Source organism: Thermobia domestica, chromosome 2 (genome assembly GCF_964235325.1).
Source record: "Thermobia domestica chromosome 2, izTheDome1.hap1.1, whole genome shotgun sequence".
Taxonomy (NCBI): domain Eukaryota; kingdom Metazoa; phylum Arthropoda; class Insecta; order Zygentoma; family Lepismatidae; genus Thermobia; species Thermobia domestica.
The window spans coordinates 151,241,574-151,313,662 of record NC_137455.1 but is presented as its reverse complement, the minus strand read 5'-3'; the positions used below and the strand labels follow the sequence as shown (position 1 = coordinate 151,313,662).

Sequence of the window (72,089 nt, the reverse complement as noted above, 5' to 3'; positions counted from 1 at the left end):
ACAAACGAAAATTTTTGTCCGGCACAAACGTAGCACAAACGATTGGCATAGTTTTTGTTTCGAAATTCCAAGTTTGGAGGCTGCCGTTTCTCCAGCCCCCCACTTTAAAACCTTATAACTTCATACCGGAAGTGGTAAAAACGAAAATTTTTGCGGTACTTTCAGGCACAAACCTAGCACAAACGATTGGCATAGGTTTTGTTTCGATATTCCTAGGTTGGAGGCTGCCGTTTCTCCAGCCCCCCATACTTTGAAACCCTTATAACTTCGTACCGCAAGTCGTACAAACGAAAATTTTTTGTCCGGCACAAACTTAGCACAAACGATTGGCATAGTTTTTGTTTCGAAATTCCAAGTTTGGAGGCTGCCGTTTCTCCAGCCCCCCACTTTAAAACCTTATAACTTCATACCGGAAGTGGTACAAACGAAAATTTTTGCGGTACATTCAGGCACAAACATAGCACAAACGATTGGCATAGTTTTTGTTTCGAAATTCCAAGTTTGGAGGTTGCCGTTTCTCCAGCCCCCCACTTTAAAACCTTATAACTTCATACCGGAAGTGGTACAAACGAAAATTTTTGCGGTACATTCAGGCACAAACATAGCACAAACGATTGACATAGGTTTTGCCTTGAAATTCCTAGGTTGGAGGCTGCCGTTCCTCTAGCCCCCCACTTTAAAACCCTTATAACTTCGTACCGGAAGTGGTACAAACGAAAATGTTTACGATACATTCCGGCACAAACGTAGCACAAACGATTGCCATAGGTTTTGTTTCGAAATTCCAAGTTTGGAGGCTGCCGTTTCTCCAGCCCCCCATTTGAAAACCGTTTTAACTTCGTACCGGAAGTGGTACAAACGAAAATTTTTGCGGTACATTCCGGCACAAACGTAGCACAAACGATTGGATTACCTTTTGTTTCGAAATTCCAAGTTTTGAGGCTTCCGTTTCTTCAACCCCCCACTTTGAAACCCTTATAACTTCGTACCGGAAGTGGTACAAACGAAAATGTTTACGATACATTCCGGCACAAACCTAGCACAAACGATTGACAAATTTTGCTTTGAAATTCCTAGGTGGGGGGCTGCCGTTTCCCCAGCCCCCCACTTCAAAACCCTTATAACTTCGTACCGGAAGTGGTACAAACGAAAATTTTTGTCCGGCACAAACGTAGCACAAACGATTGGCATAGTTTTTGTTTCGAAATTCCAAGTTTGGAGGCTGCCGTTTCTCCAGCCCCCCACTTTAAAACCTTATAACTTCATACCGGAAGTTGTACAAACGAAAATTTTTGCGGTACATTCAGGCACAAACCTAGCACAAACGATTGGCATAGGTTTCGTTTCGAAATTCCAAGGTGGGGGGCTGCCGTTTCCCCAGCCCCCCACTTTAAAACTATTATAACTTCGTACCGGAAGTGGTACAAACGAAAATTTTTGCGGCACATTCCGGCACAAACGTAGCACACACTATTGGCATAGGTTTTGTTTCGATATTCCAAGGTTGGAGGCTGCCGTTTCTCCAGCCCCCCCTACTTTGAAACCCTTATAACTTCGTACCGGAAGTCGTACAAACGAAATTTTTTTGTCCGGCACAAACGTAGCAGAAACGATTGGCATAGTTTTTGTTTCGAAATTCCAAGTTTGGAGGCTGCCGTTTCTCCAGCCCCCCACTTTAAAACCTTATAACTTCATACCGGAAGTGGTACAAACGAAAATTTTTGCGGTACATTCAGGCACAAACATAGCACAAACGATTGACATAGGTTTTGCCTTGAAATTCCTAGGTTGGAGGCTGCCGTTTCTCTAGCCCCCACTTTAAAACCCTTATAACTTCGTACCGGAAGTGGTACAAACGAAAATGTTTACGATACATTCCGGCACAAACGTAGCACAAACGATTGCCATAGGTTTTGTTTCGAAATTCCAAGTTTGGAGGCTGCCGTTTCTCCAGCCCCCCACTTGAAAACCGTTTTAACTTCGTACCGGAAGTGGTACAAACGAAAATTTTTGCGGTACATTCCGGCACAAACGTAGCATAAACGATTGGATTACCTTTTGTTTCGAAATTCCAAGTTTTGAGGCTTCCGTTTCTCCAACCCCCCACTTTGAAACCCTTATAACTTCGTACCGGAAGTGGTACAAACGAAAATGTTTACGATACATTCCGGCACAAACCTAGCACAAACGATTGACATAAATTTTGCTTTGAAATTCCTAGGTGGGGGGCTGCCGTTTCCCCAGCCCCCCACTTCAAAACCCTTATAACTTCGTACCGGAAGTGGTACAAACGAAAATTTTTCTCCGGCACAAACGTAGCACAAACGATTGGCATAGTTTTTGTTTCGAAATTCCAAGTTTGGAGGCTGCCGTTTCTCCAGCCCCCCACTTTGAAACCTTATAACTTCATACCGGAAGTGGTACAAACGAAAATTTTTGCGGTACATTCCAGCACAAACGTAGCACAAACGATTGCCATAGGTTTCGTTTCGAAATTCCAAGGTGGGGGCTGCCGTTTCCCCAGCCCCCCACTTTAAAGCTATTATAACTTCGTACCGGAAGTGGTACAAACGAAAATTTTTGCGGCACATTCCGGCACAAACGTAGCACACACTATTGGTATAGATTTTGTTTCGATATTGCAAGGTTGGAGGCTGCCGTTTCTCCAGCCCCCCCTACTTTGAAACCCTTATAACTTCGTACCGGAAGTCGTACAAACGAAAATTTTTTGTCCGGCACAAACGTAGCACAAACGATTGGCATAGGTTTTGTTTCGAAATTCCAAGTTTGGAGGCTGCCGTTTCTCCAGCCCCCCACATTAAAACCCTTATAACTTCGTACCGGAAGTGGTACAAACGAAACTTTTTGCGGTAAATTCCGGCACAAACGTAGCACAAACGATTGCCATAGGTTTTGTTTCGAAATTCCAAGGTTGGAGGCTGCCGTTTCTTCAGCCCCCCCACTTTGAAACCCTTATAACTTCGTACCGGAAGTGGTACAAACGAAAATTTTTGTCCGGCACAAACGTAGCAGAAACGATTGGCATAGTTTTTGTTTCGAAATTCCAAGTTTGGAGGCTGCCGTTTCTCCAGCCCCCCACTTTAAAACCTTATAACTTCATACCGGAAGTGGTACAAACGAAAATTTTTGCGGTACATTCAGGCACAAACCTAGCACAAACGATTGACATAAATTTTGCTTTGAAATTTCTAGGTTGGGGGCTGCCGTTTCCCCAGCCCCCCACTTCAAAACCCTTATAACTTCGTACCGGAAATGGTACAAACGAAAATTTTTGTCCGGCACAAACGTAGCACAAACGATTGGCATAGTTTTTGTTTCGAAATTCCAAGTTTGGAGGCTGCCGTTTCTCCAGCCCCCCACTTTAAAACCTTATAACTTCATACCGGAAGTGGTAAAAACGAAAATTTTTGCGGTACTTTCAGGCACAAACCTAGCACAAACGATTGGCATAGGTTTTGTTTCGATATTCCAAGGTTGGAGGCTGCCGTTTCTCCAGCCCCCCCTACTTTGAAACCCTTATAACTTCGTACCGGAAGTCGTACAAACGAAAATTTTTTGTCCGGCACAAACGTAGCACAAACGATTGGCATAGTTTTTGTTTCGAAATTCCAAGTTTGGAGGCTGCCGTTTCTCCAGCCCCCCACTTTAAAACCTTATAACTTCATACCGGAAGTGGTACAAACGAAAATTTTTGCGGTACATTCAGGCACAAACATAGCACAAACGATTGGCATAGTTTTTGTTTCGAAATTCCAAGTTTGGAGGTTGCCGTTTCTCCAGCCCCCCACTTTAAAACCTTATAACTTCATACCGGAAGTGGTACAAACGAAAATTTTTGCGGTAGATTCAGGCACAAACATAGCACAAACGATTGACATAGGTTTTGCCTTGAAATTCCTAGGTTGGAGGCTGCCGTTTCTCTAGCCCCCCACTTTAAAACCCTTATAACTTCGTACCGGAAGTGGTACAAACGAAAATGTTTACGATACATTCCGGCACAAACGTAGCACAAACGATTGCCATAGGTTTTGTTTCGAAATTCCAAGTTTGGAGGCTGCCGTTTCTCCAGCCCCCCACTTGAAAACCGTTTTAACTTCGTACCGGGAGTGGTACAAACGAAAATTTTTGCGGTACATTCCGGCACAAACGTAGCACAAACGATTGGATTACCTTTTGTTTCGAAATTCCAAGTTTTGAGGCTTCCGTTTCTCCAACCCCCCACTTTGAAACCCTTATAACTTCGTACCGGAAGTGGTACAAACGAAAATGTTTACGATACATTCCGGCACAAACCTAGCACAAACGATTGACATAAATTTTGCTTTGAAATTCCTAGGTGGGGGGCTGCCGTTTCCTCAGCCCCCCACTTCAAAACCCTTATAACTTCGTACCGGAAGTGGTACAAACGAAAATTTTTGTCCGGCACAAACGTAGCACAAACGATTGGCATAGTTTTTGTTTCGAAATTCCAAGTTTGGAGGCTGCCGTTTCTCCAGCCCCCCACTTTAAAACCTTATAACTTCATACCGGAAGTTGTACAAACGAAAATTTTTGCGGTACATTCAGGCACAAACCTAGCACAAACGATTGGCATAGGTTTCGTTTCGAAATTCCAAGGTGGGGGGCTGCCGTTTCCCCAGCCCCCCACTTTAAAACTATTATAACTTCGTACTGGAAGTGGTACAAACGAAAATTTTTGCGGCACATTCCGGCACAAACGTAGCACACAGTATTGGCATAGGTTTTGTTTCGATATTCCAAGGTTGGAGGCTGCCGTTTCTCCAGCCCCCCCTACTTTGAAACCCTTATAACTTCGTACCGGAAGTCGTACAAACGAAAATTTTTTGTCCGGCACAAACGTAGCACAAACGATTGGCATAGTTTTTGTTTCGAAATTCCAAGTTTGGAGGCTGCCGTTTCTCCAGCCCCCCACTTTAAAACCTTATAACTTCATACCGGAAGTGGTACAAACGAAAATTTTTGCGGTACATTCAGGCACAAACATAGCACAAACGATTGACATAGGTTTTGCCTTGAAATTCCTAGGTTGGAGGCTGCCGTTTCTCTAGCCCCCCACTTTAAATCCCTTATAACTTCGTACCGGAAGTGGTACAAACGAAAATGTTTACGATACATTCCGGCACAAACGTAGCACAAACGATTGCCATAGGTTTTGTTTCGAAATTCCAAGTTTGGAGGCTGCCGTTTCTCCAGCCCCCCACTTGAAAACCGTTTTAACTTCGTACCGGAAGTGGTACAAACGAAAATTTTTGCGGTACATTCCGGCACAAACGTAGCACAAACGATTGGATTACCTTTTGTTTCGAAATTCCAAGTTTTGAGGCTTCCGGTTCTCCAACCCCCCACTTTGAAACCCTTATAACTTCGTACCGGAAGTGGTACAAACGAAAATGTTTACGATACATTCCGGCACAAACCTAGCACAAACGATTGACATAAATTTTGCTTTGAAATTCCAAGGTGGGGGGCTGCCGTTTCCCCAGCCCCCCACTTCAAAACCCTTATAACTTCGTACCGGAAGTGGTACAAACGAAAATTTTTGTCCGGAACAAACGTAGCACAAACGATTGGCATACTTTTTGTTTCGAAATTCCAAGTTTGGAGGCTGCCGTTTCTCCAGCCCCCCACTTTAAAACCTTATAACTTCATACCGGAAGTTGTACAAACGAAAATTTTTGCGGTACATTCAGGCACAAACCTAGCACAAACGATTGGCATAGGTTTCGTTTCGAAATTCCAAGGTGGGGGGCTGCCGTTTCCCCAGCCCCCCACTTTAAAACTATTATAACTTCGTACCGGAAGTGGTACAAACGAAAATTTTTGCGGCACATTCCGGCACAAACGTAGCACACACTATTGGCATAGGTTTTGTTTCGATATTCCTAGGTTGGAGGCTGCCGTTTCTCCAGCCCCCCCTACTTTGAAACCCTTATAACTTCGTACCGGAAGTCGTACAAACGAAAATTTTTTGTCCGGCACAAACGTAGCACAAACGATTGGCATAGTTTTTGTTTCGAAATTCCAAGTTTGGAGGCTGCCGTTTCTCCAGCCCCCCACTTTAAAACCTTATAACTTCATACCGGAAGTGGTACAAACGAAAATTTTTGCGGTACATTCAGGCACAAACATAGCACAAACGATTGACATAGGTTTTGCCTTGAAATTCCAAGGTTGGAGGCTGCCGTTTCTCTAGCCCCCCACTTTAAAACACTTATAACTTCGTACCGGAAGTGGTACAAACGAAAATGTTTACGATACATTCCGGCACAAACGTAGCACAAACGATTGCCATAGGTTTTGTTTCGAAATTCCAAGTTTGGAGGCTGCCGTTTCTCCAGCCCCCCTACTTTGAAACCCTTATAACTTCGTACCGGAAGTCGTACAAACGAAAATTTTTTGTCCGGCACAAACGTAGCACAAACGATTGGCATAGGTTTTGTTTCGAAATTCCAAGTTTGGAGGCTGCCGTTTCTCCAGCCCCCCACATTAAAACCCTTATAACTTCGTACCGGAAGTGGTACAAACGAAAATTTTTGCGGTAAATTCCGGCACAAACGTAGCACAAACGATTGCCATAGATTTTGTTTCGAAATTCCAAGGTTGGAGGCTGCCGTTTCTTCAGCCCCCCCACTTTGAAACCCTTATAACTTCGTACCGGAAGTGGTACAAACGAAAATTTTTGTCCGGCACAAACGTAGCACAAACGATTGGCATAGTTTTTGTTTAGAAATTCCAAGTTTGGAGGCTGCCGTTTCTCCAGCCCCCCACTTTAAAACCTTATAACTTCATACCGGAAGTGGTACAAACGAAAATTTTTGCGGTACATTCAGGCACAAACCTAGCACAAACGATTGACATAAATTTTGCTTTGAAATTCCTAGGTGGGGGGCTGCCGTTTCCCCAGCCCCCCACTTCAAAACCCTTATAACTTTGTACCGGAAATGGTACAAACGAAAATTTTTGTCCGGCACAAACGTAGCACAAACGATTGGCATAGTTTTTGTTTCGAAATTCCAAGTTTGGAGGCTGCCGTTTCTCCAGCCCCCCACTTTAAAACCTTATAACTTCATACCGGAAGTGGTAAAAACGAAAATTTTTGCGGTACTTTCAGGCACAAACCTAGCACAAACGATTGGCATAGGTTTTGTTTCGATATTCCAAGGTTGGAGGCTGCCGTTTCTCCAGCCCCCCCTACTTTGAAACCCTTATAACTTCGTACCGGAAGTCGTACAAACGAAAATTTTTTGTCCGGCACAAACGTAGCACAAACGATTGGCATAGTTTTTGTTTCGAAATTCCAAGTTTGGAGGCTGCCGTTTCTCCAGCCCCCCACTTTAAAACCTTATAACTTCATACCGGAAGTGGTACAAACGAAAATTTTTGCGGTACATTCAGGCACAAACATAGCACAAACGATTGGCATAGTTTTTGTTTCGAAATTCCAAGTTTGGAGGTTGCCGTTTCTCCAGCCCCCCACTTTAAAACCTTATAACTTCATACCGGAAGTGGTACAAACGAAAATTTTTGCGGTACATTCAGGCACAAACATAGCACAAACGATTGACATAGGTTTTGCCTTGAAATTCCTAGGTTGGAGGCTGCCGTTTCTCTAGCCCCCCACTTTAAAACCCTTATAACTTCGTACCGGAAGTGGTACAAACGAAAATGTTTACGATACATTCCGGCACAAACGTAGCACAAACGATTGCCATAGGTTTTGTTTCGAAATTCCAAGTTTGGAGGCTGCCGTTTCTCCAGCCCCCCATTTGAAAACCGTTTTAACTTCGTACCGGAAGTGGTACAAACGAAAATTTTTGCGGTACATTCCGGCACAAACGTAGCACAAACGATTGGATTACCTTTTGTTTCGAAATTCCAAGTTTTGAGGCTTCCGTTTCTTCAACCCCCCACTTTGAAACCCTTATAACTTCGTACCGGAAGTGGTACAAACGAAAATGTTTACGATACATTCCGGCACAAACCTAGCACAAACGATTGACAAATTTTGCTTTGAAATTCCTAGGTGGGGGGCTGCCGTTTCCCCAGCCCCCCACTTCAAAACCCTTATAACTTCGTACCGGAAGTGGTACAAACGAAAATTTTTGTCCGGCACAAACGTAGCACAAACGATTGGCATAGTTTTTGTTTCGAAATTCCAAGTTTGGAGGCTGCCGTTTCTCCAGCCCCCCACTTTAAAACCTTATAACTTCATACCGGAAGTTGTACAAACGAAAATTTTTGCGGTACATTCAGGCACAAACCTAGCACAAACGATTGGCATAGGTTTCGTTTCGAAATTCCAAGGTGGGGGGCTGCCGTTTCCCCAGCCCCCCACTTTAAAACTATTATAACTTCGTACCGGAAGTGGTACAAACGAAAATTTTTGCGGCACATTCCGGCACAAACGTAGCACACACTATTGGCATAGGTTTTGTTTCGATATTCCAAGGTTGGAGGCTGCCGTTTCTCCAGCCCCCCCTACTTTGAAACCCTTATAACTTCGTACCGGAAGTCGTACAAACGAAAATTTTTTGTCCGGCACAAACGTAGCAGAAACGATTGGCATAGTTTTTGTTTCGAAATTCCAAGTTTGGAGGCTGCCGTTTCTCCAGCCCCCCACTTTAAAACCTTATAACTTCATACCGGAAGTGGTACAAACGAAAATTTTTGCGGTACATTCAGGCACAAACATAGCACAAACGATTGACACAGGTTTTGCCTTGAAATTCCTAGGTTGGAGGCTGCCGTTTCTCTAGCCCCCCACTTTAAAACCCTTATAACTTCGTACCGGAAGTGGTACAAACGAAAATGTTTACGATACATTCCGGCACAAACGTAGCACAAACGATTGCCATAGGTTTTGTTTCGAAATTCCAAGTTTGGAGGCTGCCGTTTCTCCAGCCCCCCACTTGAAAACCGTTTTAACTTCGTACCGGAAGTGGTACAAACGAAAATTTTTGCGGTACATTCCGGCACAAACGTAGCATAAACGATTGGATTACCTTTTGTTTCGAAATTCCAAGTTTTGAGGCTTCCGTTTCTCCAACCCCCCACTTTGAAACCCTTATAACTTCGTACCGGAAGTGGTACAAACGAAAATGTTTACGATACATTCCGGCACAAACCTAGCACAAACGATTGACATAAATTTTGCTTTGAAATTCCTAGGTGGGGGGCTGCCGTTTCCCCAGCCCCCCACTTCAAAACCCTTATAACTTCGTACCGGAAGTGGTACAAACGAAAATTTTTGTCCGGCACAAACGTAGCACAAACGATTGGCATAGTTTTTGTTTCGAAATTCCAAGTTTGGAGGCTGCCGTTTCTCCAGCCCCCCACTTTAAAACCTTATAGCTTCATACCGGTAGTTGTACAAACGAAAATTTTTGCGGTACATTCAGGCACAAACCTAGCACAAACGATTGGCATAGGTTTCGTTTCGAAATTCCAAGGTGGGGGGCTGCCGTTTCCCCAGCCCCCCACTTTAAAACTATTATAACTTCGTACCGGAAGTGGTACAAACGAAAATTTTTGCGGCACATTCCGGCACAAACGTAGCACAAACGATTGACATAGGTTTTGCCTTGAAATTCCTAGGTTGGAGGCTGCCGTTTCTCTAGCCCCCCACTTTAAAACACTTATAACTTCGTACCGGAAGTGGTACAAACGAAAATGTTTACGATACATTCCGGCACAAACGTAGCACAAACGATTGCCATAGGTTTTGTTTCGAAATTCCAAGTTTGGAGGCTGCCGTTTCTCCAGCCCGCCACGTTAAAACCGTTTTAACTTCGTACCAGAAGTGGTACAAACGAAAATTTTTGCGGTACATTCCGGCACAAACGTAGCACAAACGATTGGAATATCTTCTGTTTCGAAATTCCAAGTTTTGAGGCTTCCGTTTCTCCAACCCCCCACTTTGAAACCCTTATAACTTCGTACCGGAAGTGGTACAAATAAAAATTTTTGCGGTACATTCAGGCACAAACCTAGCACAAACGATTGACATAAATTTTGCTTTGAAATTCCTAGGTGGGGGGCTGCCGTTTCCCCAGCCCCCCACTTCAAAACCCTTATAACTTCGTACCGGAAGTGGTACAAACGAAAATTTTTCTCCGGCACAAACGTAGCACAAACGATTGCTATAGTTTTTGTTTCGAAATTCCAAGTTTGGAGGCTGCCGTTTCTCCAGCCCCCCACTTTGAAACCTTATAACTTCATACCGGAAGTGGTACAAACGAAAATTTTTGCGGTACATTCCAGCACAAACGTAGCACAAACGACTGCCATAGGTTTCGTTTCGAAATTCCAAGGTGGGGGCTGCCGTTTCCCCAGCCCCCCACTTTAAAGCTATTATAACTTCGTGCCGGAAGTGGTACAAACGAAAATTTTTGCGGCACATTCCGGCACAAACGTAGCACACACTATTGGTATAGATTTTGTTTCGATATTGCAAGGTTGGAGGCTGCCGTTTCTCCAGCCCCCCCTACTTTGAAACCCTTATAACTTCGTACCGGAAGTCGTACAAACGAAAATTTTTTGTCCGGCACAAACGTAGCACAAACGATTGGCATAGGTTTTGTTTCGAAATTCCAAGTTTGGAGGCTACCGTTTCTCCAGCCCCCCACATTAAAACCCTTATAACTTCGTACCGGAAGTGGTACAAACGAAACTTTTTGCGGTAAATTCCGGCACAAACGTAGCACAAACGATTGCCATAGGTTTTGTTTCGAAATTCCAAGGTTGGAGGCTGCCGTTTCTTCAGCCCCCCCACTTTGAAACCCTTATAACTTCGTACCGGAAGTGGTACAAACGAAAATTTTTGTCCGGCACAAACGTAGCACAAACGATTGGCATAGTTTTTGTTTCGAAATTCCAAGTTTGGAGGCTGCCGTTTCTCCAGCCCCCCACTTTAAAACCTTATAACTTCATACCGGAAGTGGTACAAACGAAAATTTTTGCGGTACATTCAGGCACAAACCTAGCACAAACGATTGACATAAATTTTGCTTTGAAATTCCTAGGTGGGGGGCTGCCGTTTCCCCAGCCCCCCACTTCAAAACCCTTATAACTTCGTACCGGAAATGGTACAAACGAAAATTTTTGTCCGGCACAAACGTAGCACAAACGATTGGCATAGTTTTTGTTTCGAAATTCCAAGTTTGGAGGCTGCCGTTTCTCCAGCCCCCCACTTTAAAACCTTATAACTTCATACCGGAAGTGGTAAAAACGAAAATTTTTGCGGTACTTTCAGGCACAAACCTAGCACAAACGATTGGCATAGGTTTTGTTTCGATATTCCAAGGTTGGAGGCTGCCGTTTCTCCAGCCCCCCCTACTTTGAAACCCTTATAACTTCGTACCGGAAGTCGTACAAACGAAAATTTTTTGTCCGGCACAAACGTAGCACAAACGATTGGCATAGTTTTTGTTTCGAAATTCCAAGTTTGGAGGCTGCCGTTTCTCCAGCCCCCCACTTTAAAACCTTATAACTTCATACCGGAAGTGGTACAAACGAAAATTTTTGCGGTACATTCAGGCACAAACATAGCACAAACGATTGACATAGGTTTTGCTTTGAAATTCCAAGGTTGGAGGCTGCCGTTTCTCTAGCCCCCCACTTTAAAACACTTATAACTTCGTACCGGAAGTGGTACAAACGAAAATGTTTACGATACATTCCGGCACAAACGTAGCACAAACGATTGCCATAGGTTTTGTTTCGAAATTCCAAGTTTGGAGGCTGCCGTTTCTCCAGCCCGCCACTTTAAAACCGTTTTAACTTCGTACCGGAAGTGGTACAAACGAAAATTTTTGCGGTACATTCCGGCACAAACGTAGCACAAACGATTGGAATACCTTTTGTTTCGAAATTCCAAGTTTTGAGGCTTCCGTTTCTCCAACCCCCCACTTTGAAACCCTTATAACTTCGTACCGGAAGTGGTACAAATAAAAATTTTTGCGGTACATTCAGGCACAAACCTAGCACAAACGATTGACATAAATTTTGCTTTGAAATTCCTAGGTGGGGGGCTGCCGTTTCCCCAGCCCCCCACTTCAAAACCCTTATAACTTCGTACCGGAAGTGGTACAAACGAAAATTTTTGTCCGGCACAAACGTAGCACAAACGATTGCCATAGTTTTTGTTTCGAAATTCCAAGTTTGGAGGCTGCCGTTTCTCCAGCCCCCCACTTTAAAACCTTATAACTTCATACCGGAAGTGGTACAAACGAAAATTTTTGCGTTACATTCCAGCACAAACGTAGCACAAACGATTGCCATAGGTTTCGTTTCGAAATTCCAAGGTGGGGGGCTGCCGTTTCCCCAGCCCCCCACTTTAAAGCTATTATAACTTCGTACCGGAAGTGGTACAAACGAAAATTTTTGCGGCACATTCCGGCACAAACGTAGCACACACTATTGGTATAGGTTTTGTTTCGATATTCCAAGGTTGGAGGCTGCCGTTTCTCCAGCCCCCCTACTTTGAAACCCTTATAACTTCGTACCGGAAGTCGTACAAACGAAAATTTTTTGTCCGGCACAAACGTAGCACAAACGATTGGCATAGGTTTTGTTTCGAAATTCCAAGTTTGGAGGCTGCCGTTTCTCCAGCCCCCCACATTAAAACCCTTATAACTTCGTACCGGAAGTGGTACAAACGAAACTTTTTGCGGTAAATTCCGGCACAAACGTAGCACAAACGATTGCCATAGGTTTTGTTTCGAAATTCCAAGGTTGGAGGCTGCCGTTTCTTCAGCCCCCCCACTTTGAAACCCTTATAACTTCGTACCGGAAGTGGTACAAACGAAAATTTTTGTCCGGCACAAACGTAGCACAAACGATTGGCATAGTTTTTGTTTCGAAATTCCAAGTTTGGAGGCTGCCGTTTCTCCAGCCCCCCACTTTAAAACCTTATAACTTCATACCGGAAGTGGTACAAACGAAAATTTTTGCGGTACATTCGGGCACAAACCTAGCACAAACGATTGACATAAATTTTGCTTTGAAATTCCTAGGTGGGGGGCTGCCGTTTCCCCAGCCCCCCACTTCAAAACCCTTATAACTTCGTACCGGAAATGGTACAAACGAAAATTTTTGTCCGGCACAAACGTAGCACAAACGATTGGCATAGTTTTTGTTTCGAAATTCCAAGTTTGGAGGCTGCCGTTTCTCCAGCCCCCCACTTTAAAACCTTATAACTTCATACCGGAAGTGGTAAAAACGAAAATTTTTGCGGTACTTTCAGGCACAAACCTAGCACAAACGATTGGCATAGGTTTTGTTTCGATATTCCAAGGTTGGAGGCTGCCGTTTCTCCAGCCCCCCCCTACTTTGAAACCCTTATAACTTCGTACCGGAAGTCGTAGAAACGAAAATTTTTTGTCCGGCACAAACGTAGCACAAACGATTGGCATAGTTTTTGTTTCGAAATTCCAAGTTTGGAGGCTGCCGTTTCTCCAGCCCCCCACTTTAAAACCTTATAACTTCATACCGGAAGTGGTACAAACGAAAATTTTTGCGGTACATTCAGGCACAAACATAGCACAAACGATTGACATAGGTTTTGCTTTGAAATTCCTGGGTTGGAGGCTGCCGTTTCTCTAGCCCCCCACTTTAAAACTCTTATAACTTCGTACCGGAAGTGGTACAAACGAAAATGTTTACGATACATTCCGGCACAAACGTAGCACAAACGATTGTCATAGGTTTTGTTTCGAAATTCCAAGTTTGGAGGCTGCCGTTTCTCCAGCCCCCCACTTTAAAACCGTTTTAACTTCGTACCGGAAGTGGTACAAACGAAAATTTTTGCGGTACATTCCGGCACAAACGTAGCACAAACGATTGGCATACCTTTTGTTTCGAAATTCCGAGTTTTGAGGCTTCCGTTTCTCCAGCCCCCCCACTTTGAAACCCTTATAACTTCGTACCGGAAGTGGTACAAACGAAAATTTTTGCGGTACATTCCGGCACAAACGTAGCACAAACGATTGCCATAGGTTTTGTTTCGAAATTCCAAGTTTGGAGGCTGCCGTTTCTCCAGCCCCCCACCCACTTTAAAACCCTTATAACTTCGTACCGGAAGTGGTACAAAGGAAAATTTTTGCGGTACATTCCGGCACAAACGTAGCACAAACGATTGGCATGGGTTTTGTTTTGAAATTCCCAGGTGGGGGGGCTGCCGTTTCCCCAGCCCCCCACTTTAAAACTCTTATAACTTCGTACCGGAAGTGGTACAAACGAAGATTTTTGCGGTACATTCCGGCACAAACGTAGCACAAACGATTGCCATAGGTTGCGTTTCGAAATTCCAAGGTGGGGGGCTGCCCTTTCCCCAGCCCCCCAGTTTAAAACTATTATAACTTCGTACCGGAAGTGGTACAAACGAAAATTTTTGCGGTACATTCCGGCACAAACGTAGCACAAACGATTGGCATAGGTTTTGTTTCGAAACTCCAAGGTGGGGGGGCTGGCGAAATGCACCTCAAAAGAAACACTGACCAAAGCTTAAAACACACTTTATTTTAAATTATAATAAGGGTTTCGGATATCTAACATATCCTTCTTCAGACAATATCGAAAATAAATGAAAATACAGAGATATATATAGTCATTGTTATTACAAAGTTTAAATTCTTTAACAGTCATATATATAGTCGTTGTTATCAAAACATTTAAATTCTTTTAACAGACATATATATAGTTATTGTTGTACTTTTTTTCTCCTATTTGCTGAAGCCTTCAGCCAATCCCGTAAGTCTTCTTGTTCACTTTCCAACTATCACGTTCCGCCATTTTTGTTTCTTATAAGAGTCTTTTTTATTTTCTTCTTGTCTATGCTATCCAAACTTCCATAATTCATTAATAAGTAAGCCTCCTATCCAGTTCATCACTTGGAATAACAATGACTAGGCCCTATATATATGTCTGTATTTTCATTTATTTTCGATATTGTCTGAAGAACGATACGTCAGATATCCGAAACTGTTATTATAATTTAAAATAAAGCGTGTTTTAAGCTTTGGTCAATGTTTCTTTTGTTAGAAGAACAAGTAATCGGAAGAAGGGAAGGTTTGGGGATTTTTTTGAAAATACCTCCGTTACTTCCCCCATATGTGTAGGTAAGGTCTGAAAGCATAGTCCTTTGTTATTCGAATGAACTAAAAGTAACATCAATAGTGCAAATACAACGTCAGTTATAGCTACTAAAGTGAGAACCAGTTATTATCTTTAAAACCACTTTTTAGCGGTCATTTTCCAATATGGCGGCTAAACCCGTCACCGAATATTTCAGGACTTTTAGTATGTTGTTATATACACCCTTCCCAAGGTATGTGCAAAATTTCAGCTCGTAATGATTTTTCTTTCTGGGTTAATGTATAAGAAAACTAATCGGAAAAAGGGGAATTTTGGTAATTTTTAAAAAGAAATTCCTCCGTTATTTCCCCCATGTGGAGTGAACTGATAAGAGTAATACATGGTTGTAAGCGTAGTCCTTTGTTATTCGAATGAAGAAAAAATAACATTAATAGTTCAAATCAGGGTTCGATTTGTTAATTTACCAGTGGGGGGGAATAGGTGGATCACAATGTGTAGTGCATTTGCATATACATTAGGGGCAGTGGAGCTTCAAAGTTGTGAGATGGCCAAAAATATTTCCTGGAGCCTCCTTTAATCAGAGTAATATTTTATGTTCAAATTCAAACTCTAGCTAAACAAAACATTCAATTTATCAAAAGTAACAAAACAATAACAGAAAATGTAGTAAAGATAGAGTAATACAAAAAGTACGTACATACAACAAACTAAAGTTGTCTTTTTTTTAAAAGAAAAACATTACTTACATTTTAGTTGAAAAGGCGAGATGCATGTGAACATTCTTCGACATTTCTTGCTTTCCCGGTAGGATTGTCTGTAGCACTGTGACGCCCAGTGTTGCCAGACCAGCCAGTTGGAAAAGCAGGAGATTCGAAGACAAGAAACAGGAAAAATCAGTAGACACATACAGTGTTGGTGTTTGAATGTACATCCGAGGGGAGGCAATAAAATTTGCCATTATTAAGGGGGCAGTAGTCAAAACAAGCAGTCCAGAATTCATTTCCGATGAACTACGTTGAGCAAATGAAAGGGAAAAGTCCCGATTTATATTAATATTATTTGATACACACATGTATCACCGTAAACCGTAGTGAAAGAGCAAAGTGGAGTGGGAAAATGTCTTTTCATGCACGTAGCGATAACGTAACTCTGTTGTGCAGTCACACGTGATCATGACGTAAGACGATTTCTTGCTGACGATCGTGGTGAAACGATTTAAGCCACTCTTCCAACCCAAGTCCCAATCTAAACAACACTTACTTATAAATCTTCCAGAAAGTCATAAAAACGCTAACCATAATGCATACGGTATACTATAGAAGATGACGTACAGTTGTATTCTTTGGATTCATATTATATACAGTAAAACTCTATAACTATATGCTCTACAGAGCTTTCGTCTTTTTATGTGAGGAAACATTGAAAATTCTATATTATTATTAATATTTATATTATTATTATTATTAATTCTATATTATTATTATTATTATTATTAATAGTTTCTTTAACTTCTCGAAGTAAGGAAAAAGCAGGAGATTGTTCACTTTTCATTTTCTTTCGCAGTAGATCAGTAGAACGTAGAAAAAGCAGGAGATCTCCTGCAAAATCAGTAGATCTGGCAACACTGGTGACGCCTCAATTTTGTCTACATTGTTGCATATTTTTTGGCATTAAAGAAACGCAAAGGTGGACCATTTATAGATACAAAAAGGAACTTGCTAAATGTTACAATCTGCATACGATTCCTCAGATCATTCAATGTTTGATTCATATCACTAAACCCACGTTCACATTCTGCCGTTGATATCGGTATTATTTCCACAGCTTTCTTAACGTCCAAAAATAAAGCAATATTTATAACGCAGGGGTGCCCACAAGGGGGGGCTATGACGCAAACTGCGTCATTGAAATATTTGGGGGGGTTAAAAATCTATATAAATATGTTTGAGAGGGTGTAAAAATTAATCGAAAAGTTTTTTTTTTTCATGGAAGAACACCTATGGATAGACAATTGAGGGGGGGTGCGTCATGGACATGAGGGGGGGCACCACTGTATAACGTGCAGTTTTGCTTGTAGAATAGACCGAAAAAAAAAAGAAAAGAGAAACTAGGAAAACTCCACATGTATAATACAATCTGTATACGTATAAACATGCAGCTGAAATTAATACATTTATACATTGTCAACTAAATATAAATGACAGGCAAATGACTCCAGAAAACGTAACGGAGATATAAATTGATGCATTGTTAGAAGCATCAACAGAGCTGGACTGGCTACTAGTTGGCCCCGGTGGCTGACATATTGTGTTGCAGGGGCGTCATTTGGGGGTCAGGGAGGAGCATTTGCCCCCCCCCCTGAGTTTGAGATGTGTATAGATTTTATCAATAGAATAGTAGTAAATCAGTGAAAAACGCGAAATTTTACTTATATCAAGGGGTCTTCCCCCCCCAAGCAAAATCTGAAATGACGCTCCTGTGTGTTGGCCCCGAATTCTCAGTCTCCCAACCAATATTACTCCAACTGCACACTGTTTTTCCACGATAAATACACACTATTATCTTACAATTGGATAAAGCACACTATTCTTTAGTAGCCACACTGTACAAAATACCATAAGATCATAATATAAAATCAGGTAATAATTAGCATAGTTTTTTTAAAATCTCCCTTTGGGATGCTTGAAGTTTTTAATTTGTTAATAAAGACAATGACAGGACAAATTAATGTAAAGTTAGCACTGGGGGTTTCAGTATTCATGAACAAGGGGTACGATAAGCTGCAAAGGAATGGCCACTGCATGTAGCCCGAAATATTTTTCTGGGAGTGACAAGCACGACAAAATCTTCTCGTAAGGACATTAATCAGTAAGCACTTGTGGTCCACGAACTATGTACCCAAATTGTGTGTATTTATCAAATCGTGTGCACATATAGATCTACAGGGTGGTCGTAATAAAATTATCTACTGTGGTTGCGACTCACAGTTGGGGCCAAAGCACTGCCTTCTTGGCAAAAAGTAGGAATGCGCAATATGAAGCAGAAAATTGTAAGAAAACCAATTAGTTCGGTGTGTGCAGTAGCTACAATAATGTATTCAATATGTAGTAAAAAGATTTGGACATACATAAATTTACAGGCAAAAAAAAAAAAAAAAAAAAAAAAGTTTTTAGTGGCACGCACCAAGATGCACTATATGAACATGTCTGAAAGTGTAAAAGAAGATCCATGGACTGAAATGTTTGTTATTTCGACATTATTTCATGAAAAAATATAGAGTTTTACATCATAAAAGGAAATATTCCTTATATTCGCGCCTAAATTATATAACAGATTATATGATTGGCATAAACACACGCATGGGAAATATTCTTTTATTTGGCAATTTACTATTTGCTCACATTCTTGCGTTTGAAAGGAAAATTTCTTGTTTCTCAAAATTATTTCGAAGTTGTGGAGGATTTGTTATGACAATGATGATGCAAGCACTCTTCAATACATAAAAATTATCTCATCACAAGTTCTCGATATGAATATTTTATCAGATATAGGGGGTCTATTATACATTTTATGATTTACACGCATCTGTAACCTGTTCAGGCTATTTCATATATTGCATCGTGTGCAATACGTGGGCTCATTTCAGGGCTTTGATTGAAACATTTTGAGCTTAAGTGAGCGGAGGCTCTTATTCCAATGTCACTTCTGTGCACCCATTAAAATAATAATAATAAAAAAAAAAACTGCATTGATCAACACCATTTTTGACATGGTGCTATATTATGGTCCGTAGATTGTTTAGCAAACATTGGCGTTTCAAAATGTCGCCTCTACTAATCCAATATGGTTGACTAGAGCTTAGTTTTGTTGGTGAATGCCTGAGAAGTATGACTAGATGTTGAGAATAAGATGTGGTCTGGGGAGGAAGCCCCCAACGAGGTCTGGGTGCAAAATTTGCAGAATCGACTTATATTCAACTTTGTCAGTGCGTGCATGGGGATCACACGTCTAATAACCTAACACTTGCTCTCCACATTCATCCCAGCTCAATTCAAAAGCAGCACTACATCCAGAATGCGTTTTTTCTAAAACATTTTCATGCGCCGTTTCCCAAAAATGCACATATGTGCAGGTTTTCTCTTTGCATACAGTAAGAACAATGTTTCCGCTACGACACATTAAAAAATCACATACCTGATACGAAGTATTTTCTACTAAAATGCCATTCTATCGTATGACCGTAGTTTATATGCTTTCAGTACCAGAGCATTTTCTAAATATGATATTAAGTAGTACTACTACACATTACATCAGCATTCTAAATATACAAAATGATATGTAGCTACATGTAAGTCGTGTCACCATGTATACCAGCCACTGAATATCTACAGGCAATGTAAGGATAATCGCATTCAAAGTGAATTTCCTATTTTCTGTCACTAAGCAGTGCCTCTCCGGCTTCGGCGGTTAACCAAGTTTACACGTGCTATACTTCCTTTCCTACACGCTATCTTATGCGTACACTACTAAGGTTTTATTATAACAAATTATGGGCTATTATAATCAAGTCAATCTTTTACTTCATTTCTCGAGTTTTTGCCAAGAATTGTCTCGTTTGGCCCCACTGTGCGACTTGATAAAAGATCAAGAAATAAATTATCAATAGTAAATCTTAATATTACTACCCAGAAATTGGTGTAATGAATTTTCATTTCGATTTACGTAATTTTATTCCAAATTTATGTGACCTTCTCTCTTTCTTAAAATTTTCATTTGGCCCCCTTTTGATTTGGCCCCTGTCTGGGCGGCAATCGCCGCCTAGCCACCTGGGCCAGTCCGAGCCTGAGCACCAAACAAAAGTAACATCTTTGAAGCTTTCCCCTTGTGTGATGCAGGCACGTAGCCAAGGGGTGGGTCCGGGGGGTCTGGACCCCCCCTTCGAGATCAGAAATAAAAAAAACTAAGGAAGGATGAAACAAAAAGAGACAAGAAATAGGAAGAATCAGCGTTAAAAATAAAGAAATAAAGATAAAATATAAATATAAAAATATAAAGATAAAAATAAAGCTAAAAATTAAAAAAAAAAAAATTATCATCGCTTCCTTGTAGTATCTAACATGTTATTTCAGAAACGGTTTTCTACTACTCCTTTAACTTGTCATTTGGAGCAGACAGTAGTTGACGGAATAATGAAAACAAAAAGTTATGTGGAAAGCAAGTCCTGTTAACATTTGATTCAACAGAGAAAGGAACGCAGTTATAAAATATTTTACAAGACATTATTGGATACGTACTTTTTTTTTAAATAGTTGAGGTCATAATGAAAGGAATATTGTTATATGTGGATGAACAAAAGAAGGAACGTAGATATTGTATTTTTTTTTAAAAAAAATATTTTTATAAATATTCTTTTATTCGAGATTTCTTCATAGTTTGTTACTAAAATACTTATTATCATACATGGACACCGATCCTGAGGGGCCCAGGCCCCCCCCAAAGCTCACGTGGCCCCCTTGTTGTATTTATGAATATACAATTTGAATGCAATTTGTCTTAAAATCCTCATATATGCCTTCTGCATCTGAATGGACCCCCCCGAAATTTACAGAGAAATCAGCGCCCTTGCTAACATGTCCTAATTTTAAAGTCTTAACAAACCAATATATGTTGCTAGTAAAATAGTTTAAATTGATCAAGCACCTGGTGTGATAACCACAGTATTTCATATCAAACTCCCCCTCCCCCATCACGAAATCCTGATTAAACGAACCAATATATGTTACCAGTAAAATAGTTTAGAATAATCGAACTCTGGTGTGATAACCACAGTATTTCATGTCTCGGACCCCCCCCCCCCCTATTAAGAAATCCTGGCTACGTGCCGGGTGTGATGTGAAGAACGTGCCACCTGCCAAGTTTTAACAGTAATCTATGAGCATTGACACACCAGATTTTCCGTTGTATCGCTGCTCCAGGAACTGAGTTGATTGATTAAATCTCTCATTATATTCTGCACTTAGGTTTTTGGAAAGGAAATATGGTTAAGTAGAAAATGCACTTTGAACGACATATTATCGTATAGTCTGCAGGTTTCTCAACGACTCGCCAACTAGTTGCACATAATTCGCATTTTTGTTATTTTCCAGAAAGTTTTCTGACACACTCTTAAGAAAAATCAGTCTTTTTCTTTACTTCTGTCAGATTTTCATGTAATACGTCGTCCTTCAATTGACGCATCTAGGGGACAATACACATCTCTTCTTTCAGTTTAGCATTTGAGATATTTAGGAGTTTTCCTAGACGTACTTAAATCCTTGTCATTCATTTTTCAACCCTTTTACGAATACCTTCATAAGGCCCAATTTAATGTGGAGGGAAGACAAATTTTTTCTTGGGATCGAGAAGAAGTTCCTCTTTCACGTGCTTAATTCCAGGAGTAAGTGATGCACGAGTATGCCATTTCCTTTGTGTGTAGTACATTTTCTTTGCTCTACTGCCTCTCGCACAAAGAAAACAGCATGTAGCCTAACTATAACCCTAACATCAAATCAAATACCCTCTTGTCTCCATATTTGTTCCACTTATGCTTATATTTTCTCACTTTCTGCAGCAACAGTTTTAAATTTTGATAAGTTTCCTTATGTTCGCTGAATATTCAACTAGAATGGAAGGTACGGAGGACATATTTCATGCTCGCTTTTGACAAGTCCAAGAATAACCTCCACTCATGGTCTTTTACTGTATTTGTAATGCCTGTATCAATCCTACTAAATCTGTATAAAACATGCAATCATCACTACTCCTGCAAAATGTAAGAAAATCATGTCTATTACGGTAGATTGTCACTTTGGTTTGTTTTTAAAGAAGATTCCAACCTTGAAACCTTGAAGATAGAGCTCTGTTGTTTTGGTAAGTTCACATTTCTAACAAAGTCGTTCAGTTGCTCCCAAGGATAGATAGACACTTAAACTTTGCGGGGATTTTACATCAGCCATTTCGAACTCGCAAGTATATGACGTAGTAACAGGCTTTAACGATCATAGGAAGGAGAAAGAGAACAGGTTGAGTAATCAAGGGAAGAATTTTACTTTTGTCCTTGTTAAATTAGGAAATAATGCCTGAGACCTTAAGAGTTATTATTATTTTAATAATTTCATCTTCATGATATAGCTGAGACCTGATTTTGTATTGAATTTAGTGCTTTCAAAAATAAAATTAAAACAATCTTCAAAAGTAATATAAATATATCTTTATTTTCACACGAAAACATACAAATATATGATTATCAAAACAAGTATGTGTGTTTATTTGTGTTAATGACTATTTTCTCATGACAATTTGATATGATGTATTCAGAAAATGACTTTTAAGTAGTTTGATTCATCCGTCCCACATCTTCATTGAGTGTCAAAACATTCAGAAGGGCAGAAGTGGCTCGACGGGGTGATTCTATTATTCCTAGATTAGAAGCTGCAGCATGATGGGCTTCTGATTCCAAATACACAGGATTAGCTAAAGAAAAAAAATATGAAAATTACATAAACAATTTTCTTTATTTATTTTACATGTTTCCTTCTATTCACTTATGTTTATATGAAATACAGTGTAATAATCAGTAAAATGTAACTACAGAATTTTTATGCACAGAAGTTCAAAATAATTAACGAAGAAAACATAACAATATATTAATTTACCATATTTATATATGCTTTATAAAAAAATTCATTTCACATGGCTTTCGAGAAAAAATAACAATTATGGATCATCTCAATATTGTTTTTGGTATAGCAGCAATAGCATGCTGAACATTAAGTGTGACCTTTTGCCCCGCTTTACTCTACTAGAGAAGAAATATCTTCTCCAGTTCCCTTCCAGGCGGCAACGTACCAAGAACTGACGAAACGTTGCCACGTTGGACCGCAATGGATATACGTTGTACTAAGAAGGACGTTGAACGAACATCTCCAGAAACGATAGATATGCGTCTGCCTACCTCTCTGATAAAATCAAGGCTTCTAGAACCCCATGCCCCACTGGTATCGATGGATATTGGAGCAAAAATAAATTTGTCGAGGAGATTGTTGTATTTCCTTTCCTTTTCTGCCCAGGCGGCAACGTACCAAGAACTGACGAAACGTTGCCACGTTGGACCGCAATGGATATACGTTGTACTAAGAAGGACGTTGAACGAACATCTCCAGAAACGATAGATATGCGTCTGCCTACCTCTCTGATAAAATCAAGGCTTCTAGAACCCCATGCCCCACTGGTCTCGATGGATATTGGAGCAAAAATAAATTTGTCGAGGAGATTGTTGTATTTCCTTTCCTTTTCTGCCTCTCTACGTCTAGCAACTTCTCCAGCATTCATAACAGTCAATGGGAGGTTTGAATGGGCAAATGTGTCCGAACATGTAAAATCCCAAACTAGTGATTTGCCTCTCATCCAAGGTATTAATGTCATGCCGTCAGGTCGTTTACCATCAGAACGACAACAGCCTGACGGTTCACGAATGGAGGGAATTCCTGCCGTTGTGAGGGCTCGCAAAATGATGTCATTAACAGATGAATGTCTGGTGTTCCTGCCTATGCTTTTCATGCATGAGAGGCCATGCAGGCTGCGTTGGGTAACTTGATCCCCGCAAGCTGGACAGTGATTTGGCTCACAAACATCTGAACCTAGTCTTAAGGCTACTGCGATTCGGAAGTTTTCATTAGACATGTGAAGACCTAATTGGGGGGGAAGGTAACGCATTTAACCATGCCCCAGCATGGGGGGATGACGCAGCAAGAAGCCTAGCTTTATCCTCAGGAACAGTAACGGTTTGTAAAAGAAGTTCATGAAAATGTGCTGCTATTGGTGTGTACCAAGATGCCTGAAAACCTCTTTTGCTGATTTCTGGAAGGTCCGTATCTGTTATATTTATCCATTTAATTGAGCCTTCTTGAACTATTTCATCTGGGTCCAGGTGGTAACCTTGTGGAAGGAGAGCCTCGATTAAACGAAGAGATCCGTGGTAGGACGCTAAAAAGGTAGGAATCGCCATATCAACGGTTCGTCGAATACCAAGACCTCCTAATCCAACAGGTAAGGATGCTTGCATCCAAGAGTCGTCACTCAAGGAGCAGTTCAAAATTGACTCCAGACCCATTTTAAGGATAAGATCATATTTTTCCAGTAGTGGAGTCTCATTCCAAGATGGAAAGCATCTTAAGAAGTAGTTTAAACGAGGGATCGATAAAGAGAAACGTAGAAGAAAAAAAGCTGCATGGACAGAAATCAAGGCGAGACGAGACAAAAAATATTCTAACTTCGATATTTTGCTTAACAGGACATTGGTATATGCTTCCTTTGTGAGAGCGGCGCCTAGAAGACAAGCATTATGGTTAGTTAGAAGACGTATTCCTGGGGCAGCTTCGTCAAAGTTTTTAAATAATAGGTCGAACTTGGCTTCGTCTGACCCAAGAAATCCAACTTCACACTCTGAAAAATTCAAATTTAGACCAAGTGCAGATGCCTTCTCATTTATTTGTGCTAGAGTTGAAAGAACTACATCAGGCTCATCAGCGATAGTCCCATCATCCAAGTACCAAATGTTTAATTCAGTGTTGATTGATTTAAATAAGGAATGTATGGTTATAGCAAAGAGTGCTGGGCCCAGGGGATCGCCTTGTTGTACTCCTCTCTGGGATGAAATAGTGTCTTCACCTAAGAATAGATCACTGGGTTGAGCGTAACATTGGTAAACATATGGATAGATTGAAGGAAATTCATTCAACACTGTAGTGAGCACGGAGTCCCGGCGAAGCTCGTTAAATGCGTTGTGAAAATCCAGCTTTAAGATAGCTTTAGGAGCATTGTGAATGGAGGAAAAATAAACTCGGGTTGCATGTACAACAACTGCTTCGGCTCCGTTGGGAATACAAACACCAAGTTGGTGGGGAGACATTACATTATTTCTTAATTACCAAGCTGCTAAAAACAATTGAATTCAAGTACGAGGGGAAATCTCTCCATCTCAACCCGACTGATTTAACTCATATGAATAGAATAAGTATCACTACATTAAAAAGAAGGAAAAAATCTACACATTTAGGAGTATTTGTATTTGGTTAAAACTTGCTTGAGATTCATTTGTATATTTTTGAGCATTTACATGTAATCATATTTGAGTCGAATTTAGATGTAGATTGAAATAATGCTTTTCCATGTTTACAATTTTTATTTTTCTTTAAAATAGAACATCAAGAACCTGTCGTGTCTACTTTTAAATGTATTAATTATATTAATCTTAATTTCAATAGACAAAGGACTAATGTTGGCGTTTATACTATTTTTTTCTTGAAACAATAATGAACTATTTGTTCAATGATACCACACAACTAGTAGTTTCAATTATACAGTAGTATCTTGGGTAAAGGTGCCCCACTGAGTGAAGATGCCCCTGCTCGAATTGCTCAAGGCCTGTGACTCGTAGACACAGGACTTGCCATGCGCGTGAAAGGGTACACAGTCTTGAGTAAATATATGTGGAAGTTGAATCGGAGAAAGAAGCTGCTTTTGTTCAGGCCTGTTCATAAAGCTAAGCTACTCTTATTTCAGTGTCTATAATTTTAGAGACTGAAATGTAGTAATGCTGTTGACAGTAGTTAAATAGAAGTACATAAGACATAATTGCTTAAGAACTTCAGTCTTTTACAAACGCTAATATGCTTTGTTGTGTTTTTTCGTCCATGAGTATGTCACGTGATCGACTGGGACATCTTTGCTTCAAAATTGGGAAAGTTGCCCCAGTAAAATTGAAGCAAAGATGCCTCAGTTTATAACACTAAAGGTTTAATATTTCTGTTCAGAACAACCAGTTTATTATGTGTTGGAAGGATTTGTACATTCGTTACGGTTTAAACAATGTCTGGTTTGAATATGAAACACTAATTGTTCTGTAATAACATGTAATAATTATTCATCAGAAGCAAACGGGAAATTCCCGTTTGGAGCAAGAGCTTGGTTTCCTGGCCGTGTTGCTACTTTCAATGATGTAATATTCTATTTATAAACTGTTTTTCTTTTCGCTCCCTAAGTGATCAATATTGGACTGAATGAACTTCACATAATGTGTATAACACTAATTGGATAGCAAGCTGAATCAGAAGAATGTGCATGAATTGAAAAAATGAAATCTTTGAGTTTTACGTCCCACGGTTATGCCGATTAGGCTAAAGGAGACGGTGATAATGAGAGATGAGTGAAATGGTGGAATGAAGAAAGTGGGAGGAAACGGGAGAACCCCGAGAAAACCCACGAGCACGGTGTTTGTCCACCACAAAGTTCACTTGGCGGGGGCTGGGATCGAACCCGGGACCCCAAGCACCAGAGGTGAACGCTCTACCACTGAGCCACCGCGCCCCCCATTGCATGAATTGAATTTTAAGTCATTTGTGCGAGCTGAATATGTATGAGGGGTGTACAAAATACTAAAAAAAGTATCCTTGGGGAAGGGGTCCTGGGACACACTTGATTTGTCACAACATTCTTTATCTGGCTGAATTATTTTGAAAAGGTAAATTTCTGGGTGAATCAATTATCCCTTCATTGTAAAATGAAGAGCATTGCCACTAATAAATCAGATATCATCATAGGTGTACAGTGGGCCACAGAAATTCTTGATGTACTAAATGCGTGAGATAGGGAACCCAACTAACGCCTGCTCCAAGATTAATTACGCCCGGTACAGTAGCTAGAATAGCAGCGTGAAGTTGCCCCCACCTGTTGAAAGAACAAATCCGTAAAGAGTATTTTTATGCAGAAATAGAGTGAAACGCTGACTGACGAAATGACAAAAGGGAGTATTTGGATACTTGAACTCACAGTACTTCTTGTTTGTATGATACACACATAAAATTATACACGACCACTAGAAAAAATATACGGATACCAGAGACGCCGAAGAGAAGATAACACTCGGAGGACTTTGTTAAACTTACAATTAACTCAAATGAGGATTATACAAACAAGTTTACTTAGGTCATATAACTATACATATCCGCGTATCAAATAATATACGGATACTGTAGATTATGCGGTATATATGGTAGGTTATTTTCTTTTTAACTAACCCAAAGCTTTGTGCCGAGTTTTGCGCTAGTCCTATCTGCAAATCAATTAAAAGTATGGATGGATCGTTTGGAGGGAAGAATCCAACCTCCAATGAAAATATTAGGGGTCTAACAGGGCGCGAACTCCTAGGTTCCGGTGGTACTGATTCATACGTAATACTACTTCGACAGAAGAAATTGTTGATTTCATTATTCGTTAAATAATATTTTTGAAAATACTAACTATTGGCAATTTATTTGTAAATATTAAAAAAGCAAAATTCGATAACATCAAATTAATTTGAGAACTTATTCCTTAAGAGGGAGAAGGAGTGAGCCACAGCGGCCGGAATATTGGTGTTCAATTTAACATGGGATCTCAACAATTTTTTAGGCAAATCATCGTTTCATTTCGTTCTTTTGCAAAAATGTCTCAGTAGCTCACTAAATATGATGCATCTCATTTTAAAGGTGCAATTTGAACGCTGTGCGTGATATTTTCTTCTTATAAATACAGATAATTATAATCCAAATTCCCATAAGAAAATGATCAAAATTAGAGGGAAAAGTCTTCTGTTTTTTTACAGTAAGGAAAAGAGCTAAAAACTTCGGACTTTTTTGAGAATGGAGTACAATCTTTGTATTTGTGCGCTACTGTACTATTTTTTCGCTGTTTCCAAAGACATCCATTACACAATCAATGAGAAATTATATCCTTCATCATTGAATCTACAGAATTCAGAAATCAGATTTTTTCGTGTTCACGTACTTGGCCGACTAACTGCTAGATGTCACTATAGTCATTCCTCATCCCACTTTCCTTCTCACAGTCAGCGGGAGCCAGTCCTTTTGAAAACCTACTTTGAGCTTCTTAACAGGGGCGGAAGGAAGGAAATCATTGTGAAGAACGGGAACTTCAAACACGAGAAATGACAAAATTTATGACCTCTTTAGTTGATGGTTTCTGTTTCAGTAGTACAGTGTATTTGTAGATGGTTTCTATGAGAAGAAGTAATTTGTGTTTGAAGCGATAAAGTCAACCTTTCGACAAAGATTTGTGAAGGAGAAGCCGAACCAAAATCTTCGTTTATGTGTACTAGACACACACACACACACACACACACACACACACACACACACACACACACACACACACACATATATATATATATATATATATATATATATATATATAGTGGCGGATCCAGGATATGATCAAGGGAGGAGCTAAACCATAGTTTGCCTCTTTATCCAGAGTAAACAGGATTGAAGCCCATTTTATCCTGTGTATACGTGAGCATCAAGGAAGGGGGGAGGGCTATAGCCTCTATAGCCACCCTTGGATCCGTGCCTGTATATACAGTATATACTATTTACAGCGCCGGATTTACGTATAAGCTAAACAAGCTATAGCTTAGGGCTCCGCTCTCTTGGGGGGCCCCAAAATCTAAAGAAAAACTGGATATACATTTTTAAAATATAAGAAAATTTAAAAAATAAAATAAAATTTATATATACATAGCAACAGTGCTTCCTGCTATGTAGCCTAGGTTCATGTAATTAATGGAGCTCCTTCTGCTAGTCTGCTTCCTAAATTATCTCTAGTTTCTCCATTTCTGTATGTAGGGTGTCTATGTTGATCTGGACACACATAAAAGGCCCCATTACCTTAAACAGCTTGGGGCCCCACTAAACCTAAATCCGACTCTGACTATCTCTTTATGCATGTTTGCTCCCTCTCTTTTCAAAGCAGTGTTTCTTTGATATTGCTTCCAATTTCGGCAGGTTTTACCGCGGGGGGAAGATTCCTAAGTGCGTTTGCACACGGCAACGATAATATCGGTGGAAGTGCCGATAATGGCGGTGAAATAGACTTCAAACCGTAGCTTGCACACGCCACCGACATTATCGGCCGATCCTCCGACACGCAGATGCTGTCGGCCAAGCCCCCGATATTGTCGGCGATATCGCCGACACCGATTTTGTCGGGGGCAATGTTTTCTTATGATTTGATGCACATGCGGCTTATAATGTCGGCCGGCCAGTGGGTTAGATGAAGAGAGTGAGTTTCAAGGCGCTGTGTTTTCTTGTTTCGTTTCATGTCTTTGGAATTTTTTTTTGTTTCCATTTTATCTATTACAATTGTATATTAATATTATTATTATCTTGTCCTATAAACAACTTCGGAACAGCTTATTATTTTTTACAGTCTCTGTTTTGTAGTAGCTAATTCCCTTTATTAAATAAGTATAAAATGTGGGAAGTCTGAAGAATACTGGTTTCCCTCTAAATAGCTATTACCAAATAGAGTATAGGAAATTTAGATAACTAATTTCTTGATTATTTTCCACTCCTTTTTAATTTTTTGTTCTTTCTCTCTCTCACACACACACACATTCTTTGATGGTATATTTTCTAATCTATTAATGCACATAAATTTTAATACATTCTGGAAATTAATTTAAGCGTAATTTTCAAAGTTTGATACACTGTGAACATAAGCATATGAAAAAAACTCCTGATTATTATTACTTCCTTTTATTTTCATCAAAATTGTGTGCAAATCACTTTTCCCGGTCCCACTCAATAAGCAATGATTGAATAGAATATTTGTTGACAAGTCAAAGTAGAATTATCATTATTTTGAAACGAAACCAGCACAATCAAACACTCTTTGCAAAGCTTCAAGGACAAGTGACTCATTTGGCATTTTCTTGATTGTGATCTCAACAACAGGGATTTGACTTTATGCTTCACTTGTTGCAGATTTTTTTCTCTCACTTCCAAAACTATCCCAAATCCCCCATTTTTAAAAGAATTTGTGGAATGGCAATTGAAAACAAAGACCAAAGCTATGTATCGAAGTTTTCCCTCTCCCCTTTGTACCGGCTTCGACCCCCTGATAGAGTTCCGCAGTTTAGCTACAGTGACTGGATGAAAAGGTTGTGTATTATTGTATTATTACCTTTCTAGTTTTGCTTAGATTTTTAGAGATGGCAAGAATTTTTCCATTCGATATTTTAACCCTTATTGAACTTGTGGAATGTAGACCTTGCATATGGGATAAGATAACAGACTCTTTCAAGGATAGAATTGAAAAGCAAAAAGCATGGCAGGAAGTTTATGCAAGCATTGCCCAGGATTTTGAGTTCATGGACAAAAAGAAACGAGAAACGACAGGTATGTATGCAACAGTGCACATCTGTCTTCAACATTGGGGGAAGGGGAGGAAGGGTAAGATCATTCTCATATTATATATATATATATATATATATATATATATATATATATATATATATATATATATATATATATATAGCGATGTTCAAAATATATTTCTGTAGTCGAAAACAATGCTGTGGAGAATTGGGAGCAGAGTTGTCTTCAACATTGGGAGATGGACAGATTTGAGGCTTATTCTGAGTGGACATTAATTTCTTGTATGTATGAGTTTGTATGAGTTTCCTTACCGTTGGGTGATTGTGTCTAACCAAATGGAAAAACTTATGATTCCACTCCTCACATAAGTTATTTATGCGAGGATTATTAAATAGAGTTGCCTCATGAGCATCCCAAACTTCCGGCGGAAATCTTGGTGGCACTCTCTTAATTCTCACGATATCACAATTCTCAGAATTGAAATATTATTAGCAGTTCCAATTTTGGAACATAATGAATAAATCGAAAATTTACGTTGAAATCTTCATTTACCAAGTAAGAAATAAAATAGTTTAAAACCCGAGAGTTCAAATTATACTTTCTGCTTTTATGTCCTCCTGCCATTTCGTCCTCTGCTATTTCGTCCGCCTGTCATTTCGTCCTCTGCCATTTTGTCCTCCTGCCATTATGTCCGTCCCCCATCCCCCATGTATCCCGTTCTGAATCATTTGTCTAAAGCCCATAAAACATTCAAATTCAAATGTAGATGTTGCTCATCAGTGTCGACACCTAAATATTTCTTAATCAACGGTAGGGGTGTTTGGTACCCTCAATCTGTCTCCCTGTTATTAGCGGAGAAACACTCTATATTCGGTAGTAATTCCCTTTTTTTTTAAGTGCTGTTTAATGTATGTAGTAACGCATAGGAAACTAAATTTTAATATACCGGTACCCTAGTAGTATAGAAACGCACCAGATGGTACCTTACCAAAATAAACACCCTATGCCAAGGATTCAAACATTAACAATAATAAAAAAAAGATAATAATAAACATTTTAAAGACAGTCTTTCATTAATCAAGTCGCACTTAAAAGTAAAAAAAAAAAATGTTTATGCATGACAAAAAAATAAAAAATGGGATGCGCTCTAATATAGGCTTACAGTTACTTTATAAATTCTTAAAATGACGCGCACTATTCTTTTTTATTTAGTCTTGCATAAACAAAATTATTTTTAACTTTTTAGTGCGAATTGATTAACAAAAGAATGTCTTTAAAAGGTGTTTTATCATTTTTTATTCATTGGACACATATTCCAAATCCTAAAGTGATATGCAACCAGGGAAACCAGGGCTGGTTCAAGGCTAATATTTATTTTAGAATAAAGAAGTTGAAAATAAAAATATATTAAAATTTGCTTTTAAAATAAATAGATATATTGCAAAGTATGAAAGTAACAATGGAATATTGTATTGTCACCGGACTTACGTCGCTCTGCAACAGTTCTTACTTCTATGACGTCAAGAAATAAGTTCAATTTATACGAACACTAATTCAATGTTTGAAAAACACCTGTTATGTCCTTGTGCACTCATGTCCAAAATGATTGTTGCATATCTATAACTGTCTTCTTGTAAGAATATAATGTAATAATGATTTTGCTGGGTACTTTTATTACTGATACTAATTATGTGTACAATCGGGAAATGTATATGTGAATTTCATAGGAAACTATTTATAAATACGAAAATTAGAATGACTAAACAAATGTTGCTAAATGGACGCGAAAGTTTTATTTTCGTTTTATTGCTCTTATTTACTGCTCTTTTGACATGAAATTTGCCACATACATGTATCTGCCGATTGTATACATACCAACATGATAAGAAATATCGGATGAATTCGTTATCAAATTATATTCCTACAACAACATATTTATAGACATGCAGCAATAATTTTGGACATGAGTGTACCTTCCTAAAGAAGATGACACATGTTTTAATTCTATTGTTAATGAAGTGGTCTATTTCCCCAAATAAAAAATAACACCAAACAGGGCATATGCTCCCTCCTGTCCTTCCAAGCCGGTTCCCAAGGACCCGGGTTCAATTCCCGGCGGGAGCTCATGTGGTTCGGATTCCACGTTAATCAGTAGGTCCACGTCTCATATAGCCTCGCTGCTGAACGGGACGTAAAACTCAAAATCAATCAATCAATCAATCCGGTTCCCAAGGCTGCATGTAATATTGCAGCCCTTTCCTGTTGTAATAGGAAAAACTCAGGATGGTCATCCACTGGTATCGAACCCAGGACCATTCGAATGTGAAGAGAGAGGGTAAATCTGGTGGTCATATTTTGAAAAGAAAATAAGGAAATAAATCCCACTAGAAAAGAGTCACATTGTCAATACATTTCAGATCTTTGCCTGGGTTTTCTGCCTTTCAATTGAAAGTTTTTTTTTTTTTTTAACCACGATGGCCCTAAATAAATTAGAATAGTTTTATTCTCTCTCCCGTTTTTTTTTTTTTTTTTTAATATTGGCATGGTTTTTCATTTTATATCAGACTCTTCTCGCACTATTCTGTTATTTACCATAGGTAGAATCCTTTGAGAAAGAGATGTTTGTAACCGTCGTAGATATTTGAATGGCTCTCTAGACACGCAGCTGACGGCTGATAATCATGTTGCTCCCTCTTATTTATTTTTTCTTCAGTTCTGTTTCTCTTTTAGCCAAAAGAAAGGAATTTCACTCTTCTGTCCCATTTCCAGCCGTAACCATCCCCTCCTGCACTGTCCAACTTTGACCACATGCAGGGGAAAACGAAGGAAAAGGAGGGGTGCCATTTGCTTTGACGGCATTTCAGCAACAACCCCATCTGTTGCCAAAATAAGGAAACACTTTGCACTGCAAGGAGAAGCAGGAAGGCTGATAGATTTTCGATTTGTCAAGTTCACTTGACTCCCGCCGACTCTTAATAACGTATTTTCGTTAGGTTACAAATATAACTGAGGGTTCATGATTTGTATAATATTTGGGAAATTTTACACATTGAGACACAAAGAGAAAAGGGGAGAATATAGTGTCAATAAACAACTTTAAAATGCACGAAATGAACGGATAATATCAAATATTAACTAAGTCCCCTTACTGTTATCTTCTCATCAGCGCCTCTGTTATCCGTATATTTTTTCAAGTGGTTGTGTATAGTTTTACGTGTGTATCATACAAACAAAAAGTACTGTGAGTACAAGTATCCAAAGACTCCCTTTGTCATTTCTTCAGCCAGCGTTTCACTCCAGTTTTGCACAAAAGCACTCTTTACGATTTGTGCTTTTAACAGTTGGAGGCAACTTCATGCTGCTGTGCTAGCTACTACCAGGCGTAATTAATCTTGGAGCAGGCGTTAGTTGGGTTGCCTATCTCGCGGACTTTGTACATCAAGAATTTCTGTGGCACACTGTACCAGTATTGTAGCTAGCAAGTTGTTATGAGGGGAGGCATTACTTTTTCAGGGAGCAGGTCTTCACATATTAAAAGAAAGCCGCTCTCCCCTCTAGTCTAGTGTCTAGTACATGTTCCTTTGGTGCAAGAAGTTCCAGGTTCGATTCCCACTGTGAACGCCTTGTAAAATTTGAACGATTACAGTTGTTTGGATTTAATCTGTAGGTTCACTGCATATCGCAGCATTAATTGTGATCGAAAAAATCCAAGTTTGAAAAAAATGAACAAATAATAATAATATGTAAGGTCCACAATCCTTTTTTCTTTTATTTTTATCCATTGTTTACAAATAGATTTAGAAAATATAGTAGGTAGAGGAAACTTATCATTTTGTTGAAAATTCTCTTTATAATTAGATAGGCAATTAGTAGAAATTAAAGTTAGTAATATTAGTGGTACAAAAGCATAGTTGCCTGTTTCTATGACGTTTATGAACACATTTTGAAAAATTGTGAAACTGGGTCATCTTTCCTCCACAAACATGCCGAAGATGACCCATTTGAAGGTTTTTGTAAATCATTTATTTTAAGTTCTTAAATTTACTGAAATAAAATTGTGTTTCGAGATATTACAATTAAGACATCATAAATTCAACAACCTCATCTCAATTGCATGAGTAGCAAATGGGTAATAATGAAAAAGTAGGGCATCTTTACCGAAGTTATTCTATACCGCTAGCAATAGCTTTAAGATCTTAGTCTATCAACTTCCTCATAAAAGAAACGGTTTGGGTACAAAACCTCGCGGCCAGAACCTCGCCTGGCCAAAACCTCGCCTCCCAAAACCTCGCGGCCCAAAATCTCGCCAAGCCGAAACCTCGCCTGGCCAAAACCTCGCCGCCCAAAACCTCGCGGGACAAAATCTCGCCAGGCCAAAACCCCGCCTGGCCAAAACCTCGCCGCCCAAAACCCCGCCTGACCAAAACCTCGCCGCCCAAAACCTCGCGGGCCAAAATCTCGCGGGGCCAAAACCTCGCGGGCCAAAACCTCGCGCCCCAAAATATCGCCATACCCAAAATCTCGCCTGACCAAAATGTAAATGTTCCAACAGACGATAAGGATGACGGTATAAAAGACGCGGTTTCAAAGAAGTATCACGGGTATTTGACCAAGTCCCGCGATACCATATGAAAATTCTATTTCTGTATTAGAGGATTTCAATGTGAAGGTAGGGCGACAGGATGTTTTTAAACTGGTTATAGGGAAAGAAAGTCTGCATAAGGAAAGTAATGACAACTAACGATTTTAGTTTCGTGAACTTTGGAACATCCAAAAACTTAAAATTTTAACAAAAATCTAATAATATTTATGAAAGTATGAAATAATATATGAGTTTTTACGACGTCCCTTGATTATGTCCTATAGGTTAAAGGAGACGTAGATGACCAGGATGAAGGAAATGATCGAATAAAGAAAGTGGGAGGAAAGGGGAATAACCCGAGAAAGCCCACGCACACGATGTTTTGTATCTTATTATTATTATTATCATTATTATTATTATTATTATTATTATTATTATTATTATTATTATTATTATTATTATTATTATTATTATTATTATTATTATTATTATTTATAATGTGGAATTGCATATTAGGAAACACATTGGGTAAATTTTGAAGAAAAGTTTCATTCGCGGCGAGGTTTTGTCCCGGCGAGATTTTGGGCGGCGAGGTTTTGGCCACGCGAGGTTTTGGGCGGCGAGGTTTTGGCCACGCGAGGTTTTGGCCCGGCGAGATTTTGTCTCGCGAGGTTTTGGCCGTCGAGATTTTGGGCGGCGATGTTTCGGCCGCGAGATTTTGTCCGTATACCAAAAGAAACAAACTTCTAAATTTCTGGAAAGTAACTGAATAGGACAAGAAAACATTATCTTTTGGAAAAGAATATAGAAGAGGAAAACAATATTGGAATTTAATTAAGAGGAAAAGGAACTAGCTGCAACTTTGAGAGAGAGAGAGAGAGAGTTAGAAGAAAATCTGTTGAAAATATGGAGATGCGTCTTGAGGGGAATTATATCTACTCTAACTATAAATATCGAAGTGTAACCATAAGAAGCCGAATTTTCTATTTATTTGCTCATAAAGATACATTAATTACGATTTGAGTTCTGACATTTACAGAAGGTATTTGTTTTTTTTTTTTTTTATATATACCGACTATTTTATGCATAGGTCCATACTTGGAAAACATGTACTGAACACAACATAGGAAGCCAAGAGAACGGAAACGTGGGTTTTAATAAAATACAATGCAAGTGTAATACCCAGAGGCGCTTCCCTTTAGACCTAAGTGCACTGATTTCGCTAGATCGTAGAAACGTGAAGTGCGTCAAAAGAAAGTTCAACACAACTATAGTCATTGTATGACACATTTCTTCTTCACATTTTAATTTATCATACAATTGAGCTTGTCACTGGAGTCATACATCTGGGAACAACGATATGGTTTCTTCTTTTGCAGCTTAATCACTGTTATAGCATCAGTTCTGAAGCTATAATTTTTAGATTGTTAACTGCATTTCCATGATATATTTAATTTCGAAACAACTGATTTTCAATCCAAGCTTTAGTTTTGTGTAAGGAATTATTTCTCTAAGTTTCGGTCAAGTTTTTCTTGTATATACGTATATATAAAAGGTAGCTAATTACGACAACAGCAAGAAAACAATAAATTTTACAAAATATAACCTAATCTTATTGTAAAACTTGAAGCGATTATTCTGCATAATAAATTTATATTGATCATGGTATTCATATTTTTCTTTCAGCTATACAGTATGTAACTTCATCGTAAAATAATAATAATAATAATAATAATACTGATGCTGATATTGCATGTGAAGAAAGTTTTTTGACTTAAAGTACTATGCTTATTAAACAATAACTACATGGTAAAAAATGATATTACTTTCGACAAGTTCTACAATAGCATCATCTGTTGAAAGTCCTTCTGAGAAGCTCAGTGAAATATTTGAGTAACAAGAGTGATTGTTTCGATTAAATATGTGCATTATTTTCTTGAAAGTAGACTAAGAAGTGATACCAGTTGTCACTACTACTGGCAAATGCTTAATTAGTACTAGTTATTATGTTATTAATACTGTATATGATTACTACAACTAGCACAAATTATTATTATTATTATTATTATTATTATTATTATTATTATTATTATTATTATTATTATTATTATTATTATTATTATTATTATTATTATTATTATTATTATTATTATTATTTTGTTTCAGGAAAATCTCTCCATCTATTCTGTAGGCAAGAAATACCAAGTTCAACTTCTGAAAAGTTTGTAATTTGTTAGAAACGTTGAATCATTCTAAAATTCCATTTCAATTCTAGGAAAGGACTATTAAGAACAACTTAATGAATGTCAAGCATAGATTAGTGTATAGATTAAAATATTTAAAAGTAAATAGTTCTACGGTGGTATTAATATATAATGGAAAAATGTCCAGAGATAATGCATAATTCAATCAATAGATCTCACCCGACTCAAGAAAATGTCATGCTTGAGACTAAATCTTTATGTACAGTTTTCGAGCAAATTGACAAAGATACTTACTTAAGTCTCTTATCATGACAATAGCAAGATGATGGCTTACTCTAATAATCTAATGAAATACAATAAACCAAATCTATAACCTACTTTTACACTTTAGGAGGTACTGTAGCTAAGTGGTGGAGTACTTACCTCTGGTGTGTGGGGCCCCTGGCTCGATTCCCAGCGAAGAAACCTTATGGTGGACAACATCGTGTCCGTAGTTGTTCTCGTGGTACTCTCGTTTCCTCCCACATTTCATTCCACCAATTTTTAAATCATCATTCAATCCTTCTCCCTTAGCCTAAAGGGCATTATCGTGCTACGTTAAACTGAAAGATTTCATTCCATTTTTTCTTAAAATTTAATATTGAATGTCTTTTAATTAGTTTTCAGAGTTGTAGACATTTCTTATTCCCATAATCAAAAATACATGAAAATAATATTTTTTTGTGCTACACTGATTAATATTATAATATCTGTGTCCATTGGATGCAGATATTCGATCTCAACTAGTGTTCTCTAGAGGACGAAACGAGAAATAAAATTAAAGATTTTCTCGTCTCGTCTCATGAATTTTGTAGAAGTGTGTCTCGTATCGATTCTAGAAGGAATCTTTCTCATCTTGCCTCTATAATTAAAAAATATTTTCTTTTCTAGTTTAGGAATTTTATGTACAAAATTTGTGCCCTTACTATTATTAAATTTTATCAAGAAGTTATCAAAATCATTTCGTATAACGAGAACATGTAAGACTTTTTTTTTTTTTTTTTTTACGGAGTATATTACTATAAACTGGGTATACTTTGGCCCTTTAAAGGCAACTTTGGCCCAAAGTAAGAGAAAGATTTGACTTCTTCCTACATGGTTATTATGGTTTCTATCAGTGAGAGAAGTTGTGGATCGAAGTATTACAACATTGAGAACACGTGAATATTGGTTCTAGTGATTTGTTTCTGGAACGTGGGAAGCAAAATGCTAGCAATTGTTAGTAAGTAAATATTTATCATTTTTCAAGTTCCACAAATTTTGTTCATTGCATTAAAATGACTTATCTTGAATACACAAGTAAGTAGAATATAAAAATATGTTCATTAGCGAATATTGTTAAGCTAACGCCTTAAATGTTTGTTCAGTTACGCACAAACTATTAAGAGTTTAATTGCGTAGGGTAACCTAGGCCCAATTTTTGGGGCAACATCGGCGTGTTGGAAATGGCCCAATATTAAAGATGAAATGGTGTACGAATGGTGCGATATAATAAGGAAAATTAACCCCCATTAGCTTCTAAGTGAGGATATTATTATACAGTGCCTGAATTGCAAGAATTTTTACTAAAATTGAGTTCTGGCACTGGTAAAGTACTATACCACAATGAAGAAAATGGTGCTCTTATTTTTCAAAGTTAAGTATTCACCCACTTAGAGAGATTTTCATTGAACGATAGTTTTGTTTGCCTCTAAATTCAACAAAGTGATTTCACCCCTATCTTTGTAATACAGGTATTTTAAGTTAAGTATTCAGAAATTTGTAACGTTCTTTTATAGATGTTTCGTATTCACCCAAGTAGGACGCAAAAATTTTCATTGAACGATATTTCTCGTTCGATTGAAATTGAGTAAAAACATTGATAATTTCACCATTGTGTTTATAGCACCCTATTCTTCTATTCTGTTTCTTAAATACAGTGTTACAATAATACTTTCGTGTATTAATTAGTCATTTTGACAAATAGGCTAAATTTACCCAAACCATGAAAAATCTAACATGGCATCAAAAAATTGGAACTACAATCATCATCCTTGGTCACACTGATTATTTATTGCTTTCAAAAGAAAGCCAAAGGATTGTATTTTAACAAGGAGAAATTTCATTAAATTACCTCCTAAATCTTAGGAGATATTTGAATAGGAATTTTGAAAATTAAAAAAAAAAAAAAAAAGGCCAAAGTATACCCAGTTTACGGTACCTAACGACTTACGTATCTTTAATGTTGATGAATGTTTGATCAATGTATCTTCTTTATGTTCGTATATCACTTTATCAATTTATAGTTTTTATACTATAAATCATGTAACACTAAATAGTGTTTGAGCTTCAAGACTTGGGTGAACTGGTTTTATCCACGAGACTCATGGAATTTGTCGTCTGGAAAAGTCGTCATGTTTCTTGTCTGGTCTCGATTTTAAAAATACTGATTCATACTTCTTGTCCCAACTCTTGTCTAGTGGGCAACACGATCTCAATATTCCAGGACAAAGAATTTATGTGAATACTACTTGATAGACTCAGTGGCGGATGCACAGGCATAGCACTTGAATATCTTTCAGATAAATCAAGTTCAGAGTCCGAGTTTTAGTGGCTTAAGTACCTTCGTCACTGTAAATTTGAGTTTTGGTTTAATTTATGGGGCTTGAATTAAGAGTCTTCATCCCGGCGAAATTAAAATACAGCTAATTTTACAGTAATTATGTGATATCTTCAAATAGATAAAAGATAATTGAAATATGGAACAAGAGCGCCCTAGACAATATTATTTTGCGTGAGGTACCGTTATCACAAGTCACCTAGTGGCTTTCCGTTTTCGGCTGTTTAGAAACGCGAAAATAAATGCCGATTTTCAAAATGGCTCGAAATCGAAAGCAGATAAGTGAGTCGTGATAACGGTTTCTCATGTAAAATAATATTGTCTAGGGCGCTCTTGTTTCATATTTCGATTATCTTTTATCTATTTGAAGATATCACATAATTACTGTAAAATTAGCGGTATTTTAATTTCGCCGGGATGAAGACTCTTAAGGTGAAACTGAAGCAAACCGAACTGACGGTTCTGAGTGTTAAATATTACTTACCAAATACTTCTGATCCTGTTGGAGTTGGCTGAGGAGCCGAAGGTACCATTTGTAGTCTAGTAACTGTTCCATACGAAGGCGGTCGCGTAACAAGTTGAGATTCCATTACTACCAATGGAATGTTACCAACAATAATAGGCATAGAAGTTTTTACTCTTGTTCCTACGAATGACGAAACTTTTATCTGAAATGATTTTAAATGTATGAAATATTAGATTTTTTTTTTTAATGATAATAAGCAATCTGTAGGAAAAAACAGCATATTTTGTAAACTTTTTTTTAAGAAGAGGAAGGTTTGATGTTCTGTTTCCAGAAACACTGTAAGTGAAAATACAGATCATATTTTTCCGCTCGTAGTCAAGAGTGCCGCATATATGCATAGACCATTGACATGGCAGTTGGAGACAAGACCATTACGTCGGTAAGCAGGGCTGTAGTCAAGGATACACGGCGGTACACTCCGTAAACCCCCTGCTTAATCCTAGTCATTAGAGTGTACCTTCTGCTTCAAACCGTATATATTTTATTCTACTTTATTTCATTTATATTTATTTAATCGGGTCATAACTCCAATGTTAAAGTGACTGTATCACCTTTTCAACGAACATAAAAAAGTTCATTAATGAATTCTCTATGTCTGTGTGTCTGTCTGTCATTCTGTTATTTGCGAATTTTTGAATTTTGAGCCCTCCATTCCATAGAGCATCAAAAACTATCTGAAAAAGTGATGAATTTTCATGCCGTTCTTGAGATATGGTCAAAAAAGTGGCGGTATCGGGAGATTCAAGGAGTCATATCTTGCGAACCGTAAGTTATAGAGAGATGATATTGGTGTTGATCAATACCTAAGAGGATAGCGTTCACTTAGATACCAAATAGTAACCGGTGGCCACTGACAAGTACAATAGCTTCCGGAGGTTAGTGTCACGTCATATTTTATCGAAGGTTTTCATTGTTACTGTTGTCACTAGCTGCAATTATTCGGAAGTTATTATATAGGAAGAATTAAAACACAAAATTGTTAGTTTTAGGATCAGCCTGATAGATCGATGCAAAATGGCGCTTTTTTGTTCTGAGAGGATATCCAAGCATTTTGACGGCCGTGTCAATGGCCGTGATATTTCAATTGCTTAAAACCTTGTTCTCTGCTGAAGAGAACCAAACTTGTTTGACATTTTTAAACTAAGTTTGAATATTTTCAATATCACGCCAATGGCAATACGTATCTTCGAGCAATACAGAACCTGTCAATTAAAAAAAAAGATCATATCTTAATGATTTTATACTTAGGTAGATTTAAATTTGAGCACAATTTTCTTACTTCTGGCACATCGGGCGCGATTTTCTCTGTTCTTTGTTCTTTTTCGGAGTGGCAGTTCCTTCTCCATACCTACATCCATTTATGTTACTAATAATGTGATTTAAGTAAGGAGTGTCATCAAGAAAATAGCATGAAATGCTTTTAGACTATAAAATAGTAATCACAAACCAGCGATCACCCTCAGAAAATTTTAGGACTACAGCACTGTCGGTATGTAGTACGACTCCAGACAAATTGGACCTTATGTAGAATCGTTTAGACGTATGATTAGCGTCATACTAAAGGCCTGACTACTGCAGGAAACATACGTTAGTCGAACTCTTTAGTATTTCACTAATCACGTTTCAGAACAACTCTGAATAAGGCCTATTGAGTTTAGCGATCCTGTTTTCCTTAATCTAACAACATATTTTAAGTGATATCTCCTCTACTCTAGATAAGTACTTTTTAATAATAATAATAATAATAATAATAATAATAATAATAATAAGCTGAAATTCTACATAATCAAAATTATTTTTTCCTACTGTTGACCGAGTGAGCCGCAAGGTCAATATTAGACGTGTTGCATGAATCCTTGCATTAGTATCAGTACGTGCTGAACGTAACGCGTGGATTAACATCGCTAAGGCTACATTCCCGATTCCTACTCGAGGTACGCAATGTAAGATACATTTCTCAATTACTTCATGTCATTACTGACCTTTAGAATGCGATTGCAGTGCATGTATTAACTTTGAATATAACCTCAGAGCAGTCTTCGTAGTTTGAGGGAAATCTAGGGAATTTTCATAGGTAAATTTAGGAAAAAGGGAATTTGTCGACAAAACATGAAAAATCCAGGGAAATTCTCTACCTGAATGATTGACCAATATCAAGGCTTAAATTTGCCTTTGTTCTTCAGGGAAAAAATCAATACAATAGCAATAGTTTGTGTGTGCTAAAAGTAGCATAAATTGCACCAATTGTTGGCTGAATGGGATGCACGTGGCTCAGTGGTACAGCACTTACCTCTGGTGCATGGTTTCCCTGGTTCGGTTCCAGCCAAGTGAGCTTGTGGTAAACAACATCGTGTCCGCGAATTTTCTCGAGGTACTCCTGTTTCCTCCCACTTTCTCATTCTTCCATCATCATTCACTTGCTTTAATCATCGTCTCCCTTACCCTAAAGCAAGGATGCAAATAACCACTCTCCTGAAGCGAGTGGTTCATTGGTACGGGCGAGTATTTAATATAATACTGAAGGTAAGTAAATGATTTCTACTGTGGGATTTGGGCTTATAGCTTTTTACTTGGGCCAGTAAAATGTTGTTGCTTATTTGCATCCCTGGCCTAAAGACATATTTGTGGGACGTTAAACTGAAAGATTTCATTTCATTTTCTTGGCTGGGTGTATTTGTGTGTATACTTTTGTAAAAAAAAAAAAAAAAAAAAAAAAAAAAAAAAAAAAAGTGGTAGTTCCTTTAATATAGCTAAACTAACCTTATCACATAACTTCTGTGATAGGTTTTGGACACTCAACGAACTGGGGAAAATTTGAAAGAATAAGGGAAAATTTTGTGTCAGTCGAGGGAAATTTCTTAAAGAAACCTACGAACACTGCCTCAGAGTAGGAATTTCAGTATCTTAGTTATCAACAGCATGGAAACGTTAAATATATATATTTTTAAATCGTTCATTAGTTTTTTAAATTTTAGTTAAGAAAGGCATTTTATGTATTTCAGACCTGAAGTTACTTTTGACGATCTGACTGGGTTGCTCTCTTCTCTTGGCAAACCTCTACAGCACTTGCCGATATAAATATGTGGTGCTCTCGACCTCGAGCGAAAAAAGACAAGAAAGACACTCTGTACACACCTAACATATTGTATAGGCAAGCTAACAAACAACTTTGAAAAAAGAAAAGAAAGAAACATTAGTGAGAAATAAACATATATTCCTTTCCAAATGCAGAAATTTAGTGAAATATTGGCATGTCCCATCAATTATCCAAACAACGTAATTTCCCAATTTTATTAATCAGACAGTTAAATAGGTTTGTCATGAACCTTAATAAGAAACAAACTTTTGTTTTAAACATGAAAGAGTATTAAAACGAAATAAATTTATATTTATATTTAAACAGCGTGTTTTATTACAGTTAAAATAAAACCAAAATCCTTAAAATATAAAATAATATACCCAACATATGCATGCATTAAGTATCGGATTACTTCTGCTGAATTGTTGGATTTTACTATTATGTATTCTTTCTGACAGTACTATATAGTCTCCAACCATCTGATCAGACATAATCTGATGGAATAATAGAATAATTTTGTATTTAAATCGATGCAAATACCACAATCCCAGTAGAAAACAAGAAGCAATATCACAATGTACACCACGTGAGTTTGATTTGTCACAGTGTACACAACGTGAAAAGTAAAGTGTGAATTTTTGCCTTTCTCTTCACTCTCCATTCCTCACTCGGAAACTTTAGTAATATGAAAGAATATTTGAAAATATAAAACATTAAGTCTAGATTTGTTGAGTAGAAAGTTATTGACCTTCATTTTAGCGTTATATTTGTATTTCATGGAAAAATTAGTTTTGCTTCCTGAACATTATACTAGCCCGCTAATCTCAACAGCACTGCGGGTAGTCAATCGAGCAAGGGTGATAACCATAACTACTCCCATAGGAATACATGGAGAATCTATTTTTGATTGTCCATATTTTTGGGATCAAATAAATGGAGCATTTCCATCAAGAACTTGATTCCTAAAATTTAATCTTCTACCATCCTGTTCAAAATTGATGGTGGTCCGTCAACTAGTTTTTGGGATTGTTTTTATCTCCCAGATGGACATACACACGGACAGAGTAAATTTATAAAGGAGTTTCAGTAAAGCCATCTGAAAAAGTACTTGCGCGTTGGGCGAGCTTCACATAGCGCTACGCTTGAGTTTATTTCAAGTTTCTTTCCGGCATGGTAATTTTGTGGATCACTTTTGATCACGCACAACTTTTGACTTGCTTCTTAGATTTTTTTTCCCCCAAGGAAGCTAAAAGACCAATAAATAAGCATAGCCGCGAGTAAATTCATATAAGCCAGTAATTATTTGCATATTTTGGGTTATTCAAAAATGAGCAGATTTAAAATATTTATGCCTATACCAGTATCTTATGAACACAGGAACACAGAAGATGGAGATACATAGGATACATCACTGGATAGAGGAAAGTTCAAAGTTTTAAATCCTCAACTATTAGTTCCATTTTCAATGTTTAGAGGGGCGCTGCGGTTTGTTTACCACAAAAATGCCGACGCCTCAAGAGAAGTCGTTTTGTGCGCTACAGAGTGCAAAGAGTGAATCTATTGTGTACTTCATACAGTGCAGCGTGTATTTTATTGTAAATTCAACAAAAAGCTGCCTCGTCATAAACAGTTTCACAATTGGTGCCATAAATTCATAGAATATCGTTGTGTATGCCCAGGGAAAAGCACTCACGCATCAGATGAAAATGTTGATCGTGAACGTTGCCCTAGGAAATCCCCTAGCAGAGGAAGCTGAGAACTTGGAATTCCACAACCAACGGCTTAGTGTATGCATCTGAAGCTATATACGTTGCAGTTACTCCAGGTATTGCATTCTGGTGATCATGAAAAAAATATTAGAATTTTGCACTGCAATTCTACAAAATTTAGAAAATGGCACTTTTTCTGAATGACTACTTTTTCCTTGAGGAATCAACGTTTCATATCTGGTAAAGTGAATAGGCACAATGTCAAAGTTTGGGGGACTGAAAATCCCGGAGTAGTCATCGAACATGAAAGAGACTCTTTCTAAAGCTGAACGTATTTTGCACCATTTCCATCAACAAAATTTATGGCTCTTTCTTTTTTACGGAGGAAATTGTGACTGGAATGACATCTGTACATGCTCCAAGACTGATTGTTCCCATAAATTCAACGGGATGATTTTATCTTTATGTAAGATGGCGCTTCACCTCATTTTCACTACAAGGTACTGTAGTATACGAGTAACACAATTCCAGGACTATGGATTAGAAGAGGTGAGCAACATAACCTTGTTCATCTTAAGTAGCTTACAAGGGCACCAGATCTTTACCTCTTGCGATTTTTATCTATAGTATTACATAAAAGATAGCGTGTATATACCACCTATGCCTGCTACTCTTCAAGATTTAAGAGAACGAATTGTTACAGCAGTGAGTTCAAGAACCAGGGACCAATTAATTCGTGTGTGTCAACGAATCGACTACTGATTTAACGTTTGCCACAAAGCAAATGATGAATGCATAAAATAAAATTATAAATTTTCTTCTATTCAGTGATGTATCATAAGTATCTCTATATATTGTCATTCATTAGAAATAAGTGCCTTAAATCTGCCCCTTCTTTTTGAATAACACTGTATACGTATAATACTATAGTATTAATATAATAGTATGTGAGTAAGCAAATAAAATATTTTGACATGTATTTCGAACCAAAACCCCTTCGAAAATCCAGGAGTGTTCAAATACCACTTTTTATTCACCCTGTGGCTGTGGTCGGGCGTGGCTCTCGTCTTCCCTTCTGTTCTTGATCGTCTACTCCGTGCATTATAGGCGAGTAAAAATTCGCTTAGTTTTGATTTTTTGCCTTACTCATGTTTGGCCTCAACCAATCGTCAAATTTGAGGTCATGTAAATGGGCCATTAATTACTGTTTTGAACATTTTGGTCCAAACTGGCTAAACTATTTGAGAAATAAAAGTTTATGCCAATTGTGCCATAGAACACGATCAAATTTGGTTTTTAGCCTTCGTCGATCGCACCTTGATAGGTAAATAGCTCATCATTGTCCATTTTCCTTCGAATTGATGAAAGTCAGTTTTGGTGTTTGATTTTGCCTAAAGTTGGCCTTCAAGGAGCGAAGGTTACAACAATTTTATGTAACATGAACGACACCAGAAATAGACATTCCGTTCTCTTAGATATTAATATCGTTAATAAATCAAAATCTAAATATGTATGATTCCCTTGAAAGTGTTAAAAAAAAATAAACATTTCTGTTCTCTCTTTCTCTTTCAAAACAAAATCCTGAACACGCTACTCTTTATAATCTTACCGTAAGGTAATAAGCATTTCTAATGATGTGATGGGAATTGTCATTTGAAGGTAATAGAGGTGGCAGAGTTAATGGTTCATTCTTCCAACACCTTTTGGTAAGGTAAGGTACGTTGCCCATCAACAATTCTAAGACAAGCCGCTTTTCTTTCCTTGTTTTTTGTTGTGTTTGGTAAGTGATGACCTGAAATAAGTAGTAAAAAATAGAATTTATTACATGTTTCGCATTCCTCTACTCGTAGAAGTAAAGACGGTATATACGTATTAACAAGGAAAAACGGTAACAGAACTCTACAACTACAATATTATTAGCCTTTTACGAAAAAAAAAAAAATCAACGATGAGCTAGATTGTTAGATTTCATTGAGTTGAACGAAATGACATAAGTGAACCTAAATCCTCATGTACAGTTTTCGAGAAAAAAAAATGATTTTCAATAAACCTAAAAGTTGACATTGTGCGATACTAGCGCCAACTATTAAGTTGAAACTAATACTTAATTTTTTCTCATAAAGATTTTGATTGTGTCATTAGCAAAACGACACTACACAAAATGATTAATGAAATGTAGTTCAAAATTATGATTCAGTCTTAAACTTTAATTTCTTCAAACTATATTGTTGATCGGAGTTTGACAAAGGAGTTCAACAGGGATGCTGCCTCTCACCTACATTATTTAATATCTATCTAGAACAGATAGGGAAGAAGAGCCTACATAATGAAGAGGTAATTTCGGTAGGAGGTAGAATGGTTAGATGTATACGGTTTGTAATGATATGGCACTTGTTGCAGAATCTGAAAAGAAAATCAATAAAGTGTTAGAAAACTTGAGGAAGGTAGTGAACAATATGGGATGAAAATAAACGTTAGAAACTCAAAAACCATGGTGACTGGAACGATGGGGTCGGTAGAAGAAGAAGGAGAGGAAATAGAACAAGTGGCCAGTGTTTGATCCTGGGTAGTATTATTAGTGAGGATATGAAATATGAAGTAAAAGCGAGGATAGGAATGGCGAAAGAAGCCTTTACGAGGAAGAAGAGACTATTTTGTGAGACCTTCAATAAATAATTGAGGAAAAGGCTCATAAAATGTTTCGTGTGAAGTATTGTACCGTATGGGTCAGAAACATGGAGCTTACGCATAAAAGATGAAAAACGACTTGAAGTTTTCAAAATGTGGGTATGGATAAGAATGAAGAGCATTAGCTGAGCGGAGCGGAAAACGAATGACAGGGTGTTAGAAACGGTGGGAGAGAAGAGAACAATTTTAGAAACTATTAAGAAGAGAAAGAGAAACTGGTTGGAACATTGACTAAGAAGGAACTGTATCATGAGGGACGTACTAGAGGGTATGCTGGCAGGGAAGAGAGGAAGAGGGGAAGGAGACTGTAATTAATGGACGATATCAGAGCAGAGAAATCAAATGCGAAGGCGAAGACATTAGCGGAAGACCGTGGAGCATGGAAGCTTCTCAGTTGCAGCAAGTGACACTGCTCAACTCACATCGACACAGCCTGCACTAAGATCTGAACCGGTGGTGTGCGTACACGAGGTGTGCGAGTCACGTGGTATGTTTCCATGCATACATTCACGTCCAATCATATCCACTCGTCCGGGCCACTTTTATTTGCCCCACATTGTATATATATATATATATATATATATATATATATATATATATTCGGTATTTATATACAATAAACGCCTCCTGATAGAAAACAGTTACACTAATAGATGTCGCTACCTGCTCTATAGCTTGTGTTCCGGACGCTAATAGATGTTGCTAACATGTGGGCAATTTTTCGATCTAAAGCTATTGAGATGATTTTTTAAAATGCAACTTAAAATCTATTGTTTTTAATTTCATTATTTCTAAACAGAACAAGAACTATAACTATGTTTACATTTGAGCATTAACATTTGTGTAATCGCATGTTGGTATGTGGGGAAACTCTATACTACCACCATCACTACTACTACTACTGTTACTACTACTACTACTACTACTACTACTACTACTACTAATAATAATAATAATAATAATAAATAAACTAAATAAATTTGTTAAATGTAAACAATTATATATTTTAATTGGTATAATTTCAACCTATAGTATTCACCGAGTCGAAAGCTCGGACGCATCAACTATAGTTAAGAACAGTAAAGACATAATGAATCACATTCGTTCCCATCATAAAACTGATACACATTCGAGAGACTGCTGAAAATTTCGTAGCCCAACTCAGAAGTGCACGTGGAATGATGAAATTTTAGAGTTGTTCTACATACTGACCCCAAAATTCAATAAACTTCCTTGCACGATCCTCTAACTTTTTCAGACACGTTAAATTTGATGACTGTTTCTAACGCCACTGTTCTGTAGCACAAATCACCTCCTTATCAGATCCAAAATGGCACCGTTTCAAGTGTTGTTTAAGTTCGGAGAATAAGAAGGATGTTGAAACCTTAGATCATGCAATGTCAGTTGTATTTTCAGTGCTCGATGTACAGAGCATTGTCCTGAAGGAACAGAATTCATTTTACAATTTCCTGCGGCGTTGCACTTTCAATTTGTCTTTTAGTTTTGTGAGTAAAGCCGAGTAATACTCTGCATTAAATGTCTGACTATTGAAAGGTAGTCTATGAGTGTAACTCCATCCTTATTCCAGGAGAATGTTGCAAACACTTTCCCAGCAGCTTTCTGTCTCTTTCAACTTATTGGAGTGACGGGAACCTGAGTACCACCACTCCGTTGACTGTTCTTTCATTGCAGGATTGTAGTGGTACAACCATGTTTCGTCCCTGGTTACCTTTCGTGACGGAAATTGGTCTGCATTGCGATCAAAATTGGAGATGATTGCCATTGATGCCCTCACTCTTTCATGCTTTAGATCTGCTGACAGATTTTTTCGGAACCCACTTTGCCGAGAGCTTGTGCATGCCAAAATCATTATGAATTATGTTACCGAAGTTCCCGAGAAATGCTCACAATATTTGACATATGTTTTGCCGAGATCCTGCGATTTTCAAGAATAGTTTCATGAATTTCACCCACATTTGGGGACAGGCACTGATTTCTGTCTTCCTGCACGTGGAGCATCATCTGTTGAGAAATCACCACATCTAAACTATGCCACTGACTTCACCACTGCATGTGACGAAGGAGTTTTGCTGATTTCCTCACGAATTTGCTTCAGCGACTTTCCTTTGCTCGATGACAACTGTATGATCTCGATGTTTGTGAAATGTCCTTGTTCACACATGATGACTTCAGGGTCCAGAGAAACACAATGAGAATTTCGTTATTGATATGAACATTTGTATTTTCACATATACAGATATGTTCTATAAAACAGCACAACTTCATCACTCTACCTGCTCTCCTGGGTTGGGCTAGAATTTGTCAGCAGTCTCTCATACCTACAGCATGTAACAAGATCAATTTCTTATACTAAATGGTTTAATAAGCTTATAATTCACAAACGTGAACACACTTTACCTGATGCAATTTTGCTGTCACCATAGGGACATTGAAAAAGCTATCATTTACCACAATGACGTCAAGAGGAATTACTTCGCCTGGCATGAAACCAATCCTAGGTAAATGAACTTCCAGTTCTGTTGTACCATTTATGCAACAACATATATAACTCTCATTAAATTGGCGTGAACGATGTCCTGCCTGTTGAGAAATATATATTTTAAAAAGTGATTTTAATCTTATCATTTAACCTACCAGACAGGCCAATAGCTTGATTTTAAAATTCTTATTCAGAGATTGGATTGTCTAAAGAATGCGTGCACACTTTGAAATGAGAATGGGATGTTGATGATGTAGGGAAGCAATCATGTTTTAATTTTTGTTTCAAACCTTGAAGTCGCTAATTTAGTAAATTATATAAATGTTGACCTAAATGTATGGGTTCTGGTAGCAACTTGACTTTTTGTGCTCCTGCTACGGGGATATAAGCACACATACAGGGTGTTTCAAAACAACACCGACAACGTTTAGGAGGTGGTTCCTGACACCAAGATAAGACAAAAAGTATGGACCATTCTGAGTACATAAATGCTTTCTTTCGGAGTCATAGGCTGCCGAATATATGAAAATATGAATTTTAAAGGTGCATTGCTCCAAAACTTTGGGACCTACCGTAGTCGGGTCAAGACTTCACTTAGGAACTAATATGTCCCTATCCAAAAATCCATGTTCTTCAGAATCCTAAGGTACTTCCACAACAATTTTTATACAGGGAGTTTAGCTACGAGCATATAAATTGTAGTACGCACCAACTGCTGTATAAAAATTGTTGCGGAAGTACCGCAGAATACAGGATAGCTTCCCTTGTTAGTATTTTATATTATATTAAAACTACAAGGAGTTTTACAAAGAAACCAGGCACACATGTATTCCGGAGGGTTTTACTATTAAGTTGATTTATCTTGAGAAGAGCATCTTAATTAATATCAACATTAAATGTGAGGTAATAAATGATTTTAATTGAACACAGTCCAGTGCAATGTGCAGGTTATTGATATAGGTGGAGTGACAGAATATAACATTTACCTGAGCACATATTTCCTGATTGAGATCTACTAAACTATACACGGTGACTGCTTTAGTTACAGTATATGGTGTACCGTATACCCTGTCAATTATTGCAGATGCCGTGTACCTTATATGACCATACACTCCTTCAAATGAAGACGGTATGCCTTTCGGTAGAATATAGGAGAAGTGGTACACGTGCTCTCCTGCTGGAAGCTCTATTTCATCACCTTTAAATAAAATATGTAACAACAATTTTATGAAGAGCGAACAAAATAAGAACTCTTATCAACTTAAATTTCATTAGTCAGCAAATCCAATTAACTGATGGTCTGTGATACACTTGAACAAAGTTGGCAAGGTTGCAACCTGTACGTACACAGATCATTTGTCTGAGTGAATTTGATCGTTATCACTAGAGTGCAGTGGTGGAATTAGTACATAGCAATCGGAGCTACCTGTGTCACGCGGCTATTTGTTCTTGGGGTGTCTAATGCGACCGCTCTGGATGCATTGAGAGCAACGGCGCAAATCTATCCTCAACATTGGAAGGAGACAAGTAAGACCATTTTCTTTTTTTTCTTTTTTTCTTTTTCTTTTTTTTTTTTTTTTTTTTTGGTTAAGCAGTGCTCAAAAGATTTGTGAACTTGAAAAACAATCAAGTGGATGATTAGGGAGCAGAGTTGTTTTCAACATTCGGACGCAGGTAGATTTGAGGCTTATTCTGGGGTGACGTCAATTTCATTTCACTTTACTTTGTGGCAATCGGACACAAATCATCACATTTTTTCCTAAAAAACACATTTCAAATGGGGGCATAGTCCTCCCCCGTTCCAAGATTGGAGGGGGCATGTCCTCCTCACCCCCCCCGGGATTGAGAGTGATGGAAAATAGTTCTGTGTTATCGATTTCACCTGTGATACGTGTGTTTTGAGGGCGTGAAATGTATTCAATGAAAGAAACCGCTGAAATGGTGCTCCTTCATGCAGCTGGAATGAGTCAACGGGAAGCAGCAGCAGAGTATCACAGGCGTCATCCAAGTTAGGTAGCACCGTCCCAACAACTCATTTGGATACTTATGACATGCTTTAAAGCCACAGGTAGCGTGGTGGATAGGCCCCGTAGTGGACGACCACGAACTGCAATATCTTGCGACATGACTATTGATGTGCTTGCAAAGGTGGCAGTTAGTTCTGAAACACGGAAGATTGCACAATAGGCATCCATATCTCAGAAGTCGGTTTTGCAGAATTTTATCATGTGAACGGTATCATCCTTACAAGACACATTTGGTACAAGCATTACATGGAGATGACACAGACAGACGAACAGAGTTCTGTGAGTGGTTTCACCGCACACAAACACAGCATCCTATGTTAGTGGCTGATATTCTATTCACTGATGAGGCTATGTACTTTCTACCTCAACGGCAGAGTCAACAGACACAACGCTATGTATTGGTTTCGCGAGAATCCTCACATAGTTGTTGAAGCGTACAATCAAGCCGATCCGCGAGTGAATGTGGGGTGTGGAATATACGGCAACGTCATATTAGGGCCCGTGTTTTTTGCCCGATAGGTTAACATCAGACCAGTATCTACATCATCTGCACACCACATTACAGCACACCAGTATTTGGATGAAATGCCTTTGGTATCGCGGCGTGTATTATATTTCCAGCACGATGGAGCACCGCTACATTACGTCCGCACAGTGCGACAATGGCTCAACAAGGTGCTTCCTTGCCAATGGATTGGTCGAAGGAGTCCCGTGGAATGGCCGGCCAGATCACCTGACCTCACGCCATTAAACTTTTACTTGTGGGGGTTAAAGTCCATTGTGTATCAGGATAGACTCAGAACCGTGAAACAACTGCAGGAGAATATTCGGAACGTGTGTAGAGTAATAACACCCCAAACACTCCGGTGTGTGCGTGATAGTGTGCGACGCCATATCCGTTTGTGCCACCAGCAGGAGGGACACCAATTTGAGCACCTATTGGCATAGTATCCAGGAGTGTTGCGTCTGGAAGCAAGTACCGTGCATGCGTGAAGTATGTACATTTCTTCTCAGTAACATGTACAGTGAACCTGTCTAAAAACGACACAACTTATTTTCATTTGTTTGTCTTCGTCGTATACCTCCTCTTTCGTACCCCTCTTCCCTTGTGGTGCTGACGCCACTGTCGTGGGCCCTTTAAATAGGTCTGCTCCTTTGTTCTTTAATTTGCTCCCATTTCTATTCTCCTTGGCTCGGGGTATTTCACGCTCCAGTTTATTTCATTCTATCTTGTCCTCCACTAACGTGGCAACGTTGCATTTTCTTTATTATTTTGAGCTATACTAAAGTCGAGTTTAAACGGTTGGTCCGATTACGAAAATTTCACCATTTTATATTGACAACCCATACTTGGCAATCAAAATGCTCTCTTTATCATTTTTTTTTTCATATCTTCAATAGTTACCGAGTTGGCCGATGGCAAGGGACTTTTGACTCGCTCGGTATATATATATATATATATCAGGCTTATTCAGGTGAAATAAGACAATTTAAATTTTTAAAAGTTTAGTGAAAACTCCTTTTACATTTATCTTGTGTGCCCGTATGTATGTACGTTCGTCCGGGAGATATATAATATCAAAAACTAGGGTAGTTGATGGATTATCATCAGTTTTGGCTACGATGAAGAGGGTCAAAAGATAGGAATCGGGTTCGTTGACGAAGGCGATATTCACAACCAGAAGTAGTAGAAATAAACCACTTCCGGTTTTAGCGTTAGTCACTACAGAACAAATCAGTGATAGATAGCGAGAAGTGATTTCCCGTAATCGATTAAGCCTCACAAGAATACATTTAATATTCATTGTCAACTCTCTACTAAAATCGGAAGTGATAGAAATGTACTGTAACTTTCGGTTTTACTATTGATCTACATGGAGCAAAAACGATAAGGTATAAACGATAAGCGCTTTTTTTAAAAACTGATTTAGCGTTCTAAGAATGGATGTCATCTCCTCTTTTAACACTTTATTCAAATCGGAAATGACAGAAATAAACCACTTCTGGTTTTAACGTTGATCACTATAGAGTAAAACCTGTAATAGATAGCGAGGAACGGTTTTCTATATTCAATTATTGTATGCGTTCCAAGGATATTGCATCTCCATTCTAAAATCTCTACTAAAACTGCAAGTGGTAGAAATATGTAACAATTCAGATTTCAAATATTAATTGAGAAAATAACACGTCATATAAACCCAACTTCTTAACTTACGAGGGAACGTATCCAAGTGTAACTCTGACTTCGAGTCGAGACTATGGCCGTTGGATACCTTGTCCCAAAAGAACATAACACGAAAAGGGATACATCCTCGATCGACACCGTTGCGAAGATATAATCGTGAAAAGTTAGAAATTGAGCTCCATATTATACATTACAAAGTCAGATTCCGGGTCAGATTTTTCGGAAACGGTCGGGTAAGAGAACTCAGCAAATACATATCAAATTTGTGTGGGGAGCCCAGCACCTTTTGAATGAAAATTTTGTGTCCCTGGGGCACTCGCAGGGTTCCAGGCGGGGTCCAACTCAAAATTTGCAAATAGAACCGGGGGTCAAGTAGCATATTATATGAAAGCTATTGTTAAATAAAAGAAGATAGAACAAATCTCAACTCTCTACGGTAACCCTGTGCAAACAGGCACTGGTCAAAATGTCAATACAACCTACATCAGAAAATCTATGACCCGCTTCTAAACCCGTTAAGTTGCGACAATAACAAAACAGAAAAACTCGTTTAAAAGTGCAAGGTATTGAAGTAAAGGAAATTGCTGCAGAGTCTTTCACAGAGTCGCATAACGGACCTTATCCACGTATAAGTGCGACTTCTAATGACCAATGGACCATAGAATAACCATGACCATTGAATTTCGTGTCCTAGAAGAGAAACGATACATTGTCAATCGCAACCGTCGTGGAGGGTGAGAAGGTCAAAAGGCAACGAACAGTACGCTCATCGGGACCCCAAATTCACAGATTGCACTGTGAAATTTCTATCGGGGGATTTGCTGAACGAGAAACATGATCGTAAAGACGAAAAGGAGTGACCTTTAAACTGTGAGGCAACTTGGAAAGGAGTGGGGTTGGAGAAAACTGGAATAATGGTGCAGAAATAAAATATATCGGAGGGTGCTTTTGAGAGAGAAACTCTGCAGCACTTTGCTTTACTTCAATACCTTGTACTTTTAAACGTGTTTTTCTGTTCTGTTATTGTCGCAACTTAACGGATTTAGAAGCGTGGCCATAGATTTTCTGATTGGCATTTTGGGGGCCGCGGTGGCTCAGTGGTAGAGCGTTTATCTCTGGTGCTTGGGGTCCTGGGTTCGATCCCAGCCGCCGCCAAGTGAACTTTGTGGTGGACAAACGCAGTGTGTGTGGGTTTCCTCGGGGTTCTCCCGTTTCCTCCCACTTTGTTCATTCTACCATTTCATTCATTACTCATCATCACCGTCTCCTTTAGCCTAACCGGCATAAGCATGGGACATAAAACTCAAAGATTTAATTTCATTTCATTTTTTGTATTGACATTTTGACCAGTTGCCCGTTTGCACAAGGTTATCGTAGAGAGTTGAGATTTGTTTTACCTTCTTTTATTTAACAATAGCTTTCATACAGTATGCTACTTGACCCCCGGTTCCATTTGCAAATTTTGAGTTGAACCCCGCCTGGGACCCTGCGAGTGCCCCGGGGACACAAAATTTTCATTCAAAACGTGCTGGGCTCCCCATACAAATTTCATATGTATTCACTGAGTTTCCTTACCCGACCGTTTCCGAAAAATCTGACCCGGAATCTGACTTTGTAATGTATAGTATGGAGCTCAATTTCTAACTTTTTACGTTTATATCTTCGCAACGGTGTCGATCGAGGATGTATCCCTTTTCGTGTCATGTTCTTTTGGAACAAGGTATCCAACGGCCATAGTCTCGACTCGAAGTCAGAGTTACACTTGGATAGGTTTCCTCGTTAGTGTACACGAGACACTTTTATTTCTTATTATCAAGCATAATATACTAATTGTTTATTTAATAGCATATGAATGTCCCTTTCCAGCACAGAGACTGCATGAGACAAGATTTGCTATTTAAAGCAGAATCTAACCCAGTATTCAGAATTGTATCGAAAGCAGTCTGTTATTGGAAGACGAACTTAAGATCACGCTTAAAGAAAGCCCACGTATTAGCCTTTGGTCATGAAGGAACGCAAGCTTATGTTTCATCAATCCAAAATATATTTGTTTTAGTACGTGTTTTAGTGCACGTAAAGACATAAATTGAATCAGTAGTTTTGAAAAGGTCATGAGTCAGAAAAGTAAAGTTATGAGAACATCGAAAAAGAAAAAAAAAAAGTGTTTAATATTTGAAAAGTCTGAAAGATATGGAATGATCTACCCTTGTTTGAGAGAGTATTCTTGTCACCATACGAAATGAACAACTTGTTGTGAGCAATTGGTGTTACAAAATGAATAAAAACTTGGACTAAAGCAAAATAGTCATTTTCTAGCTCATAAGCTTTTCGAAACCACTGATTCAATTATTCTAACTGCACAGCAACTAACTATCCGGCAAACGTTAATTGATTGAGATGTAAGTTAAGTATGTGAACTCTAAACTTGAACTTCAAAAAAACCTACTTATTATAACTATAACTTTAAAAAGGAAACATAAAATCTGACCACTTTCAATAAATAATCATGTTACAATTTCGGCAAGATATCATTGCCTTCATAAAGCCTGATGAAGGTGATGCTACATTTTACGGAAAGTGTAACACTATTGCCTGGTTCGATCCCAGCCCGCGCCGTGTGGACTTTGTGGTGGACAAACACCGTGCTCGTGGGTTTTCTCGAGGTTCTCCCGTTTTATCCAACTTTCTTCATTCCACCATTTCACTCACCTCTCATCATCACCGTCTCCTTTAGCCTAACCGGCATAATCGTGGGACGTAAAACTTAAAGACTTCATTTCATTTGTAACACTATTATTTATTAAAAATGATTTACTTTGATCATATTTTAATTTTATTTAAAGCAATACAGCTTCAAAACTAGCATGAACGGTACTGAAAAAACATATAACAAGTATTAACAAGTACGTAAGATGTGATATAGTTGACTTACCATTCCCATACACAAATTGGCTATTGTTTAAATAGGACTCTTCACATTCATAGTTTCGAACGTGAGTGAAGATTGCATCCGAAGATGTTACTCTGTTTCTTCTGATTTTCACTTGATTAGAGAAATTCCCAGCTTTTTTCGACTGTACACGAGCTTTACCTTCAAAATTTATTAAGACACCTGTAAAAAGAATATGAATACTGATTGCGAGCCGAAATCACTATTGCTGTAGCCTGATTTTATTTATTTGAACCAGCAAACAAAACATAAATTTGCAATAGACGATTTCATACGTATATTGATAAGCATAAGCATATATATATATATATATATATATATATATATATATATATATATATATATATATATATATATATATATATATATATATATCTGGCGTACTTATCATAGGCACCAATTTTTGGGTTTACAGAGAAACTGGTATTTTTCCATTTTCTCAAACTACGCATGAGGATTTATACTCATCCATATCTTTTTGCTCAGGTCAATGAAATCTATTAGTTGGTATGTGTCTCATTTTTAGACATTTTTCCTGTTAAATGCTAATAATACAGTCATTTGTGAAAGTCATTTATTGAAGTATCTGATTCAACATGTCATTGTTTTGTAATTACTTCTGTTGTTATAAATGGCCATTATAATTTCCAGTATTATGACTGAATAAAACATTAAAAATGATATATCACACTTACATATAGAAATATAAGCATTGGAAATAGTACCATTGCAATGATTTATGTCTGAAACGCTGACATCACTGAAACCATCAAATTTGATATCAGCTAACATTACTTGGTATTGATGACTACAATGGTTGATCAAGACTACTGACTTCTTTAATTGTCTGTGTAACGAGTTTTTCTATTATTTTAGCTATACTTTTTAACTCTAACTGTATCACATCTCTTCCCAATTAATAACACAATAACATCATCAAATAACAAGAGAATGCTCTCCATGTTTCATTCTGCCGTCCTTCTGATCTTCTTATTGTTATTCTTATGTTACTATTCTCTTTAGGCAGCTCTCTCCATTAGGCTCACGCTAGACGTCAATCTTATATTGTGGATAAGTTACATTTTTCGTATTTAAAAAATGGCAATTAATTTCTTTGAGAAGTAATGTATCCTTGTCCACGTTTGGAATTAAATGAAATAAATATAGATTTTCTACAGCTAATTGAAATCTTCATTTAGAGTCAAAATATTAGAATTTCATACGTATGGTTGCCAGAATATGACCTTTTAAAGGAAGGTGGATAACCAATATTTTTATATATACACACATCAAACAACATCCAATTACTGTTTTATGATATTAATATAGCTAAATAAATTGTATCACCAAATTCTTTCCAAATCAACATCCCTTTTATTAAAAAAAAATGTAAGCAAACTCTGTTGATCCCAAAACAACCTTGCGATAAAAAAAAAGTAAAACGATACCGTTTAACTCTTTTAGGGTTTCCACTTTTTGAGGTAAATTTTAGACTTTCACTCAAACAGCTAATGCTTTCTTTACTACATGGTTATTATAAATGATTGGAGCGATTTCACAGCTCTATAATAACTGTATTACTGTATATATTGCGATAATTTTTTCACACACATAGAAAAACTCGAAAAAGTTTTTGTTAAGAATTACAAATGTTCGATTATGTGCCCCCTTACTGATTTGACAGACATTAAACCGAAAATCAAGTTTTTCCCACACTCGGCGCAGCATGTCCCTATCAATTAGTTCAAAAGCATTGTTGATGCGGGCTGGCGGTTCTGGCAGGTTTGGTGGTAGAGGCAGGTTTGGTCCACTGAATCTTTCACATAACCCCACGCAAAAAAAGGTCTACGTATGGGGTTAGGTCAGGAGAGTGTGGAAGCCATGACATGAAATGCTTTCTCGGCACCTGTCGTCAACTTGCCTCACTGCCCACTGCTGGGCTCTCGTGGGAGAAGTCTGAAGTACACCTACAACAAACAAAACTTCTTGAGTTTTTCTACGTTACTGTTGAGTTTTGTTGAAATATCTCAATTACTAGAGCTGCAGTGGATTTATGAAATCGCTTCAATCATTTACAATAACCCTGTATTTATTGTAGGATCATGGTTCATACCTCGTTTCTTTTTTAGGATAAAGCATATTTTTCAACGGTACTACTCGCTTGTCCGTATTATACACCAGAAACTCGAAAATCGGGAAAAAACGGGAGATTTTCGAAAAAAATCGAAATATTTGCACCCCTCTGGCCCGGGCCTGGGTTGACGTAGGGATTGAATTTTTAAAAATAAATACGTTGTTGTATCTACGAAGCATATATATATATATATATATATATATATATATATATATGCTTCAAAAACTTACTGTGTCATTACTATTTAACCTAGAGTCATGGTTCAAACGCCGTTTTCTTTGGTATAACGAGCCCTTTCCAACGGTATCACTCACATATCCGTATCATACGCCTAAACCGGAAAATTGGACGAGAATCCGGATTTTTTAAAATTTGCCCCGAAACACTTGCTCTCCTTGGGTCCAGCCCCGAGTTCACGTAGGGATCTTAAAATCAATTGAGAAATACCCAAAGGTGCACACAATCCGTATGCAAAGTTTCAATCTGATATCTTGAAAACTGAAGGCGTGAAAAATTTTTGAAATTTGCCTTAAGAAAAAAGAAAAAGTTACGCCCCTGCGATTCCACTTGGCGCCGCCAAGTTGACCATCTGGTTTCAAAACGCATCTGGGGTATTCTTTGGTCCATCCTTGACGTGATCAATAAAAAACCCGACTTAAAGACCTTAAGAACCTAAATAAGTGGTCAAATACAATACTACGCCATGGTAATAAAAGTTACCATAAATCATAAGAGGTTTAACCGTGTACAAACACTTTATATCATGACTTACATACATATACTGATAAACGAGTGTGTTCATAACTCAAATAATAGGAAACGAGGAAGTTACAGTATGTCTGTACTTCAAACCAATATTCTTGACAAATTTAATGATAATTTTCAAAAGCAGTAAAATATTTTATTTCAATAAATACAGTTTAAAATCAATAAATGTATTCGATCTTTTATATTAATGATTCATTGATTGTTTTTCATTATTGAAACCAGTATGTACTATTATCACTTCATGATAGGAATAAATTCTTAGGTAGCAAATGTTTTCATGAGCTAACTTTAACACTATGAACCATCGCAATAGTTTCTCAATTCCAACTTTTTCTATACAAGTTAACATATATTAATTGTTTGGGAAATTTTTGGTGTATGTTCACTCATCTATATTTTCAACTTCGGTTTTGATTTTGCTGGAAAGTTATTAGATAGCGTTTAGCAGTATGCGAACAAAAATAATGTTTGGACATTTGATCCATGTCAAAACGCATCTACATAAGATGAACTTCGTTTCAGAGTAGTCGCTTTAGATTATAATCTAAAACGGTTTCTTAAAGCGCGTGTATGTACAGAAAGAGCAGCGGATTCTGCAATAGTATCAGAGATGATATTCTTGAATGGTTCGTGTTTAAATAATAATAATAAATCTTTGTTCAAATAAACTTTATAGTAAATAATGAACATTCAATGAATTGGTTTTTACGTTTGGTTTATGTGTCACACATTACCGTAATTCAGTTTAGAAGAAATCTAAAATGGAATTAGAATATCTGAAAAGTAGATTTAGTGGATCATTTGAAAATGTGATTTTCTTAAAATGAATTATTTATATTAGTGATAAAAAAAATGTTTCGTTCTATGGTTATTCCTGTCTTGGTTGACGGATGAATTGATTTATATTTACATTTTCTGTAAACAGTGAGGCTGTATAGGACGAGATATACAATTAAAAATGGAGCCTGAACCACTGTAGTGCTTTCAATGTTTTCGCAAGAGAAGCCGAATCCTGAATTTTGTGGACCAACCAAAAACATGAGCGCTACCCACTACATCAGCGAGAAGGACTACACACATAATATACGTATATCTTGTAGGAGTATGCTGGATCGAGAATCTCAACAGAAGGCTATAAAAGGGCTTTAATTCAGTTCAAGACGCTTTTAAGGAATTACTAGTTAGTACTATTAAAATAACTAAATGCAAGGAACGATTATATGGAAAATTCCTCTGGATTAAAAGAACGAAAAGAAGTTTTCAGACGAAATATCTTTCAAATTTCGGTTAAATAAATTATCTCTGTTGAAAAAACAGCACTAGAGTTCCAGTAATGTAAAGTATTTGTTCTGCCCTAGACAAAACCATTCCTCGAAATCTAATACCGGTACTATTTAACTACTCCACTAATACCCAATAATAACAAAATTATAATAAAACAACAAAGAGTTGAGTATCTTGGATTCAGCGAACGGCAACATTTGTAGATAAATTAAATATCTTCAAACATATGTAAGCAATCTTTAAGAAACACTTGTAAGTATAATATGATGTGGATAAATGGTAATATGATATGAATAAATAAATATTAAACACAATATGATGTGGGTGGATAGTGAATATTAAGTGTAATATGATGTGGATAAATAATATCAAGTATAATATGATGTGAATAAATGAATATTAAATGTAATATAATAATTAATGAATATGTAACTCCTTAAAACCAAACTATATTACATGTGGTAACAATTCCAGAATACTTTTGTGTTATATTAAAATTGCTTTTGCTATATAAGTAGGTCATGATCATTTGAATACATACACCTCTAATATTTCCATTCTTTTTACCATCAGCCTGATAATTTTGTTCTCTGAATCTTTTTTTCTTTAATTGTTACTACTAGATAAAGTAATTAATCCTTAAATCTCGAAATTCTCTTGCATCTAAATTAATCTCTGAATCTTGCTAATCCGATTTTCGTCCTTCATATTATTTTCACTTGAAGAAGAAACAAGAACACTATAGGCCTAACTCATCCAACAAGGGTCAAACAAAGTATGGTGGTAGACCCTGATCTGCAGTGTTAAATATGTTATGCAGGTTTTCGATCTTCGAGATATGAGCGATGAAATTTTGCGTCATATTTTCGAGAAAAACTCCCATACACAGATCTCATCCGACAAATCGAACTAGGGTAAATAATAGGTCTTGACCTTGTGTATGAGTGTGCGAAATATTATTATGTGCAAACGTCTGGTTCCAAAGTTACACACAATCGAAGTTCTAAAGCAATTGATTGGACATAACAAAAACGTAATAAATGCTGTTTAAATAGCACTTAAAGAGCAGTCTTAGACAGAAAAAATATAAGAATCTAATGAAAGGCGACATTTTTTTTAACGAGTCTATTTCACTTGTCAGTGAATAAACTTTGTAACTGTTTTGTCACGTAATATGGAAAAGTTGTAATAAACCAAGTTAAGAGAACAGTTCCTTTAGAAGTTAGAAGACAAGGATTTTTTTTTTTTTTTTTACCAAAAAGATGTTAATCCCATAGTTTTATTATTAGCAAGGATTAAATTAAAATCGAGAAAACATTTTAATAGGGCTATTTGTAACAGTATTTTCCTCTGATGGGTGTTTTGTAACGCTTACAATAGTTATTCCATTAAAGTTTCAGGAATATCTATAGTTGACAGTGTGTTCTTCCTGCACATACAGTAATGTTTTCAGAGGTGGCCCGGGGAAGAGGGAATACACATTGGAGTTATGAATATCGTCTCGGGGAATTTCTCCGATCGGGTTCAATCTGGATTATTGGTTATTTTTGAATATTACTTTCAACTTCCTTTGTTCCGTCTTCCCCAGGGAAAATTTGAAATCAACACTGCATACAAGAATTGTAATACCTAAATGGTTACTAGTTTCTGCCGTAGTTAGTCAATCATATTTAGTGTTCTGCCTCATTTGTATTGCTAAGGATATTTCCTCTTCATTACACTATTGGAAATGGAGATTAAACCTTATGAACAAACATTTCAACTTCAGGCAAATAAGTAAATAACAAACCTCACAGCCTTATAACAAACTTGATTTGAACTTGATCATTTACCTTGAAAGGAAAAATCAATGGAGACAAATTACGCTGTTTACTCCTTTGTTGTTGACATCAATATGATTTCCCAACATGTTGCGTTGGATGACTCCTTAACTGTCATTGTTTAGTTCTAGCATTTGCATTAATAAATGTATACGTTTTTATTTCTTTCAAACAGAAAAGGAATCATGCAATGACGCAAATGTACATGTTTATACACTTCAATCAATCAATCAATCAATCAATCAATCAATATATATATATATATATATATATATATATATATATATATATATACAGCGTCTTATTTCTAAAACTAAAGGTACCGGTACGCTGAACCTCCGGTTCATAATGATTAAAAAGTTGCATACGTTTGAGGATATTATTAATAATAACAATGTCCAGTAGCATATCACTGCAGTCTTGTAACTAAAGAACTTACCAACATATATACAAAGTTGCTTTAAAATGTCTGATTCTAACATCTTAATTTTATAATATAATAAACGTAATGATAATATTTCTTAGTGATTTGTTTCTTGCTTTTTTTCTTATTGTAAACGGGCGAAAGTAAGCTGCTATTGTTTGTTTTCAAAAGACATCAAAAGATTCACAAATACTGAATTTCAATAGCAATACACATACAGTATATTGTTCGCATAATGTTCTTCAGAGTACTAGTCGTGCTACCAAAATGTTCTACAAACCTCTAATGAATTAATGGATAATTTTTTTGAAAAAAAAAATCTAAGGATGTTTACACTTAACCCTCTTCCTAATAATGAATAAAAACAGTTAATTGGATACATTAAAATGGGAACTGAGTAAAGGCTTTCTGCGGAGAGGAAATATTCTGTTCTCATTTGAGGCGTATAGTTTCTAAATCCGCCATCTCCTTCACGAAATGTTTCGAGAAAAACAGGAAAAACCGATAACTCAGAGATAATGTGAGATCAAATTTTCTTTTTAGAAAGACTTTCCTGCTTTCTGGACATTCATTATAACTACCAAATGATAAAAATCTCTCTCATCGTGTCGGGCATGGAAAGGAATACCAGTAAATCTACGTATCTAATTTTTTTGAAAATTGGAGATGGCGGATTTAGAAACTATACGCCTCAAAAAGGTGCCGGTACGCCGCACCTTCGTATACCTTCAGAAATAAAACTATATATAAACTTCTATTACAATATCTTTCATAGATTCCGTAACAACCAATATCGGGTAAATCGGCGCTGGTATTGTGTTATGATCTGTAAAAAGTAATAAAAAAAAACTTTGCTTCTATTACTGTATTACGTTCGTGGGAAAGTAACGTTCTTCTCCGAATTTTAGAAGCGTATACTTTTCAAATATTTGTAAGTCTTACATTCTAAAAAAAAAAAAAATATTTGATTTTTTTAAAATCTGATAATCAGAATTTAAATACTGAACATTCGATTAATATAATAGCAATAACCTAAGCAACCTTGTTGTCAGAGAGTATTTCACATTGTAATATTACTCAAATTACATCAGTGATAAAAGTGCTATCATTTAGTGCTACTCGTAAATGAAATGAAATCTTAAAATTTAACGTCCCACGATTATGTCTTTTAGGTTAAGAGAGACAATAATTAAAGCAAGTGAATGATGATGGAAGAATTGGTGAAATGAGAAAGTGGAAAGAAACGGAAGTACCCCGAGAAAACCGACGGACATGATGTTGTCCACCACAAACTTACTTGACTGGGGATCGAACCAGGGACCCCACGCACCAGAGGTAAGCGCTCTATCACTGAGCCACCGTGTCCCCTTAGTGCTACTCATGTGTATCACGACCAATGGTAACGATATTTAAATTATTACGAAGGTTAAACGCCCATTCTTCTCCCGGAGGAAATAGGTTTATGGGAAATATTTGAAAAATGTAGATGAACTCTCTTCGTCCTTTAGAATGCGTAATTCAATCGAAATAGAATAAATAATAAGAACCTATATCGACCTAAGTACTAAACATGCTCATTCGTTTCCTTGTTGCCTAACGCATTTCATGTGTTTTCTTCTTCCTCTGCTGTTCTAAATTTGTTGTTGGATGTAACATGCCTGGTTTTCCTTCCTTAAGTTTGTTCGTTTTCTAACTGGCATTGCGTTGGATTATGTTAAAAGTCTACGTTAGATTGGAAAGTATTTTATGATGTATTACAATGAAAAACGGATAATGTTTAACAGAGCTGTCCCGTGGGCGGGGCGACCGGGGCGATCGCCCCTGGCGCCTCGACCAGGGGGGCGACGCGACGACAAATCAACAAAATTCAAGGAATTCAGATTATGTTGATAAATGAAACTTTAAAAAAAAATCATGTTAATTCAGATATTTTAATAATGATCAAGCCATGGCTAAATAAAATTTATTTCATAAGGACAACATAACAGACTTAATGCCCAGTTATATTGTCATGTACATAATTATCTAACATACATTATTATACATATACAAATATACCTCGTTTTATTATCCAGAAGTTATTGCCTGACAATTGTTTTAAACTTGTTTTCGGACATACTAAATACTTCTACTACATGAAATCTAATCATTTCCTTATATGAAGCACACATTCTCCATAGAGGTGATTTATGTAATACTGTATGTTAGTTCTTGCTTTTCTACAATAGAATGTCCCAGTGGTTGCTGTTCTAGTCTTACCTCTTGGAACACATAATAATACTTTTGAAACTAATTCTAGACAGTCAATTTTACCGTTTAACAATTTACGTAAGAACAACAGATCAAACGTCTATATCCTTTTTCCAATGTTCGAAAACTAAAAGTTGTTACTAAGTCTTCATAGGGGACATACTTTGGGTAGAAATCGGTTTTCTTGTATGCAAGCATTTTTAAAAAAATAAACTGTATATTTTCTATTCCATGAGAGAATTTAGTGACATTTTGTGTCCAAACAGAACAACAGTATTCTAATTTTGACCTCATATACGAAAAATACTGTATAACCTTATAAATGTTGATTCTTCGCAGAAATCCTGTTCTAGCCTATAGATTAAATCTAAGTTCGTATATGCAGTACTCGTTATTGCGTCAGCGTGTTGAGCAAAGATTAATTTGCTATCAAATATAACTCCTAGATCTTTGATAGTATTTGGGGTAAACAAGGAAGTGCAACTTATTGTATATTTAAAGTTAATTGAATTTTCTTTCCTCGTGAAAGATACAGATTTACATTTGAACACATTCAGGACTAATTTATTATTATCATGCCATATTTGAATTCTTTGTAGATCCTATTGAAGTTTCACGCAATCATCAATTGAACTTACTTTGGAGTATAATTTGAGATTGTCGGCAAAATGAAAAACTTTAGAAGTTTTAATGCACAGAGAAATATCATTAATAACAAGAAGAAACAACAGGGGACCTACATTAGATCCTTGAGGGACTCCGGATAGAGTATTGAACTTGAAAATTACCGGTAATGCAAAACATCATCTAGGCCGGTAATGCAAAACATCAACTGGAACTCCCACCAGCCCTCTGTGACAAGAGTTTTTTTTTTTTTTTAATCTTGGAATTTAATATTTGTATCGTTATTTGTATATTCTATGCTATTACTGTGTTGATGTGTATCAAGTTCAAAATAAACAAGAATAGCACTCGGTTTCAATAATTCAAAACCACGTTTTCATTAACTTTTATGTTTTAACTACAAAAGCCATTCATTTTTTTAAAAAAAATGACATAATACCAACTTTTTATATTTTACATTATGATCTCACATTCCATATTTAAATCTAGGAGTACAGAATAAACTCTGGTTGTTTCTCATCATAACACACGGGGGATTCTCGCCCCGGGCGCTTACAACCCACGCGACGGCCCTGATGTTTAAATATAATAATCAATGAATCTATTGTGGCGGCGGGAAATTTTGAACTCCTGCCAAATCTTTTACTGTACGTCTTTTAATGAATGTGACATGATAAAAACAAAAGTTGGAGATAGGAATTCACTGCGTTTAAACATTCATATCAATTATTTGTCATTTGATCACAAATGATACTATATTATTTTTCACTAATGTGGATTAACGTAAGGATCTGATCAGTAATAATAATAATTTAGTTATTTATTTTAATAATCAAACATTCTCCTGTTATATCTAACTGCAATTTAACAAGACTGAGTTCATAATGCGATTGCCACGATTCCCTTGTAATTCTACTGAAAAATAACACTGTATTATAATGTCCTTCCCTATTTCATCAGCTGTTTCTATGAAAAGAGAGTCACTAATCAATACGTAATAAGCACGAAACGTGAATATCAATATTTTCATATGTGACAGCAAACAAATACAATGACCTTGTAGTGATAAATTGCAATACTGTAGTTTGCTGTATTGAATAAAACTTCTTTTTTAAAGTTTCATGAATAAAGTCTATATAGGGTTTAAACTTGTTAGAACTTAACAGCTCTTAGCCAAAAATATTAATTTTGCCTGTAATTGGTACTAGTTTTACGTATTAAAAGAACTCGCAAAGCTCTGTTGGATAAAATATCAAAGAAAATATGAAAAGCAGGGGTCATAACAAGCTAATTTTTTAACATAAAAAATACCTTGAATTATAGAAATAAACCATTTAGTATCGCGCAACCATAATGATATGATCTCTGGCTGGGTTGCAATTAATATATCGTAGGAAACCGACACATTGTCAAATGCGAAAGACAGTATCATCAAATGGTTCATTCGTTGTATACATATATTAATACAATATTTTATTAGTTTCTGTATCATTTGCTGCAATTTCAGTGTCTCAAACATCAAGTCAAGGCTATAATTGTCTACGGTGACCTTTTCAGAGAAGATTACATAACTCATTCAAATTTTCTTTAAAGAAGAAAAATGACACAAACTTCATATTTACAAAATTTAATGTTTGATGGTGTTTATAAATAGTTATCCTACAATATGTATTTACGAAAACTAAGATATGATAATATGTATACTCATGTCCAAAATTATTGTCGCATGTCTATAAATATGTTGTTGTTGGAATATAATTTGATAACGAATTCGCCTGCTATTTCTTATAATGTTAGTATATGTATAATCGGCAAAGACATGTATGTGGCAAATTTCATGTCCAAAGAGTAGTAAATAAGAACAATAAAACGCATTTTTTTTTGACAATTTAGCAACATTTTGTTTCACTCCTAATTTTCGTATTTATAATTCTTTTCCTATGAAATTTACCACAAATATACATTTTCCGATTATGCACGTATTACCAGTATTAAAAATACTCTGCAAAATCATTATCAAATTATATTCTTACAGTTATAGATATGCTACAATCATTTTGGACATGAATGTACTGTACACAGGTACATACAAATTTTCATCAAAACAAAAAGTGACCTGCGACTGCGGTGGCTCAGTGGTACCGTGGTCACCTCTAGTACGTGGGGTCACTGATTCGATTAGAGCTCGCATCAAGTGCCCTTTGTGGTGAACAAACATCGTGTGCAACGGTTCTACCGTTTCCCGCCACTGGCGCTACATTCTTACCATCACCATCTCCCTTCACCTTTGCGCATAAGCGTGAAACATTCAATTAAAAAATAGGCCTAAATATGTAAGTGGATTTTAGTGTTCCTTTGTTCCTAGTCATATGAAGAACGAGGATATTCATATTTATGAAATAGTTAAAATGTTAACTTTACGCGAATAATCCTTATGTGGATTGCTGGATTAAAGATCAAACCAGTGAAGCAGTTTCCAAGATAACGTGTATCTAAACCAACAAAGAATAAATTAATTTCTTTCTCTTTTCACAGTTGCTTATTTAACTTCTTTATTTCTTACAGTTAATTATTTCACTTATTTTTAGACCAAATTCTAAATTCTAAAGTTCAAGAAAGAAAAAAAAATACTCAAAATAATTGTTTTAGATAAATAAAAAATGCAAATATTCATAAGAGAACATGGTGTGGTATTCCTGGAGTACCCGATTTCTATGATAGGAAAGATTAATAAAAATCTTAACAGATTAAAATTCAAAATTAAGTCTATAACAATATAGTTAACTAAATTAAAAATTGTCAGGAAAAAGTAACAACAGAACTAAACTTTAAAACATCAGTTTTCACTACTATGCAATGAGAGCTAAGTGCTGAAAGTTTATGCAAAATTTTATGAATAAAGTAAAGGGCATTGCAAAATTTAGTATATTATTATAAAAAGTTTAGAAACAAAACTAATTAATAAACAGTAAAATTAGAATATCATAAAACTCAAAAATATTATTTTTATATGATTTCTGTTAAGGATTATCTTTTATTTATTATAAATACTTTTAACGATTAATTACACTTCAACTAATTAATTTAATCGTTAATATTTTAACACTTTAATTTCAACTCTGTCGATTTCCAACATTAAAATATGCTTATAAAAGACTCAGAACTAAGTTGTAGGCTTCTCATCTCTGGCACATGGGATCGCTGATTCGACTCCAGCTCCCACCCAATGGGAATTGTGGAGGACAAACACCATGTGCGTGGGAATTCTGGACTTTTGTTTCTTCCCACTTTCGTCGTTTCATTATCATCCATCTCATCATCACCGTTTCCCTTATGCATAAACGTTGGACGTTAAACTAAAAAAGTATATTTTTATCAGAAAATTCTGCCAAGGGTTTGTCACAGCATTAATTGCATCCAGCTGCAATCAGGTCACAAATATGCACCAATTAACATTCTATTGTGTGTTTCAACTTTCATTTCAATACTATAGTAAGTTAAATACATTCATCGTTTGAACGAAGCATTTTCGCTGCATAAAGTAGTAAACGTATATATTAAAGAAAATCATTAATCTTACATCCCTGGTTTCTAAAATCTTACAAACATTTAAAATTTAGAAAATAACTACTGTCAAAATTTGTCCAAAAGAGCAAATAACTTTTCGTCTTTGCTGAATCAAAATAATGATCACTTCTGGTTTCCTTATACTGTACGTATGTTGGGGCTATAATTAAACGAAATATATTTTTCTTTTTAAATATTGAAATATCGGTTATAGTATTATTAGAATTCTCCCTTTTCTATGTCTTTCTTTCTTTACACATCTACATTTTGGCTATAAGTAAACCATGTTCACTAGCGCACTAGTAATTTAGGGGTTATATAAGAAAGCAAATTTACAAAACCAGCATTCCACCTTTCGTGAACATTGTTCCTCTTGTTTAAAATGTAGAATTTCCAAACTTTTTTTAACTGCACAATTTCAATCTGAAATTGCAATCTACAATTCCCCATCGATTACATAATATCATAAATTATCTATATGATCGTCTAATGACGGACAAGAGAGGGCGTTCGGTCTATGTAAAGTTTGCTGTTTTCAACAATATTGTGCTTGTATTGGCATCTTTTCCCTTCCCAAAATACTGTAAGTGCCCTTTCATAAATGAAAATCGGGGTACATTCGTGATTACCCTTATCTTCACTTAAACTTTACAGTAAAAAGTAGATTAATATTAAAAATTATGGGGGGTATTTAAATAACAAGTAATAAGATTTAACAATTCATCATTGTTTATTGTAATGTCAGTGGTATTTTGTATTGCGAGAAGACGAACGCAATTTCCAGAGACGGATTGTAATTTGCTGCAAAATACATACAACCCAGAAGAAAGGCCATAATTAGTCTCTGTGTATAGTAGCAAAAAATATCATATCAAGATATTATTTCAACACAAACTACTACCTCATTATGAATGTCATCATTGTAATTATCTAATTCAAAGTGAGTGCCTCAGATCATACTTATATTTACTAATTAGGAACCTCACACTTACCTCGTATTAATTCACGAGAATCAAGTACAATAGTTATACATCCTGTGACAGCTTGTCCTGCAAAATAAACTGTTAAAGGCTCATTAAACACCAATGAGAGACTTTGGATAACCATTTTTGAAACTAATTTCCATTACTTTTCCAAAACTCTTCCTGTTTGTTTTGTTTTCACCATTTTCATGATGCACTTGGTAAAAATAAATCAAGCACGTGCTTAACATTCAAATGTTGACCAACAAAATGCAGTCTATCATAAGTTTCATTGATTTGTATTCTACGCATGCACAACCTTGTTTCTTTCTTTCTTTCTTTCTTTCTTTTTTCCCTTTATTAGATTGTGGGGGAATGACAAACACATACAGAACTAGAACATTTCGATAGGTATCTTTGTTACTTGTATGAGGTATTGAATACTTTCTTGGTAATCGATGTAAACAACAAGTGACTCACTCAACTCAGTTGTCATGCTTACAAATTGACCCCAACATCTAAACATTATATCTTCCGGCCTGTAAAGTTGCTTGACCTTGATCATTACTAACCCATGCTACGAAAGTATCTACATTTACAAAAGGTCAAAAGGTATAATCAGTGTTCACTACTGCGTTTATTTGAGGGCGAACTTACTTACGTATCTGGACATACAACATAGGACAATGATGCAAGTGTGTTCACGATCATATAGAAAATTACTATATTAACTCTGTTACCAATGTTTGGCTAGAGTGCAGATATTGGTTTTAAGCGTG

At 37.0% G+C, this 72,089-nt stretch overlaps 1 protein-coding gene across 2 annotated transcripts; it reads right to left on the bottom strand.

Annotated features, from left to right (window-relative positions):
* Positions 1-22,431: 22,431 nt before the first annotated feature.
* LOC145679749 (arrestin domain-containing protein 17-like) lies at positions 22,432-71,659 on the bottom strand. 2 transcript variants are annotated; one of them, XM_081750307.1, is made up of 7 exons: positions 71,341-71,658; positions 57,460-57,639; positions 51,302-51,513; positions 50,234-50,416; positions 46,737-46,919; positions 40,298-40,481; positions 22,432-22,647 (listed from the first exon to the last, which is right to left on the bottom strand). In XM_081750307.1, the coding sequence occupies exons 1-7, from the start codon at positions 71,453-71,455 to the stop codon at positions 22,502-22,504; spliced, it is 1,203 nt and encodes a 400-aa protein (XP_081606433.1). In that variant the 5' UTR covers positions 71,456-71,658; the 3' UTR covers positions 22,432-22,501. The 2 variants fall into 2 exon arrangements, with proteins under 2 accessions (XP_081606433.1, XP_081606434.1); XM_081750308.1 differs by lacking the exon at positions 50,234-50,416 and having other exon boundaries at positions 71,341-71,659.
* Between the last annotated feature and the right edge of the window lie 430 nt (positions 71,660-72,089).

Excerpts from the sequence above, each read along its gene's own strand:
- LOC145679749 (XM_081750307.1), bottom strand. The coding sequence starts at position 71,455 with ATGGTTATCCAAAGTCTCTCATTGGTGTTTAATGAGCCTTTAACAGTT. Across the intron at positions 40,482-46,736 it reads GAAATGCTTATTACCTTACG|ATAAAAGTTTCGTCATTCGT; the intron begins GTAAGATTATAA and ends AAATCATTTCAG. Across the intron at positions 22,648-40,297 it reads AACAGGATCAGAAGTATTTG|CTAATCCTGTGTATTTGGAA; the intron begins GTAAGTAATATT and ends TTTTTTCTTTAG.